General features: G+C 46.4%; 2 protein-coding genes across 6 annotated transcripts; both read right to left on the reverse strand.

The window, feature by feature from the left end:
- Positions 1-16,717: 16,717 nt before the first annotated feature.
- ZNF648 (zinc finger protein 648) lies at positions 16,718-22,305 on the reverse strand. The gene is made up of 3 exons (XM_075615480.1): positions 22,300-22,305; positions 20,699-20,972; positions 16,718-19,075 (listed from the first exon to the last, which is right to left on the reverse strand). Exons 1-3 carry the CDS (start codon positions 22,303-22,305, stop codon positions 17,562-17,564), a joined length of 1,794 nt encoding a protein of 597 aa, XP_075471595.1. The 3' UTR covers positions 16,718-17,561.
- Positions 22,306-27,494: 5,189 nt separating this feature from the next.
- On the reverse strand, positions 27,495-39,630 carry LOC142503814 (uncharacterized). Of its 5 annotated transcripts, none has more exons than XM_075616544.1 (3): positions 39,240-39,630; positions 36,749-36,951; positions 27,495-32,612 (listed from the first exon to the last, which is right to left on the reverse strand). In XM_075616544.1, the coding sequence occupies exon 3, from the start codon at positions 32,595-32,597 to the stop codon at positions 30,237-30,239; it is 2,361 nt and encodes a 786-aa protein (XP_075472659.1). In that variant the 5' UTR covers positions 32,598-32,612; positions 36,749-36,951; positions 39,240-39,630; the 3' UTR covers positions 27,495-30,236. The 5 variants fall into 5 exon arrangements, with proteins under 5 accessions (XP_075472659.1, XP_075472656.1, XP_075472658.1 ...); XM_075616541.1 differs by having other exon boundaries at positions 36,749-36,981; XM_075616543.1 differs by having other exon boundaries at positions 36,700-36,981.
- Between the last annotated feature and the right edge of the window lie 32,459 nt (positions 39,631-72,089).

Below are 72,089 nucleotides of genomic sequence, written 5' to 3' on the forward strand. Positions count from 1 at the left end.
TGCACTACTCCAGCACACAGAGATAGCTACTCTATCACAGTATGTATGTATGTATGTATGTATGTATGTATGTATGTATGTATGTATGTATGTATATGTGAGGAAGGCAGGGGGGTTATTGAGTGTGGGGGAGGGTGAGTTGAGTGTTTTAGAGGATTGAGTGAGAGGGGGGAGAGTGAGGGAGGAGGGAGGAGTAGTAAATAAATACACAGGACCAAGCATATTTTGATTTATTTTGCGTTTTTTTCCCATGGGTAGAAATAACAAACTGTTTTGCACAGAAAAACAATGAAAATAAAATTAAGGGACTTATTATTGTGAGATGCATGTTATGCCAAGAAAAAGCGAATCAGGGCACTGCGAAATTTTCTTCAAAAGAACAAATTTATTTTCTTTGTCATTTATGGAAAAATAAATGTGTTCTTTTGAAGAAAATCCATTTTGCCCTGGTTCTCTTTTTTACTTGGATAACACTTCGGATTACTGACAGGTTTTTCCTGTGTTCAGGCGCAACAGTACTTATTTATTTTGGTGTGCAACATATACTCATATTAGAAGAAATCCTGCGGGAGGTAAGCGGAGCACAGCAGAGCAAATGCAGGGGCTAAACACCAAGATAAATAAAAGTCCTTTATTGCATGATCGACATCATGGTAAGTGGTGAGTAAAAATCTCTTACGCGTTTCAGGCGTCTGCCCTTTATCAAAGAGAACTCAGTTCAGTTTTTTACAAGATAATGTAAAAAAAATGGGTGGAGATAGAAACGTCAGCCCTGAAAGCATTTAACCTAGATATTTTATTATGAATACCTACTCAACATAGACCCGACTTGACACTTTTCTTCTCTACCATTCATCAATCCTTAAAAATATAGGATTCAACCAAATTAAAATATAAACTTTTAACGAAATGCTCTAATGGTACCTCTCTTTGTAAAGCCAGAATTTGCCCCTGGTTTGTCTCCCCTGGATTTCAGAGCTTGGCGATCAGGAGGTGTCAATAGAATATCCCCCTCCTCCTCCACCTTCTCCGAGCAAGAGTGATAACAATCATTAACATGTCAAAATCGCTTGGAAAAGGCTTTTTGCCAAAGCTTTTTAAATAACTACACATTCAAAATCACTTGGTAAGTGCACTTAAAAGTGTGAAGTCACTTATCGAAGCTACCTGAATAGATTCCTATAACTGGCAGAGGAGTAAAACCATTTGAGTTATTAGCCAAAGAATTGGGGCATCCCAATAGTGAATTCCAACTCAGGGGATTTCTCAATCCAAAGCTGCCTGTTCAGATTTTGCAACTTTTGAGAAGTTATGTTTAAGTAGAAGAGAACGAAAGAGCGTAATCTCTTTCATATATAAATTATCAACTGCTACAGACTCTCCAGCCAAACCCAATTTTATGATGAAGTGGGAGACAGATCTGGGTGATGAGTTAGAACAGGAAGACTGGGAGAAAAAATTGGAAGTTATTGCTAAAAGCTCCATATTTGTTTTAATTAAGGAAAATGCATTTCAAATGTTGTATCAGTGGTATCTCAGCTCTCTCTAAATGTACATTTTGTTACTGCGGTTCCGTACGAGAGGTTGGGGCCAGCAGGGATCATTTCAACACATGTGGTGACAATGCCCAGAGGTCTCAAGATTATGGGCAGCTATACATGACATGGTGCAACTCCTACTTAATATCACATTCCCTTTGGATTCCTGGTCACCTTTACTGTGTAAGCCAGTGGGAAAAATGGAAAATAAATGTATAGTCCATATATATTCTGCGAAATAGCGACAGCACGGGAAGAAATCTAAGGTGCCTTCCATTGAACAAGTTAAGTGCAAGATTTGACGGGTATTTGTAAAAAAGAAACTCACACGCATGCAAAATGACTCCTTCTTTAAAATTTCAAAGAATATGGGAACCGTGGTGATTCAAGATTTCCTAGAGGTGTGTTACAAATATGACCTGGTTTCTATACAGTAGCTAGTGATCCTAGTCGGTTTTTATATCAAAAGTTTAAGATTAATGGTAAGTAGTCAGTATATGTTTGAAACATTGTATAACAAAAACTCTTGCGCCAATAATGTCAATTGTAACCTGATCATTTCAGTTTTTCAATGTAATACTATTATTGTTTCTAACCCCCTTCCTTTTCTGTTCTGTTCCCCTTCACATTAATACTTGTAAAAGTGACAATAAATTATCAGATTTATAAAAAAGTAACCCTATGATGTTATAATGTAGACTGAATTGATTATGCAGAGCTTCTAACAATGACTACAGGCAGTCCTCGTTTTACAACGCTTTGTTTTACAACGAATGGCTTATCCAACGCTATGCAATGAATACATATGTTCATTTTTACAACGCCAAAACGGCTTATCCAACGCTCTTACGACGCTTTGCAAAGTTGTTTATGCGTATATAATATATATATATTATTTAATATTATATTACAGGCATACCCCGCTTTAAGGACACTCACTTTAAGTACACTCGCGAGTAAGTACATATCGCCCAATAGTCAAACGTCAGCTCGCGCATGCGCCTGTCAGCACGTCCTGAACAGCAATATCGGCTCCCTACCTGTACTGAAGCTGTGCGCAAGCGGGGAGACTATAGAGCCTGTTACAAATGCGTTATTTACATTAGTTATGCACGTATATGACGATTGCAGTACAGTACATGCATCAATAAGTGGGGATAAGGTAGTGCTTCACTTTAAGTACTTTTTCGCTTTACATACATGCTCTGGACCTATTGTGTACGTTAATGCGGGGTATGCCTGTATACTATATAATATATAATATTATTATATTATGTTATATTATGTATATAATACAGTATATACACTATATAATTTCTGTGTGTGCTGCATATCTTTTTGCCTGCGTAAAATATTTGGTGTATTTTAGTGTTATAAATGCCTTCAGGAACGGAACCTTTCATTTAAACGGTGTTCCTATGGGAAAACGTGTTTCGCTATCCAACGCCATTTTGAGTAGCGCATTGTGTCGGATAACCGAGGACTGCCTGTATTGGGAGTTTTGTAATGTCGTACAGTAATGTGGTAGTTGTTCTGCAGAGGATGTTATGAGCCTCATGTGGAGGAAGATACAGTAGCAATGACCTGCTGCAGTGAGTGTTATTCAATGGTTGCTATGCAGAAGACGTCATGATAATGCAGAGGTTGTTACAATTGGAATGCTGATGTTGTCAACATGGTTGTTATGTAGAGGGGGTTCCGATGATTATGCGGATGGCGTTACAAAAGTAATGCAGCAGTTGTCATGGTGATAATTATAAAGTAGCTGTTGCTGTGAAACATGCAGGTTGTTATGGGGGCTATGCGGGTTTGCTTTTTAGATAGTGATGTGGGTATTCAGGGGTTGTTGTCACAGATAGGAGCATATTGTGGAAGTGGATTTTCAGGCTGTTACAGTGGTTTGTGCAGTGGCTGCCAGTCTAACCCTTTCGCTGCCAGCAATGCATTTTTGCTGCAATGCGTTGCAGGCAGTTTTGGTAGTGAAAGGGTTATGTGGGGATTCAAACCTTGTTAAAATAGCTATTTAGAGATTGTTATAGTTGTAATAGGAGCTATGCTGCAGCAGGACATGCTATGTGTGCTGCAGCAGGACATGCTATGTGTGCTGCAGCAGGACATGCTATGTGTGCTGTAGCAGGACATGCTATGTGTGCTGCAGCAGGACATGCTATGTGTGCTGCAGTGGTCGGTGCGTGTTGTGCAGTACTTCATACAGGGCTCTTCTTGTATTCAATGCACAACTTGTTGCACTAGTTAGGGTAAACTTGTGTTTTGTAGTAGTTGATGCAGGACTTGTTGCTGTAATTAATGTACAAAGTGTTGCAGTAGTTTTTACAGGGATTGTTGCAGTTGTTAATACAGGGATCGTTGCAGTTAGTTAATACAGGGATCGTTGCAGTTAGTTAATACAGGGATCGTTGCAGTTAGTTAATACAGGGATTGTTGCAGTTTGTTAATACAGAGTTTGGCGTAACTAAAGTAAATAAAAATACCACTTATAGTATGTATGTCTTTATTTATATAGCGCCATCCAGGTACATAGCGCTTCACTGCAGTAATACACGTGATATAACAATATAACATATAGTGGGAATAAGCGCTTCATACATGAGAGTAAAGCGTCATCCATGCTGCCGAAGACCGCGTGGCGCGATCAGATTGCCTTAAGGCATTGATCGCGCACATAGACAGCGTGGGCGACAGCAGCAGGGGGTGCGGGTTGCGCGAGGAATCAGTTGAAACTGATTTCTCGGCGCGATGAGCATGTCACGTGAGCGGTACACCCAATCAGGGCGAACCAGCTCTGTGACATCACTGACATGATCTTAGAAACGTCCCTCCCCCCTCCCCCCCCGGATGGCACGTCTACCATGTCCTGAAAACGCACCTGATTCACGCGGGTGACGTCACGCACGCGCGCTCCTACGCGCGGACAAAGGCTGTATGGACACAGCCTAATAATAGAAAAGGGAGTCCCTGCCCCAAAGAGCTTATAATCTAAGTGGCAAGTAGGGAGAACTTACAAAGACAGTAGGAGGGGGTTATGGTAAGTGCGTCTGCAAGGGTCAGTGCATCTGAGAAGTATGGTATCAGCCAGCAGAGCTACCCATATGCTTCATAAAGAGGTGTATTTTAAGAAAGGTCCTAAAGGTGGATAGAGAGAGTGCTAGTCAGATATTGAGGGTAAGGACATTCCAGGGGTGTGGGGCAGTCAGTGAGAAAGGTTTAAGGCAGGAGAGGGCTTTAGATACAAAAGGGGTAGACAGAAGACATCCTTGAGCAGAATAATACAAGAGTCGCCAGGTGTATAGCGAGGGGCTATTAATAAGGATAGCTGTGTATCATTCTAATATTGTAGGAAGAAGTTAATATTCTAGTGGTTATTAACACTGAGTGGGGAGTATAATATAACATAGGGTAGAGGTGGAGTTGATGAGTGCAGGGAGGCTTTAGTGTTATAGGGCAGGATCCAAAGTAAGGGGCAGGCTCTGTCACCCCGTGTGCTGTCAGCTGCATAGGCTCCGGGCAGAAAATTGCTGCATATTGTACTGTGGAGAGAAGCCATTCACACTTTCACAGTCAGGCACCCTGCGCCGACACAAACGTATACACACAGATGAAAAGTGTAGGCTGAAGTTGCAGAAAGCTTGCAGTGCCACTGTCCATTTTGTGGGGGTGAGAATCACCCCTTAATACCTGCTGCACCTCTCCCTGTATGATCCTATTACCGCCCAAGGAAAGCCCAGCTGCTTCCCTCTTAGCTGCAGTGTGATGTAGCACTGAATATTGTTTCCTGATCCTTGCCCACAGGACTAGTGCAATTCCATGTAGGCAGACAAAAAAAAACCTGCAGTAAAGAATTTAAGACTTTCTAGTTTGGCTGATTGTGTTTCTTTGAAGTGCATTTCTAAGGCTGCGTCCAAAAGCCTCAGCCCGCGCTCCTCAGTGCTGACGCTGAGGCTCTCCTGCCCGGTCAGGAGCAATCCCATGGACTGGCAGGCGAGCCAGCGTGCGCGATCGGGAGATGGGGGCAGGTGTGGCAGTGATGTCGCTGGGCCAATAGCCCACGACGCACCGACGTCAACATCACGGCGCCGTGACATTGACGCTGCTTTGCTGTGATTGGATGTTTTCAGCCGAGAGCGCACTGAAAAACAGTTTCGGCTGTTTGCTGAAAATCCCAACGCCTCAGCACGCCTGCGGACGCTCACGTGAGCCCCCTCTAAAGGCATCCTCATTGAGGATGCCGGGGCTCATCGTGGAGCGTCCACGCGGCTCAGCACGGCTTCCCCTGCTATGGACGTAAAAGGGAGTACCCAGAGGAAATTAAATCCTTCCCAAGTCTCAGCTCCCTACGTTTACAAAATAACTTTAAGATTTGTTTCTTAAATACTTAGTTACTGTAAATAAGGCATCAATGACCCAGCTGTAAAACCTATTGCATGCCATTGCCAAGAGTGCACTTTGGTCCTAGGAGAGACTTTTCTTTAATACGGACTTCCTACACTGTAGATTCCTCCCTGGTTATTTTCTGCTCTAGGACATTTGGTCGCGACTGTTTCGCTGCGACCAAGTCGCCACTGGCGTTTAGCCGCCACTCACCTCGCCGCAGGGACATCTCACCGCCGGCCGTTTCGCTGCCGGGGTAAGCCCGTAACCTTTCCCCTTACCCTAAAATCCCTATCCTTCACCCCCTCCCCTAACCATTACAACCTCTTAAGTTAACTTACCTTATTGTTGAAATGGCCGACGGCTGAGTGTCCAGAGCGGCTGCGACGTAGGGTCCCACATCAGCCAAACGCCAATTCCGGTTATTTGCTACTCAGTTCATCTACTGTACTTGTTCTTCACTCTCTCAGTGTTCATCCATTATGCATTGGTATTTTCTTTTGAAAAATAATCGTTTCTGGCTTTAAAGAAAAAATGATAAACTGCACCTTGATAACTTGGTGATGCTGCACACAGGTGTCGCGAGCTGAGCAAGATGGCTAAGCAATGAGGTTCTGTATAGGATATTCAAAGAATGTACTACACAATACAGCTCTTTCTGCCTGTACTGCTTTCTTTAAATCACTATTTCTAAGGTAGCATGGGAAAACACTTGAAGGAGCAGCGCAGAAGGAACACATCAGAAGAAATAAACTGATCAATTGTAGAAAATAAATGTGTATATATAGAGTAAAATATTTTTCAGACTTTCATACACTTACGTATATCTCATATTTCCAATCATCTTGTAGTTTTATATTATTTTATTGTATCATACGGTATATATATTGCGGTTGAACATATATCAGTAGAATTGGGTTATTCATACCTAAACATGATATATTGCTAAGACATTATTGATATTAGAACGTCTTATCTTTTTATTCATTTTACCTACAGTGCTTCAAAAACCATGCCTTTTGATCTTTATAGGATATGACGGCAACATATTCCATAGAGCAGCTCATTATGGGAGAGACAAAAGAAGAGAACCATTACTGTGGTATTTAATGCGGATTATATATGCAAGGTTTATATGTATGCAAGGAGTAAGCAGGTACCATATAGGGACTGGAGACTAATATAATTATTCATAGCCTTTGCCAGAAAAGAATTTCTGCCCTGTAGGTTGTAAGACTGGATTGTTCTGGGATGCATACCAAGAAATAAGTAAGCACGCTAGAGTAGTGATTAGCATTTGCAAGGTTTTGGGATATTTGTACAGTTCTCTTCTCCAATCTTTCTATCCTCTGCGTCTAACTCACATTAATATATTAACACAGTTCTGAATGATGCAGCTTTGTTCATTCTCATCCCTCCACATCCAGGCCATATTCCCCTCCCACTGTCTCTGTAGGTTCTCCATACTTGCCACTTCGATTGTAAGCTCTTTAGGGCAGGGACTTGTTACTTTCATGTCTGACATTCCCATTATGTGTTTTATTATGCCACATGTATTACTGCTGTGAAGCGCTATGTACCTGGATGGCGCTATTTAAATGAAGATATACATACATAATGTACATACATATCTCCTACCTGTCTACTCTCTTCCTTTACATATTCTCTCCTACAACACCATCTTCCACACAAAGGAAAGCATTTAATTTGTTCTGCATATGGTATTAACGGTGGATACCCTTTCCTACTCCCAAACAACTTACTTTTTGTTTGTTTAGGTAAGAGACTTTCTTATCTGCTGTATCTGCTGGTGTTAGGAGAGCAGGGAGGAGGGGCTCAATGAGGAGAGAAACTGAGTTTGAATCAGGGGAACCTGGTTCAATTCCTGGTTTCAGCTTCTGGTGACCTTGGGCAAGTCAGGCACCAAAAACATAAATTGTAAGCTCATTTTAGATGTAAGGAACATTTAAGAACATACAGATCACTTAAGCGAGAGATCTAATCTTTGAGCAACGAAGGACATACTGTAGCAGAGCTTTTGACACAAGTGACAGGGAATGATGTCTGTAAAACCTTATGGTCTGATTCTATAAAATCTGAAGTGCGCTGTGATCGGCTGAAAACTCCCATTGACTGCAGAGGAAGTTTTTGGCTGACCACAGTGCCTCTGACTTCATGGAATCACAAGTCAGTGTTTCCCAACTCCAGTCCTCAGAGAACCCCGTCAGGTCTTAAGGATATCTCTGCCCCAGCACAGGTGGGTTAATCAGCGGCTCAGTCATTTTGACTGAGCCACCTGTGCTGGAGCAGGGATATCCTTAAGACCTGAACTGTTGGGGTTCCCTGAGGACTGGAGTTGGGAAACACTGACTTAAAGCATCTATGTCAAAACACTAATTAGCAATCACACTCCTGAGATTTCTCTGATGAATGGTATCTGTGCTTTTCAAGTCCATGAATTTGACAGAATATAGATGTCAGATGAAACCATTTGTGATTTTAGAGTAATATTTATTGGGCCGTGTAATGACACTTTACATTTATTACTGTGAATGCATTATATATTTGTGCAGCATTTTATGTGGAAGAAAATGGTGCCACAGGTGTATTTTCACTTTTGTGTACTTCTTCCATAACTTCTCCTTTTGACACTCCGTAAAGTGCTTAATACATTGACACACAGAAGCCGAACATGAAAATTACGCTATTGGTGTCAACTTTGCTACAAAATTGTCTTGATACAAAGTCCCTTATGAGTTGATTTGCCATTTTTGTGTTTTGTTCAATTGACACCTAATGTGATATTAGCTTTTATTTACATCTCTTATTCTAATTCTATGCAACAAGTTGTACAACAAGCAAATAAAGGAGCACAAAGTGCCCCAAATGGTATGAATGTTTAGTAGCCAAATAGTAGCTAACATCCATACTATTTGGGGCTCTTTGCGCTCCTGTTTGCTTGTTGTACTTTGGGACACGGACTAGGAACCTGATCATTGAGCAGCAATCCCCTATTGGACTTAACTGCTGATTCATTCTTGTTATTTTATCATTTTAGTTGTTATTTCCGCTTTTTGTGTGCAACAGGTTGTGATGGAATAATCAATTGTCATTTGCTTTTTGTTTTGCATTGGGCACATATACAGTACTTTACAACAACACAATATTAGCTGTATATGGGCTGAGATCCATGAATGATTGTTATAGTGTTTGTGAATGCACATTGAGATTATTATATATCCTAGCTTCTAGCGTTTACATGTGTGACCTCAGGATAATTGCAGCCTTTGTAAAAGTATTGAAATATAAGGGGGATGATATTCTGAAGTTTCATGGATGCTGCTGTTTACGATCACTTGTATGTGTGTGTGTGTATATGTATATATATATATATATATATATATATATATATCTTATACTATATTAGTGAAAGCACTGTATGTTTGCCTGCCTGCCTGCCTGCCTGCATGCATGCATGCCAGCCTGCCTGCCTGGATGTCCGGTGTCCCTAGGGGAAATCTCATTGGTCCCTTGGTCCGCCCCCGCACACCTCTCATTGGCCTGAGGCGGAGTGACGGGCCAAAGGACACACAGGGACACACACACACAGGGACACACACACACACAGGGACACACACACACAGGGACACACACACACAGGGACACACACACACAGGGACACACACTCTCCCCCGTCAGTTGGACCGCAGCTCACCTTCCACACCCCCCCCCCCTCCTCTCCCGGTGCCCCTCCTCTCCCGGTGCCCCTCACTCTCCCGGTGCCCCTCACTCTCTCCCCCCTCCCCACCTCACCCAAATCCCCACGCTCCGCAACATCCCCAGCCGCACCATCACCGTGCGCCGCGGAGGAAGCGCGGCCCTGCTGCTCAGCAGCAAACTCCAGGCTCCTCCCCCCTCACGGCGCGGCCCTCCTGCTCTCCCCCTCACGTGCGCCGCTACCGGAGAGGGGAAGCGGCGCGGGACTCCCCATCACGTGCGCCGCTACCGGAGAGGGGAAGCGTCGCGGGACTCCCCATCACGTGCGCCGCTACCGGAGAGGGGAAGCGGCGCGGGACTCCCCATCACGTGCGCCGCTACCGGAGAGGGGAAGCGCGGCGCGGGACTCCCCCTCACGTGCGCCGCTACCGGAGAGGGGAAGCGCGGCGCGGGACTCCCCCTCACGTGCGCCGCTACCGGAGAGGGGAAGCGCGGCGCGGGACTCCCCCTCACGTGCGCCGCTACCGGAGAGGGGAAGCGCGGCGCGGGACTCCCCCTCACGTGCGCCGCTACCGGAGAGGGGAAGCGCGGCGCGGGACTCCCCCTCACGTGCGCCGCTACCGGAGAGGGGAAGCGCGGCGCGGGACTCCCCCTCACGTGCGCCGCTACCGGAGAGGGGAAGCGCGGCGCGGGACTCCCCCTCACGTGCGCCGCTACCGGAGAGGGGAAGCGCGGCGCGGGACTCCCCATCACGTGTGACGCTACCGGAGAGGGGAAGCGTGGCGCGGGGTCAAGGTAAGTCACACACCGTCTCCCACCCACGCACTGTCACCCAGTCACCCACACACCCACCCAGTCACTTTCACCCACCCAGTCACCCACCCACCCACTCACTCAGTCACCCACTCAGTCACTCACTCAGTCACCCACCCACTCAGTCACCCACCCACTCAGTCACCCACCCACTCAGTAACCCACCCACCCACTCACTTAGTCACCCAAAAACTCACTTAGTCACCCACCCACTCACTCAGTCACCCACCCACTCAGTCACCCACCCACTCACTCAGTCACCCACCCACTCACTCAGTCACCCACTCAGTCACCCACCCACACACCCACCCAGTCACCCACTCAGTCACCCACCCACACACCCACCCACACACCCACCCAGTCACCCACCCAGTCACTTTCACCCAGTCACCCACTTTCACCCAGTCACCCACCCACTCAGTCACCCACCCACTCAGTCACCCACTCACTCAGTCACCCACTCACTCAGTCACCCACTCAGTCACCCACCCACACACCCACCCAGTCACTTTCACCCAGTCACCCACTTTCACCCAGTCACCCACCCACCCACCCACTCAGTCACCCACCCACTCAGTTACCCACCCATTCAGTCACCCAGTCACCCATTCAGTCAGTCACCCATTCAGTCAGTCACCCAGTCACCCACCCATTCAGTCAGTCAGTCACCCACTCACCCACCCACCCACTCACTCAGTCACCCACCCACTCAGTCAGTCACCCACCCACTCAGTCACCCACCCACTCAGTCACCCACCCATTCAGTCAGTCACCCACCCAGTCACCCACTCACCCACCCAGTCAGTCACCCACTCACCCACCCAGTCAGTCACCCACTCACCCACCCAGTCAGTCACCCACTCACCCACCCAGTCAGTCACCCACTCACCCACCCAGTCAGTCACCCACTCACCCACCCAGTCAGTCACCCACTCACCCACCCAGTCAGTCACTCACCCACCCAGTCAGTCACCCACCCACCCAGTCAGTCACCCACCCACCCAGTCACCCATTCACCCACCCAGTCAGTCTCCCACTCACCCACCCAGTCAGTCTCCCACTCACCCACCCAGTCAGTCTCCCACTCACCCACCCACCGACCCAACTCACCCACCCAACCACCGACCCAAAGTCACCCACCGACCCAAAGTCACCCACCCACTGACCCAAAGTCAAACCGACCCAAAGTCACCCACCCACCGACCCAAAGTCACACACCCACCGACCCAAAGTCACCCACCCACCGACCCAAAGTCAAACCGACCCAGTCACCCACCCACTCAGTCACCCACCCACCCACTCAGTCAAGTGTCACACACCCACCCAGTCACCCACACACTCAGTCAACTCAGTCACCCACCTAGCTGTCAAGGGGGGGGGGGAAGCCTAACCCTGTCGTACGCCCCCCCAAAATTATATCCCGGGCAACGCCGGGTCTCTCAGCTAGTATATATATATATATATAAATATATATATGTGTGTGTGTGTGTGTGTGTGTGTGTGTGTGTGTGTGTATATATATATATATATATATATATATATATATATATATATATGTATCCCCCTGAGGAAGGACCCATTCTGTAGGACCGAAACATTGGGTTTCTGGATGTATTTTTGCTTTCACTAATACACTTTGATTTTCAACATTGAGTGCTGTCTCTTGTTTAACAATCCTTGGAACGGTAACGTATAACTACATCCTTTAGCTTCTTTAGCAAAAAGTGGCACTGTGTGCTCATTTGCATGTCATTTCCCAGAAGCGCTTGCTACATTGGAAGTGCTGTGTGCTGGGTGATAATGGGGAAAGGCGGGGTTGCAGACCTGCCTAAGACATGCAGATGAGCATACAGTAATATTTCCATTTGCATATTTGCTTTGCTGTGGAGGGTTTTTGTCACTTTTTTTTACTGCTATCCTGTAAGTGTTTAAGTGCTATACTTAACTCAGTATTATGGTTGGCCCATCCTTTAGTTTCTTTGCATACCCAGTTAATCAACCCCACACTGATGAGACCCATTAAGGTCGAAACAGCTGTCTGTGGGTGGTTTTCTGGGTATGCACCTTAACCCTGGCTGTGCTCAAAGCTGTGACCATGCAGCAAGCTTAAGCCTATAGGGAACCATGTTAAAAATGGTTTTTGAAGCAAAAAGTGGCACTGTGTGCTCATTTGCATGTCATTTCCCAGAATCCCTTGCTGCAGTGGAAGTGCTGTGTGCTGGGTGATAATGGGGAAAGGCGGGGTTGCAGACCTGCCTAAGACATGCAGATGAGCATACAGTTGTATTTGTATACACACACACACACACACACACACACACACACTCATGTGAAAAAGAAAGTACATCCTCTTTGAATTCCATGGTTTTACATATCAGGACATAATAACAATCATCTGTTTCTTAGCAGGTCTTAAAATTAGGTAAATACAACCTCAGATGAACAACAACACGACATATTACACCGTGTCATGATTTATTTAACAAAAATAAAATGCATTGAGTCACTACTCCGCGACGCGATCGTGGCCGGGTCGCGCCGCATGTTATTTTTCGTGCTGTTATCAGTGAGTGCCTCATCTACATGGGGACATCTCTTATTCTAAGACGGAGGGTCTGGAGTGGTAGCTGGACACAGCTCAGGGTTACTCTCCCTGCATCGTTGGAGGTGATATGATTCACTATTACTTGTTTTTAACTTATATTCTGTAAGTGCACTTGATCCCCTTGTTCTCATTTCCCTTTCCCAATAAATGTCATATTGCGCTATGGGGTTGCACTCACTTCTTTTTTCGTTTTAGGTACTTTCTAGGATTGGGTTAATCCTTTTGAGAGCTGCAGTTTATCCCCATTGCAACAATTGGACTCTGATTTTTCTACCTTGGAAGGAACCTTTGGGACTGGTCATTTATGTTATGTGTTGTTTGTGTCTTGTATGTCCTGCTCTAGAATGTAATATTGTGCGTGCGTCTATTATTAACCCCTTTTGCACTGCTTATCTAACATTATGCGTTTGTTGTTAATATTTAGTTTATGTGCATTTTCCTTTAGTTTACCGCTACTATATTTGTTTTTTGTTTTATGTATGTATGTATGTATGTATGTATGTATGTATGTATGTATGTATGTATGTAAGTACATACATACATGTTAAGGACTAGTCGTCCCCCACCCATTGTATCTGAGAGTGTGTGTGTGTGTCTATATATATATATACTAGCTGAGAGACCCGGCGTTGCCCGGGATGTAATGTTCCCGCTCCTCTCTGTCTCCTCTCTCCTCCCCCTTCTCTCTGTTTGTCCCCCATTCACATCAATCCAGTCCCCCCCCCCTCCCTCCTTTACAGCTCTGTTTGTACCCATTTACAGCTTCATGCAGTGTGTGTGCGTCAGTCATTGTGTGTGCGCCAGTCAGTCAGTGTGTGTGTGTGCGCGCGCGTCAGTGAGTCTGATGCAGAAACACAAACACACACACAGACTGACTGACGCACACACACACAGTCAGTGTGTGCGTGTGTGTGTGCCTCAGTCAGTGTGTACGTGCGTGTGTGCCTCAGTCAGTGTGTGCGTGCGTGTGCGTGTCAGTCAGTGTGCGTGCGCGTCAGTCAGTGTGTGCGTGCGTGCGGCAGTCAGTCACTGTGTGTGTGCGTGTGCACGTCAGTCAGTGTGTGTGTGTGTCAGTGTGTGTGTCCGTGTGTGTGTCCGTCAGTCAATGTGTGTGTGTGCGCCGGTCAGTGTGTGTGTGTGTGCGCGCCAGTCAGTGTGTGTGTGTGTGTGTGCGCGTCAGTTAGTCTGTGTGTGTGTGTGCGCGTCAGTCAGTCTGTGTGTGTGCGCGTCAGTCAGTGTGTGTCAGTCAGTGTGTGTGTGTGCGCGTCAGTCAGTGTGTGTGTGTGTGTGTGCGTCAGTCAGGGTGTGTGTGCGTGCGTCAGTCAGGGTGTGTGTGCGTGCGTCAGTCAGGGTGTGTGTGCGTCAGTCAGGGTGTGTGTGCGTGCGTCAGTCAGGGTGTGTGTGCGTGCGTCAGTCAGGGTGTGTGTGCCTTCGTCAGTCAGGGTGTGTGCGTGCGTCAGTCAGGGTGTGTGTGCGTGCGTCAGTCAGGGTGTGTGTGCGTGCGTCAGTCAGGGTGTGTGCGTGCGTCAGGCAGGGTGTGAGTGCGTGCGTCAGCCAGGGTGTGTGCGTGCGTCAGTCAGGGGTGTGTGGTTGCGTCAGCCAGGGGGTGTGTGCATGCGTCAGTCAGGGGGTGTGTGCATGCGTCAGTCATGGGGTGTGTGCGTGCGTCAGTCATGGGGTGTGTGCGTGCGCATCGCAGCCAGCCGGTGTGTGTGTGCACGTCAGTCACTCTGTGTGTGTGTGCGTCAGTAAGGGGTTGTGTGTGTGCGCGTGGCAGTCAGCCAGTGCCTGTGTGTGCGTCAGTCAGTGTGTGTGTGTGCGTCAGTCAGTATGTGTGTCTCAGGTGTGTGCGTTAGTCAGGGTGTGTGTACGCGCGTCAGTCAGTGTGTGTGAGCGCGCCATTCAGTGTGTGTCAGCCAGTCAGTGTGTGTGTGTGTACCTCCTTGCACCAGCCGGTGCTCCCAGCCGCGGGGGGGGGGGGGGGGGGTTGTGTGTGGGGGGGGGGAGGTTGTGTGTGGGGGGGGGTTGTGTGGGGGGGTGGTTGTGTTTTACCTCCTTGCGCCACCCGGTGCTCCCAGCCGCGGGGGGGGGGTCGTGTTGGGGGGGGGGGGGGAGGTTACCTCCTTGCGCCACCCGGTGCTCCCAGCCGCGGGGGGGGGTGTGTGTGGGGGGGGAGGTTACCTCCTTGCGCCACCCGGTTTGCGGTGAGGGGGGGCGGGGGGTTTGCGGTGAGGGGGGCGGGGGGTTTGCGGTGAGGGGGGGCGGGGGGTTTGCGGTGAGGGCGGCTTGTGGTGAGGGGGGGCGGGGGGTTTGCGGTGAGGGGGGGCTGGGGTTTGCGGTGAGGCGGGGCGGGGGGTTTGCGGTGAGGGGGGGCACACACACGACGGGAGTGAGAGGTGGTGGAGAGTGGGACTGGCGCAGATCCGAGGAGGCTGCTTGGCCCCCCAGCGGCCGGGGAGGTAAGGGAGCGCCGGGTGTGTGTGTTGGTGTGTGTGTGTGTGTGTGTCACCTTTGGCCCGTCACTCCGCCTCAGGCCAATGAGAGGTGTGCGGGGGCGGGCGGGCGGGCCAAGGGACCAATCTCATTGGCCTGGGGCGGAGTGACGGGCTCAAGGGCCAATGCGATTGCCGCTAGGGACAGGGAGACACATACAGACAAAGACACATACGATGGTTTCAGAAATATATAGATAGATATATATATATGACACACACAATGCTTGAAAAAAAACATTTGTCACCAAAAGTTGTGTTAAGAAATAAATTAAAGTATATGAGACTGAAAAAGGCAAACTGAGTGAATGACAATGAACAGTATGTATGTATATAGAATGGTATTGTTGAACAAGTATGGCTGCTCATTTCAGTTGCTAGGAATTAGGTATTATTATTGATTTATGAATATATACTGTGCAAATATTAACACTAACTCTCCTAGAAAGGGTGTGGTATATTAAATTATCACATTAACCAGTGGCTGGGCTACAACTGTAACACCAGCAATGGGCATCTGATCTGTTCAGGAGAGATGAGTGGGAGTTCATATAACCTTAGGCCCCGCTCACACAGCACACTACACGACGTGCGCGCGCTTACGTGCATGCGTGCGGTCGTCACAGATGCCTGGCGGCCAATGGTAGTGTTCAGTATTGAAACTACCATTGGCTGCAAAGTACGGCGTCGACGCTGCTGCAGTCGCGGGAGTCTTTTCAATCTGTGATCTCCGGCTGCAGCAGCGTGACGTCAATTTGACGTCGGATCATTCCGTCTGCTGGGGATGATCACACATCTCCCAGCAGACGGAGGCGCGCATACGCGGACTCGCGGACGCAGCATCGCGAAGCCCCGTGTGAACGCGGCCTAAGAAAGAAGGACTCTTTGACAATATAGCGCACATTACGGTTATTAGTTCTCATTCTCACACAATCTGCACACTCTGCTCTGTTTTTACTTTTGCCATGTTCAGTCCCAAACTGAATGGGACTGCCAGGTACCCCCGCTGTGTTAATCCGATGGGCCATTAGTCTGTCTGCAGAAATGTCACAGAAATATTGCAGCATTACCGGGAGATTGCCCCAGATTTTCCAAGGCAAGTGTTCGGATACTCGTAGCTCCATCTGTACAAATACATACACGTATACACACACACACAATAGTCAAATGGAATGAGGTTTTTTATTTCTGGGGAAAGGTTTAGAGGTCATAAGTCTGTTTCCAGATCACACCAACACAAGGGGCCCCAAACAGTAAGTCTGACTCATAAGTGCTCACAGAAGGACTTTTCTCATAGAAACATTGAAAAAGTTGGCAGATAAGTGCCACTGGGTCCATTTAATCTACCCATTTATCTAGACTGTTGCTGTAAAGCGTAAGACCCCATTTGATCTCTGTCTCTTTCTGAAGGGAGAGGGAGCCGCATTTGATCCCTGTAAGGAGACATGAGATGGAGGTATCTCCAGGTAGGGGTAGGGCCTGCTTTGGCACAAGAAGTGGAATTGAATGTCTTTCCACACCACTACTGCTTAAGAGCCTGGTACAGGCAGCACTGCACAAAACACAGCACTGTCTGACTAGTCTCTCTAGTACTGATGCAGCTGTCAAATCCTTAGACACGAACCCAGCAGCAACAGCCAAGACCTTTGTGCTCCGATTATGGCTATGTTTGGCAATTCCTTTTATTTGCCATGAAACATAATTGCTGTTATCTGTAATTAGGTTATATTAATACTGATTAGGCTCAATGGTAAAAATTGTTCCTGCGTATAGTTTGAATGTGAAGATGCATGCTGACACAGGTGCAAGAATAACAGATAAGACTGGATTTCTACAATCCATTTAAACACACACTGTTAACCCTGCAAAATAACAGACAACATTCTTGTTGATGTGTTGTTTTATCAGACTGCACTGTATATGTTTATATGGGTCCATGTCCATATATGAATATGGGCTATTATGAACTGTACATGTCTCTGTACATAATCACAATCAACCCCCATATTAGTCTTTTAGGGCTGAACCCCCTCTTTCCTTCCCCCCACTATGCTTGGCTTCATGGCGTGTAAGGTGAGTTGCCCGTGAGAATGTTTTGCCGCAATCCCGGCAGTGGAATGGCCTCTCCCCTGTGTGGACACGAGAGTGCTGTGCCAGCTGTGAGGCATGCCGGAAGGCTGTGCCACAGTCTGGGCAAAGGTAAGGTTTGTCCCCGGTATGCACCTGCTGGTGCCTCTTCAGGGTTGAGGAGCGTGCAAAGGCTTGGCCACACTGCGTGCAGGCATAGGGACGGTCACCACTATGGATCTTCTGGTGCCGGGCGAGCCGGGAAGATTGGGCAAATGACATGCCACAGTCACCGCAGCGGAAGGGTCTCTGCCCAGAGTGTAGTGTCTGGTGTTCAAACAGGTTAGAGGATTTGGTGAAGCTTTTGCCGCAGATGGAGCAGGAGAATGGGCGTTCTCCCGTGTGCACGCGCTGATGCTCTACCATACGGCTGGCCACAGCAAACTCCTTGCCACAGTCTGGGCAGCGGAAAGGCTTCTCCCCTAAGTGCGTGCGCTGGTGCCGGAGCAGGGACAGTGGCTTGTTGAAGGTTTTACCACAATCCCCACATGGGAAGGGCTTGTCGTTACTGTGCATGTTGCGCTGGTGCTTGCGCAGGTCAGAGGAGCGCACAAAGGCCTTGTCACATTCGCTGCACTGGTAAGGCTTCTCCCCAGTGTGTGTGCGGATATGCTTGCGGTAGTCAGAGGACCAGGTGTAAGACTTGACACAGAATGGACACTTGTAAGGCCTCTCACCGGTATGCAGACGGCGATGCTGCTGCAATGTACCCTGGTGGGAGTAGGCTTTGCCACAGAGCTCACAGGCATAGGGCTTTGCCCCAGTGTGCGTATCAATATGGCTCAACAGGTTACTAGACTTCTTGAATGAACGGCCACACTGGGTGCACTTATATGGACGTTCCTGGGTCTCCTCGCTCTCTGCACATGCCTGGTCAGCAATTGATGGATTGCTGCTGGCTACCCGTGTGGACCCCCTGGTAAGTCTCGGGGGAAGCCTTCTGGTCATACTCAACCTTGGAGGGTTCCTCTCTCCAGGGGGCTGGTCAGGATCAGGGTCTACAGTAACTAAAGTACACTCGTCCGCAGCTGAATCAGAGCAAGATGTATTGATCAGGCGCCGAGTCCTTGTAGGGAGATTCTTGGGCTCATCGGCAACATCTTCTTCCTCTTCCTCCTCGTCTTCATCATCATCATCATCATCATCAGTGCTGTCCTCCATACTTACCAGCATGTTAAGCTTCTTAGCAACTCCATTGGAATTTATGAGTGTGAATGTCTGATACAGTCCCTGCTCAACCTTTCGTGGAATTCCCCCATCACTGGCTCCCCATTCAGTTTGTGATCCATTCTTGGAGTGCCTTTCATCCTTGCAGCCATCCTCTTCCTCATCATCGTCCTCACACTGCATGTTCATACTGGGTGGCTCCTTCCTCAAAACCGGGTTGCTGCTCTCTGCGAACACAGGATCAGGAATACGTGCCATAAACACCCGTCTGTCTCTGGGACACACCTGAACAAAATATATATATATATATATATATATATATATATATATATATATATATATATATATATAACCACTGTAAGAAATGCACTTCAATTCTGCCATGCAGTAACCCAACAATATCTCCACCCTGATCATCCACACAGCTGTCCACTACACCAAAGATCTGCCTTTATAGTACTTTAACAATGTAGAACTGATCCACATGTTAGGAAAAGTATGCTTCCCCGTAGCACAGATCATCATTCCTTATAGCACAAGTCTCTAAATGTTCCTTAAAAAAACATCACTGTGTCTCTCTCACTTTACAGCCCCCCAGAATTACAATAATGCCACTGACACACTACAACAACACTAGCCTTCTCTACTGTCCTGCACCTGCAAATCTGCTATTTATTCATCTCCTTACAAAGCGGTCACTGCTGACCCCACACTCTGACCCTAATATTCAACTATTATTTCCTTACAAACACAATATTCACTGTACCCCAATACTATTCTGTGTCACTCTTTTATTCCAATAATGATATTCATGCATTATCGTTTTACTACACTTTAATCCAGTACTGCACCCCATATAATTCCCGACATTGGCCACACACACACACACACACACACACACACACACACACACACACACACACACACACACACACACACACACTGTCAGGTGTACCTCAGTCCTGCATACATAATACAGTATAACCTAGCAATGGCCACACACTTATCCAGATTGGTAACTGCATAACTGGCATCACTTATACATCAAGGACATCCTGGCATTGCCCCTACACACACTGTACACACATTTGCCAGTGTCCTTGGTCCTGATCCCCCCCATCCCAAACCCTACACACATCCAGATTTCCACTACACCTCCATCCTGACCTGTACATGACATATAACACAATGCACGGACCTGTTCAGTCCTGATTTGCACACGATTCCTAACACAGCCCCCCTCCCCCCAGATCTGGCACTGAACCTCAATCCTGACTTGCACACATATAATATATCCGAAAAATGCCATTCTACACACAGCTGAGAGTGCACCTCAATCCTGACCTACACAGCTAATATATCGTAATAACCCCCCAACACACACACACACACACACACACACACACACACACACACACACACACACACACACACACACACACACACACACACACACACACGTTACAGCACTTCAATCCTCTGCATATATCTTAATAGCACCCATCCCACCCACAGATCTGTCAATACACCTCAACACATAGAAAATGGTATATCCAATACCCCCCCCCCCCCCCTGCATACATAACTCTGATCTGCCACTATCCTGCACCTCTTATTCTTGTGCCATCCTTATAGACCTGTCACTATACCCTGCACCCTGGTACCTTGCATGTGAAGAGTTACCTCTCTCAGCGCTCAGTGCTGCACAAGGGCAGTGCCATGTGGCGCAAGACTGGCAGCAAGAAGCGTGCGTGTGTTGTGCGGGGGAGTTGCCGAGCTGCCTCCTCTGTCTCTGTGCCCATCTCGTGGGTGCTCTCTCCCACCCACCCCCCCCCCCCCCCCCCGCTTACCCAGCCAGAGTCTGCCCCCCTTGCAGACGCTCCAGTGATCCGGGTGTGGGTGCAGCGCTGTCACTCTGCTCTCCTGTAACAATGTGCCCTGCCTGCGGCTGCAGTGCTCGCAGAGGAGTGGCCTGCACTGCACACAGTCACATCCTTCTGCCCCCCTCCTGGCTGCATCACAGCACAGAGCAGCCTGGGAAATCAGCAGTCTTCCATCCAAAGGATCCAGCGCCACTCCAGCCCGGCTGCTCCGCTCCGTGGTTTCCCCTCTGATGCGGCTGTACTGCGAACAGAGGGGAAAACCCGGACTGGAGTTCCTACAATAACCGGAATGGGGGGGGGGGGGGGTGAGCTGTGTTGCGTTCATTAGCTTCACAGACATGTGGGAGCAACATATAAGAAAGCTTTATCAGATACATAGTTATATAAAAATAGATCAGGGAGCTGCCATGTAGCCACGTTGGTAATATTATTTATTGTACAGCAAGGTATAACAGGCATTAATGTCATGCCAAAGAAATGGAAACAAAAAAACAGCGCAAAACGCAAATGGTGAAGTAAATCAAAATATTAATGTATAAAAAGTAGGGATAAATATTCTGCGTACATCAAACAGCTAGGTCATAAGCATTGAGTGTGCACAACACACAAGTTACCACTCGACAAGTAGGGGGTCAGGAGTCAGGAACTGGTCTCCCTGGCAGGCATCTAAGATGGTGTCTGTGGGATTCCTCCTCAGTACAAACAACCGGAGATGATGGCACCGCCTCTGTAGCAACCCTCCCTTCGGTCAGGTGGTGTTGAAAATGTCCAGAGTATTTCCAATGGTTTAGGCACGGCAGCGGTCCCCAGATTGAACAGTAAGGGGGACCCTAACCATACAGAGTGAGGGGGGTACCATTTTTTCCAATATAAAGTAGAAATACATAGCTATATACAGTAATAACTTTATTTCATTTAGTACTTTTCTCCCATTAGGACACAAAGCACTTCACAATTACAATACACAGGATTTGTACAGACACAATCCCTGCCCAGATAAATTTACAATCTATGTTTTCAGTGCCTGAGGCAGAAAGTGATAGAGCGATTTGCCCAAGCTCACGCCAGGAATTGAACCAGGGTCCCAGCTGCAAACTCTGTATCATTGATTTTTAGAGTCAGTGCCTGTACTCGCTGAGCCCCTCTTTCAGCTCCTTGAAATCATGATGGGCTTACTACTGTACATATCAAAGAAAGAAGTTATCAAGTCTGGGCGGAAACCAGTGCACCAGATGTATCGAAGGAAAAACCACTGTCAATTACACTACACCTGCTGCAATCGTTTTTCCCCAGAACGGCACAACTTTTGCCTTGATATGTTGCTAACTTTGCCGTGCATTGCCAGCCCCTCTGGCAGCAAAGTGGATTTCCTTTACTGTACAGTATGTGTTACTCCTTGCAGAAATAATGGACTTACTTTTAGGCCCTGCACTAAACTACTGGCGTTGGGCTGATTCAGGCATTGAATGTAATAAATTGCAATGTCAAGAATTCTGGCATTGGTCAGGTACAATGGGAAATCCTGAAGATTAGGTTGGGGGGGCGTTTTGAAGCTTGCGTACAGTTACAGCCATGTCGGATTCTCCTGCTGATACATTAAAGTTCAAGATACTTTATACTAACGATACATAAACAAATCAAGTGCTAAATACTGTACCTCTACAACAATAAGTGCTTATATGTGATCAAAATACAAGTGAAATCTAGGAGACCCTGTTCTTAGAGAAGGATGCTGGATAATGCACAGTTCCTTAGTCCAGATAAAGCCATATATTAAAAAGAAAGGGACCATTGCAACCTCCAAACGGGGAAACAGGGGGAAAGGGGAAAAAAAAGAAAAAATATGGTGAAGAACGTTCAGGCAAAAATACATGGAGTGCCTGAATTTAGAGCACTCTATAGAGAAGGTAGTATGTCTCTCCTGTGGACTGTTATTTCCTCCCCATCAGATGTTTCATATAAAAAAGAAAGAGAGGAAACTCATCGCGTAACACGAATATACATTTATAAAAGTGTGGGGGGGGGGGGGGGGAAAGATCCCTAATCACTCACAATGTTGTGGTTCTTTAAAGCATTTAAAACATAGGAGTCAAATGGCATAGTGAAATTCTCCCGTCTCACGTGTAACTGCGTCTAAATTGACAGTTTCAGCGGGAGTGCCGTTATCTGATGTCACTTCTCCGGTTTCTCTGGTCCGTCTGGCTTCTGTCCTCCGTCACCCTATGTGTTTCATAGGCGGTTCCTGCTTCCTTTGGGATCTATATATTAATAAATTGTTTAATTAGAGTTTACCAATATATTAAAAACATTTTTTTAAGAGGTGGTCAACATAAACTATATTTTGAGTGCCAGTATCACAGATTTTAGTATCAAATGTGCAGTTCCACCTAAAGTGAAATAAGGACATTGATACATTGTATTGAATTATGAAACAATTTTTATAATATTTTTTTCTGGAGGAGGGGAGTAGAGTGTTTGTCAAACTTGGTTACATCACTCCATTAATGGCCTAATCATATTTATGCATACTCCTATTTTAAAGAACCGATTAGGGTTTGTTCTACCCTATCTCCTATGTTGTTCGCAATGTACATGCTGTCACTAGGTGACATAATCAGTCCGCATGGCCTGGGTTATCACTGCTATGCAGATGACATTCAACTCTACTTGTCCTTTGCACTAGGCACTAAGGACCCATTATCAGTCTTCAATATATGTTTATCTGAGCTCCTAGAGTGGATGAGTTCCAGTTGGTTGAGGTTGAATCCTTATTCAACAGAAATGCTCGTGGTGGATGCTCACACTGGCCTTAAACTTGGGGGCTTCCATCTGATAATCTCTGTCGGTGTGTGGAATCTTGGTGTTGTCCTTGACTTGATCCTTATGTATCAGGTGTCAGTTGTGATCAAATCTTCATTCTTCCACCTTAACAACATAGCCAGGACTAAGCACTTGATCCCCCCAGATGATCTTACGTTTGTCCAGGTCGTTGTATCCTCACACCTGGACTACTGCAATACACTCCACCTGAGTCTTCTGGAAAAAGAGCTGCACCGCCTGCAGCTGGTGCTGAATGCTGTGGCCAGGTTGTTAACTAATCAGACCAGCTCTTGCCACGACACCTGTTCTCCGTTCTCTGCACTGGCTGCCTGTAAAACGGCAAATTTATTTCAAGATTGGCTTGTTGACACTCAAAGCTCAACATGACCAGGGTCCCAGCGATCTGAAAGAGCTTCTAGTTCCCTACACTCCCATTCTCTCACTTTGATCTACAGATGAAGGACTCCTAACAGTTCCCTAGAATTTCATTAACTTTCATTGGGCTCCGAGCTTTTAGCCACGCTGTTCCCACTCTGGAACAATCTGCCTTGTAGAGTTCGAGAGGTCCCCTGTTTGCAAATCAGGTTCAAGACCTACCCATCTACCCAGGCATTTAATTAATTAACCACTACCTGTCCGGGATTTAATAGCTACAATACCATCCTGTATTGTATCTTTCCTTGTGTTTGGTCTTGTTTATAACCTTAAATGTTTTCTTCTTTTTCCCTTTTTGTAACTGTAAAGTGCTTTGAGTCCCATTGAGAGAAAAGTACTATATAAAGTTGTTATTATTATTATTATTAATAGAATAAAAGGGAAGAAGTGAAGAGATAAAGGCAGTGAAAACCTAACCTGAATGGCAAGTTTCATTTCCACGATAAGCTTTTAAACATTATTTTAAAATACTTGTGTGTGTCTGATATTGCTAAAGGCACGAACCATGTAAGTTTAACACATTAGCAGTGGCTACAGGTTTTATTATTTACAAACCAGCAGTATGAATACCCGTGTAAAGAAAAATGGATGGATGTTATTATATTATAATTTTATGGCTTAGACTGTGGGTAAATCATCCTACAATGGAGGTCCAATGAGTTTTGCCCCAATGGTTAAGAGGTTTAGTCTTTCCTGGAATTAGGCACAGTGCCACTGCTTTTTAAGGCATTCACCAACCTTCGATATAGGTTGTCACTCCACGACCCCATGGGTTTGCGGTGCAATAACCTGTACTGCAAGTTAGTGAATCTACAACTGTTGCCTATTACACATGTCATGCAAATGTCCTTAGATCATTCAGGTCCTACATGGGATTACACGATGTGAGGAATAAAGTCTCATAATCCAGATGGAAATGAACTCCATGTGATCATGGCCAAATAAGATTATATTCATATGCTTCAGACGCCAAACATTCGAGGCTCTTTAGGGCCACATTTGGCAGGGTAAGGATTGATCGTCCCTGATTTTGGATTATGCAGTACATCTCTGTTCTATATAAAAATACAATTGAGAAAAGGAACAGTGAGGTAGGCATCAGAGTGAAATATAAACATGGAATTGGAAGCCTTTCCCCTGGCACCGCTGTGCAGCATACAGGGTTTTATTTTAGGTTCTGTGTCGGTTCGATTCTAATTCCTGGTTTATTGAAGCCTCTGGGTAATCTGAGGCTGCACAGCCAGTACTTTTCCTCTTGGAAATAGGAGATAAGATGTGAAATCAGCACTGTGTGTGTGTTGCATGGAAAGCCTGCCTGTACTGTATGGTACCTGTTCTATGTACAAATGGAGGGTGTAGCAGTGTGCACAAGATAGGTAGCTAGACACTACTGCTGCCCAGAAGCTTAACTCTAGGAAGGGGTAAGGATCGATGGTCCATCCGCTCCATGAAAAATGTGAGTTCCTATCATTTTTTCATGGAGCGGACGGACCATCGATCCTTACCCCTTCCTGTCGTCACATGAGAGAAAATTGTTTCTGCACTCCTGTCACTGTCACTGACAGTGTCTCTCTCATGTACTTAAAGGCTGGGAACAGTAATACATTGCATTGCAATCCTTTCAGGAACTGTAAGGGATTGACATTACTTAACTGCTGGCTAACATAGCAAGCTAGATATTCACTGTATTTAATGCCATTATACTGTATATTTCCATTGCTTATTTAATCTCTTTACATTCTGGGATCTTTTATGACTCTCAATAGTTAACCCTATCATGTGACATTAACCCCATCATTGCCAGATGAGCCTGCAAAGCATTATTCACAAAGGGTTAATGCCCCGTAATAGGTTAACCATTTGATTTTCATAACAACCAAATACCATAATGCTCATTTTGGCTTTGTTTAGAAAGCACTTTATTTCTTTCGACATGTGTAGTTTTCAGTATGCCCTGATTATACCCCTCCCATTTGATATGTGTGCGTATATACTATATACACACAACAGACAAGAAGAGAAAGCGCACGACCTACAGCATAAAAACGTACAACCCTTTAATAAATGCAAGGGGAGGGAAACAAGTGCACTCACAAGGGTGGGGATTTAAAAAGCAGTTCTGTGATATAAATCGCCAGCCAACAATCCCGCAGACGCAGACACATGGTCCCATCAGTCGTCTCATACATGATGGATTGTAAATGAAAGACAATTTCACAGCGTGTCCACCGAGAACTCTATCCAGCAGAGTCCCAAGTGGATGGAAAATCCTTAGCATCAGGAGTTCAAATCTTGCGGCTTAAACCCACACAGAGCAGAACATAGCCTCGTCGAGCTCGTGTGATGACGTAATGCTGTAGCCCAACGCGTTTCATCACACAAGATGGCGACTACTTCGGGGAACAGTAAGGGTAATCTACAGAAGCTTTAAATAGCCAGCTGAATGCCTAGCAATAGTACACCAAAAGGAATCCCAGTTATTAGCCCTTGATGTACTGGACTAGACGCTAAAAATATAATATGCTAAAGGCATCAACATATAGCCCAATAAGCATTATAAAACTTACAATAATGACAATAAAAAAAGTTTAAAAAAGAAACACAAAAAGAAAAATGACCGCACATAAAATGATGTTAATAAACATAATTAACTCGATGAATGAACCGAGAGGAAACAATATAAAATAACTTAAAAATTGTATATATTAAATAAGTTAACAAGCAATATTCTAAGGAGGAAGAGAAGTAAATAATATTCTCTATATATACACTGTACATATAAGATGTGTAATACACAATACCCAAATATTATAAACGTTGTAAATTTTGACAATGTAAAACAGACAAGGTGGCAGAGCGAAAAGGAGAGACCAGATTCACTCTACTAAGGTACTAGTGTCTAAACACTCATTGTACCCACCAGGGGCCAAGGTGCCCATCTGGTATATCCAATATCATTCTGTTTAGAAAGCGCTTTATTTTGTTGGACATGTGCAGCTTTCAGTATGTTACGGGTTTACCCCCCCCCTTCGATGTATGTGGCAAACTGGGGGGGTGGCGGCAGGAGAAGAGAGCGGAGGACCGCCAGATCTGAGCAGGGTGGCAGAGGAAGACGGCCACGGAAGAGGGCGCCCCAGCAGTCCGTCCCGGACGTGTTCACTGACGTCTCGGTCGGCCTCTCCTCCTTCATGGTCCCGCAAAATAGCTTTGCGACGTCAAATGGCGTAGCGTTGCCATGACGTCATGCCACCATGTGACGTCCCCTTGTCATGGCAACGCAACACCATTTCACGTTGAGGAGCCATTTTTATAGGACCACGCAGGGGGAGATGCCGCTGACGGAGATGGTAAGACAGTTAAATATATAAAATACAAACCTACTGCTGGTTTTTATTCAGCAGTAGGTGGCAACACTGAGGAAAATATATATATACACATATATATATATATACACACATATATACACACACACACACACACACACACACACACACACACACACACACACACACGTTACCGTTCCAAGGATTGGTAAACAAGAGACAGCACTCAATGTTGAAAATCAAAGTGTATTAGTGATAGCAAAAATACATCCAGAAACCCAACGTTTCGGTCCTACAGAATGGGACCTTCCTCAGGAATTTTGATTTTCAACATTGAGTGCTGTCTCTTGTTTACCAATCCTTGGAACGGTAACGTATAACTACATTCTCTATATGGGACGTGCACCTGTGGCTTACCAGCACCTATTGGAGTGCCAACTGCCTTATCTGACACACACACACACACACACACACATATATACATACACACACATATGTACACATATATATATATATATCCAGAAAGTAGGTCTTGGTTTGTAACCTGGTAGGATAGGGGTGGCCAATTCAAGTCCTCAAGGACAGGTGGCTCAGTCAAGTTTTAAGGAAAGACTCAGTAAGACTGAGCCCCCAGTGCTGAAACAGGGATATCCTGAAAACCTGACCTGTTGGGGGGGGGGGTCTTGAGCACCAGTTTTATATTGATACATTAGATCATCTTCTGCTTTCTTGCAGGCCCAATTGCGAAGAGCGTGGTAGCAACGGTTCTGATCCATTTGGTGTTTAGATTCTTCGAGGCTGGCTATCAGGTCTCTTTTCTATCCAAGTCTTCTCTATGTTTCTCCCCCCTCCCCTTTGCATAGTCACATGTTATACAGTCTGTTTCTATTTGTTTTGCAAAAGTACAGAAAAAATAGTTTCTGTAAAGTATGAGATTTTAATAAAAAGTTAAATCATCAACAATATACGTGGGGGAAAAAAATAATAACGGAGCTAATGAGTAAAATCATTTAACAAGTGACCCGTGCTGTGATCTATAGATGTATTGCTGTACGAAGCCAGAAGTGTCTCCCGTCCATTAGTTTTGTAACTAGTATAAAATACCTCACATCCGTGGCAAGGTTTCATTAAAATGGAAATCGTGTATCCAATTGCGTTCCCCTCGTTTTCTGTGCTTTGTTGACGTATTAAACCGTTTTTTCTGCCACAAGTGGCTGCAATGTACGAAAACAGGGCCGGTGAAGTTTGCTCTTCAAGAAACATCAACAGGCTAGGTTTTCAAGCCACAAAGCAGTAGTCCTGGCTGCTCACACATTTGTTTTACTCAGCTGAACCAGAGAGTACCCCATGTGCTCACATATGATCCTTTGACCTCCCAGGACCCACTCCAGTTCTCGAGCAACAAGCAGGCTTGTCCACCAGGCAAAAATATTCTCCGGTGCACACAATGGCCACGGGCTAAGGCGGCAAATATACTAGATGCCACGTGCTATTTGTGACCCGACGGCTATATTTGTTGCTTTTTTGTGTGTGCTAACAGCACAAAAAAAAAAAAAAAGCTACTGGTTGACTGAGGCTTTCCGGAATTCGGAAGATAACGGGGATCAGCGACTCACAGCCATAAATGAAACCAATGGTTTTCTTAACTATATGAGTGTACTCTTAACTAGAATAATCCAGTAAAACACCAATGCAGCGCTTTATAAGCCCTCATCGGACAAGTACAGAGAACGATGTGTCAAGAGTGCTGGGAGCTTTGTGTTTGGAGCAAGAACTGCCCCTCACAGACTATAACCCCCCAAAACATTCTATTAAGCAAAGTCAAACCGTACATGCAAAACTTTATTTCACATATATAGCATAAGGTACACTGCAACCAAAGTTCATAAACTCCAGGTTTTTTTTAAGAGGTGCATTCACTCCTACAAAACAAAAAAAATACTTAATCTTAATCACTTTTTTGAAAAGCATGGTCTGAAGTGTTTATCTGGGGATCTCTGTGTGTACTTTAAGGCCTGGCCTACTATGTACCCAGTAAAACCCTTGGTGGAACCCTGCATGAGGAGAGCCCTCAAATTCCAGGCTGGTCAAGTCTGCTAGAATGATTGGAAGACTCACAAAATCCTGGCTAGACAGACTTGATGAAACCATGGTAGCCCGTTTGTACATTTGTTTGCAGGGAGAGTCAGTTTGCTCTGTATCGAGCAGTATATGTCTGTATGTAGGTATGCATGCATAAGTATGTATGAGCACATGCATGTCGGAATAGATGTGTATGCATGATTGAATGCACATCTGAGCATTTATATGCATACAGAAGTCTGTCATAGTGCCCTTTGTCAGTTATAGCTCTTAAAAGAGGCACTCGTAGCGACGCTTTTTAAAAATAAAAATAGGCTTGAAGCAAGGGATCCCTGGAGCTGAAACGTGGTTATTTCAGCTCCAGAACCCCCTGCTTCCTGAGATAATTAACTCTGTAAACACTTAGTTTTATTGCTGCTTTGACATACCCATCTTCTCTCCTCACACCTGCACAAAAGCAAATTGGACCAGTTTCTGCCTTAATTAAAACAAGATGGAAGCTCTCTTAAATATGGACAATGTTTTTGGCGTAGTTTTTAAAAATAATGTTTACCCAATTAAAAGACTCATTCAGCGATTGATTCAATATCTAGATTGTTGGAATTCATTTAAATTGCCCTAAAATAGGGTAAATAAGAGTACAATTTAAAAATAATAATAATTGATCGCTCAGGGAATTAAAGACGGACCATGAGCCGAGAGGTCCGTCAAACTATGTAGTACGGTTCTCCACATGCTCCTCACAGCAAGCCAGCAACATAACTAAGAACCAATGCTCCCTCTCTAAAATTAAGTTACAGATACTTCATTAAACGTACTCTTGCTCAGAGCACATAGTCAGTGTGTTAAATGCAGTCATCCCCTGACTGTGTTACATTAAAAGTTAGAGCCTCATCATGAATCTTAAAGTGCATATGTAGTTGGCTCGTGTTTGAGAAGGTCTGGTCACAGGAAACACATTTAAATGGTTTCTCGTCTATGTGCTTGCTCCTGTGGATCAGCAGAGAGGAGGAGCGAGAGAAGCACTTGTCGCAGTCTGAGCACTGGTAGGGCTTCTCCCCTGTGTGTGTCCTCTCGTGCCGTCGTGCCATTGAGGCTTGGCAGAAGCCCTTCCCACAATATGAGCACTTATAGGGCCTCTCACCCGTATGTATGCGCAAGTGCACAGTCAAGTCTGATTTCCGAGCAAAGTTCTTTCCGCACTCCACACAGAGAAGAGATTCCTTCTCATGAGACTGTTGGTGTTTGTGCAGAGCGGAGGGGCTGCTGAACGTTTTGCCACATTCAGGACATATTGAGGGACAGTCTTCAGTGACCACAGGAGGGATGGCGCTCTCTAAACGCACAGTGATTTCCTTCTCTTTAAACAGGGATAGTTTTACCCCTTGGTGCCTCTGGCGATGTTGGCGCAGCGTGGATGGATCAGAGAATGTCTTTTTGCAGTAGAAGCACTCGTAGGGCCGGTTCCCTGTGTGTGTATTCTGGTGTATGCGCAAGAGGTTCAGGCGTGGAAAGCATTTCCCGCACTGGGAGCAGATGAAGGGCCGGTCAGGCGGATGACTGCGTTGGTGAACCCTGAAGTCAAATCGACTATTGAAGACCTCACCGCAGACTTTGCACGGATAAGGCTGCTGCACGTGGGTGAGTACGTGTCTTTGCAGCCCTGAGTCACTGCTGAATGTTCTCCCACAGTCAGAGCAAAGGAAGGGGTCCTCAATGACTTGTATGGAGCGGTGTATGTTGCAGATATATGTCGCACTGCAGGATTTGTCACACACATCACAGGGGAATGTCGAGGGGAATCTGTGGGTCTTGGTGTGCTGACGTAGCTGGGTTGTGTTGGAGAAGGTCATATCACAGGACTTGCATTTAAATGGCTTATCTTTAATGTGAGAGTTCCTATGAATGAGCAGAGAGGTGGAGCGAGAGAAGGACTTGTCACAATCTGAGCACCGATAGGGCTTCTCCCCAGTGTGTGTCCTCTCATGCCGCCGCACCATTGAAGCTTGGCAGAAGCCCTTCCCGCAGTGTGAACACTTATAAGGTCTCTCACCTGTGTGTATGCGCAAATGTACAGTCAAATCTGACTTCCGAGAAAAGGTCTTCCCGCACTCTGCACAGATGAGAGATTCCTGTTCGTGAGACTCCTGGTGTTTATGTAGTGCTGAAGGGCTATTGAAAGTCTTGCCACACTCAGGGCAGATAGATGGGCAATCTTCAGTGAGCACTTGAGAGGCAGAGCAGTCTAGAGACACACCACTGCCCTCTTGGTACGTGGATTTCTTCTGCTCTTGGTGCCTCTGTTGATGTTGCCGCAGAGTGTACAGGTCAGCGAAGGTTTTATTGCGTATGGAACACTCATTAGGCCGATCTTCTATGTGCTTTTTTTGGTGGGTTTTCAGCAGGTGCAGGCGTGCAAAGCATTTTCCACACTGGGAGCAGCTAAAGGGCTTCTCAGAGTGTTGGCTGCGCTTGTGCACCCTGAGATCAAGCTGGTTCTTGAAGACCTCACCACAGACTTTGCAAGGATAAGGCTGATACATATGGGTCTGGCAATGCTTTTGCAGTAGTGCACTGCTACTAAAACTTCTTCCACATTCACATTTGAATGGTTTTTCCCCAGTGTGCTTACTCCTGTGGATCAAAAGAGAGGTGGAGCGAGAGAAGACCTTGTCACAGTCTGAGCACTGGTAGGGCTTTTCCCCAGTGTGTGTTCTCTCGTGCCTTCGCACCATAGACGCCTGGCAGAAGCCTTTCCCACAGTATGAACACTTGTAAGGCCTCTCACCAGTGTGTATCCGCCGGTGTACTGTCAAATCTGACTTTCGGGCAAAGTTTTTCCCACACTCCTTGCATATCTGAACGGTGCCACAGGATGAGTTTAGATTGTTTGCCAACGGTCCCATAGCAAATTCCACATTTGTAGCAGCAAATTCTGAAAATATGTCACACAAATTTTCTGGGTCACTGTCCGTTTGCTTAAAGATGCCCTGTGATTTCCCCTTACTCTCAGTCTCCTCCAATCTGTTTGCAAAGTCAGGACGATCATTCTTCTCTGTCCAGCCTGGGTCGGAATTACAGGCAGAATTTGTTTCATTTGAACTGCTTTCATATTTTATGGGGGTCAACAGGACCCTTTCTTTTCCTTCTTCACAATTCCCTACACCAGCCATAGCTGGACTTTTTGGATGTGCCACTCTATCCATCGCCTTCAGGGATAACTGGAACAAAAAGGGGAAATGAAGATGTAAGGACCGCAACACCAGGCAAAGGAAGCAGATACTGCATAGTGTATCACTCTAGAACAGGGGTCTGCAACTTTATAAAAAAAAATCTTTGTTCAAAATATTCAGAGCCACAACACATGCATGAATATTAAACCCCCACATACACATACTGTACATACACTACTAGGTACTGTATAAGCATTAACATACAACACATGCATGAATATTACACCCCCACATACACATACTGTACATACACTACTAGGTACTGTATAAGCATTAACATACAACACATGCATGAATATTACACCCCCACATACACATACTGTACATACACTACTAGGTACTGTATAAGCATTAACATACAACACATGCATGAATATTAAACCCCCACATACACATACTGTACATACACTACTAGGTACTGTATAAGCATTAACATACAACACATGCATGAATATTACACCCCCACATACACATACTGTACATACACTACTAGGTACTGTATAAGCATTAACATACAACACATGCATGAATATTACACCCCCACATACACATACTGTACATACACTACTAGGTACTGTATAAGCATTAACATACAACACATGCATGAATATTACACCCCCACATACACATACTGTACATACACTACTAGGTACTGTATAAGCATTAACATACAACACATGCATGAATATTACACCCCCACATACACATTCTGTACATACACTACTAGGTACTGTATAAGCATTAACATACAACACATGCATGAATATTACACCCCCACATACACATTCTGTACACACACTAATAGGTATATACTGTATAAACAGTAGCATACAACAAACTTACTTTAGTCTTGTGGAAAGGAAAATATGTGAGGGAATAAAATGCATCTCACTATAATAAGTCCCTTTATTTATTTTTTGTCATTGATTTTCTGTGCAAAACAGTTTGTAATTTAGAAATACACAACACATACATACACTACCCCCCCCCCCAAATACACGCACACACTACCCCCCCCCTCCCAAATACACACACTCTACCCCCTCCCAAATATATATATCACTACACCAGGGGCTATCTTCTGCAAAGCATATTAATAACCGGCTCTCCAGGCGCATTATCAGTAATATTTTCACTTATTGTCCAAATAAACATCACAATGTTTTCTTGAAGGAGCAGGTTCGGCCCACTTCCGGAAATACAACTACGAGAAACCCAAAACAAAATATTCTGTACACACACACACACACACACACACACACACACACACACACACACACAAAGGCAAAGAGATCGATGATAAAATAATTTTAAAAAAAAGAAGGATAGATTCACTAAAGAAAGCTCAAGAACGTCAGTTATAAAGTAAGAGATGACACATGGTTGCACCTTTAATATGTGTAACACACACTTACTTTGGGCCTGCCTCTTTCCCTCACTATGCTGCCGGTGCTGCTCGGGCCTTTTGTTGCTGCCCGGCATCTCCCCAGCTGCTGGCCCGCCTCCTACACTGTCCCACGCCGAGCCGCTCTGTGACATCAGTGCGCCCTGGAAGTTTGTGCCGGCATCTGAGAGGCCCGGCGTGGGACAGCGCAGAACGCAGGCCAGCAGCTGGGTAGATGCCTGGCAGCAACAAGAGGCCCGACCAGCACCGGCCGGGCCCCCCGCAGCACTGTGAGGTAAAGGCAGCAGCTGGGGAGCAGCAACCGAGGACAGAGGAGAGCCGCATGTAGGTGCAGAAAGAGCCGCAGGTTGACGACTGCTGCTCTACAGTATGCAAGAAGTGATCACATAGCTTGAAGGTTGTAGCACAGCAGAGAGGGTTGTCATAGCCCTATTGGATCAAAAAACACATTTGATTTTAGTAGTTCGAGTCACTTTATTGGATCTGTGGTTAGCATTGGGTATTTCTGGCATTACCCGATGAAGGACCGCGAGAGGTTTGAAAGCTTGTTGGTCCAATAAAAAAGGTATCGCACCCCCTACTCCCTCCTTTGTTACTACTTAAAGCAGCAGACCAAGCAATATTCTACATGTGTTTATTTGTTATTTCTTTTTAAAATAAATCAGTTCTGTACTATGAGAAAATACTTGTAGCATTTAAAAAATATATAAAACTGTCATCAAGAGTTGATTTTTTTAATGCATTATAATGTAACAAGAATGTTTTGTTTCTATTTCTATAGCAACTATTTACAAATTCACATCCCCTTCCTCTTCTGAAACAGGCTCTGGCACACCCCTTTTTTGACTCCTGTCCTCCCTAGCAGTGCATCAATTGTATCTAGTGACTGCCTGGTCACATGATCTTCACCACAGAACGTTGCATCTTTGGTCCTCTTCTGCTACACTGACAGCCATTTAGTGCAGGGTTGCGCTATCTTTTCCCCCTGCGCCCTCTGCCTGCTCCACCCCTCCTTACCTTGGCTCTGGTGTTCTGACGTCACAATGCCATGGCAGCGCGGCATCACGTGACCGCGGCATCACGTGACCCCGCCATGGCAACGCATCTCCAGAGGTAAGTGAATTTTACAGAGGCCATAGCCACTCCCCCGGCATTTAATTGCCTCTGGGAAGGGCGCGGGGCTCTGTAAACCCCGCTCCCCCCAGGTTTAGTGAACCCCTGAGCAGAATCGTCAAATCGACCCCAGGAGAACGGATTGATCGGCAATTTAGCCAATTACTTATCATTGTTTGGATTGTATTGATGCACATATTAAAAGGAGGGGGGGAATAAAATGGCAGCTGGACTGCTGCTTTAATGAAGAGAACTTTATAGTTGGTAATCAGAGTCTTCATAACTTCAAGGCTCATTTTAAAAAAGTGAGCTTATATTAGTGGTAGAGGCTGTCCCACTAGTCCGGGGTCCGACTGTCACGTACGGCACCCTGCGAGCACGCTACCTGCATACGGGACAAGGGTTAATACGGGCACTCGCAAGCGCTCCCACTTTTCACCTGCGCAGAGGTCCGTCAAATGGACAATCTCTCCTCTACAGGACAAGGGTTAATACTCACACTCGCAAGCTGCCCCACTCTTCAGCAAGGTCCCTCAGATGAGTTAACATCTCCCCTAAATCCGTCCCAATATACCACCACCGCCGCTATGAGCACATGACCTGCATACGGGACAAGGGTTAATACTCGCCCGCAAGCGCTCCAACTTTTCACCCCCGCAGAGGTCCTTCAAATGGACAATATCTCCCCTAAAGGACAAGGATTAATACACAGCCAGCAAATTGCCCAACTCTTCACCTCCACAAAGGTCCCTCAAATGAGTTTATATCTCTCCTAAATCCGTCCCCATATACCACCACCACGAACAGCACACAAGTGAGGACGTGACTTAGCTATGTCACCATAGTTAATACACAGGGCTATTCTAGCCAACTTACTTTGCGCCTGCACAAGGTACCTCCAGTGAGTTAATATTAACCCCAACTAAATTGCAAATCATATTTATATACTGCCACCACCTGGGGTATGCAAATAAGAGATGTCAAATTAATAAGTTGTAGCAAAATGTTTCTGAAAACGTAAATACTCTCCCCAGAATGTCCATTCAGAGCCCAAAGCATTATATATATATATATATACACACACACACATACATTCAGGCACTCAAGGCAGACACAATGGGACTAAATATGGACATCTTTATCCTAAATTTAAGGGGCACAGGGATATCTGTCTCTTAATCCCTGCTAGACCTGACGTGTTATTTTCATTTTTAATAAAGTCCCTTTTGGCTTGATACCTTCTGTAGCCACGCCCCTGGCCATCCATACACCCCCTGAAGAGAAATGCTTTGAAGCTCACTCTAAGGAGACCATGTTTACAGAAAGTTGTCACAAGGGGCCATGTTTTATTCCCAAGTCTCCAGACACTACCCTGATCTCGACTATCAGCAAAATACAACCCATCTGGCCCTTTTAGGTGAGCCCATACAGGATAGAATCCCCCCAATTAAGCTCTCTTTGAAACCAAGCACAAAGCTGAAAAAAGTCCTGACATGTTACAACCCCAACAGATGTTATTTTAAGATAAAACTCCAATCACATAAACCCCTGACGTACCAGATGGATTAAAATACATAATATCTCATGATATTATCATGACACCAACCTCCACTGGTTAGTTGTTGCAAGGGGTAAAGGGCATCAGATCTCTGCGGTAGGCAGAAGCTGATAGCTGGAGAAATTCTTCAAAAAGACTTTGGTTGCTTGGCTTTGCTTCTTTTGCTTGGTTTATTGGCTCAGGACGCACCAGAGCGTATGGAACCGAAGCCCTCAGACAGGGGTTTAGTTCCGATAGTCCACTCAGTCCTACTGCAAGCAGGACCCAGGAACTTAAGCCTCCTGCAAGACACTCACCCCGCACAGGTATAAAGATACAGTGCGCCCAAGAACCGGGTGCAGGCTGAGCTGATCTAAGACACACGGGAACAATTTAGGGTTTTCAGTTCTACCTCAAACTTCAGAGAGATGCCAGAATGTCTGCGCGCAGCAAAGGTTTTTTTTCTGGCCTCTTTAGATCTGGCTGAGTTAGGAGCCAATTGCTGACACTCTATTCCCTTAGTGTGTGAAACAAGTTCTAGCGAGACCGGGGACGCCATGACAACCGTTAGATTACACCCAAGAGCTTTCCGAGGTAGGGATATGACACCGATTCTTTTCTGCAAAAATACTCATTTTTTTGATTACCATGAAGGGATCCCCGAGTCTGGGTTTTGGGCAGAAACAGCTTTAATGTCCAAAACGCACGTGTAACACTATATGTATGTATATCTTTATTTATATAGCACCAGGGTTGCCACCACTCCGGGTTTGATCCCGGAAACTCCGGGTTTTGGGCACTTACCTCCAGGCTACGGGTTTAGCCCGTCAATCTCAGGGTGATGGCGAGGTGCGGCGTCTCCGGCATTCTCCTGCAATTCCCCTCCAACTGCAGTGAACATGGCAGCGCAGCGCCAAATGACGCCGCGTTGCCATGACAACAGGACGCTATGTGACGTCATGACACTACGTGGCGTCACGTTGCCATGGCAAACGCAGCGCAGCCGTGCTCACTGCAGTTGGAGGGGGAGTTGCAGCAGGATGCCGGGAGACACCGCACCAAGTAAGGGAATTTAAAAAAAAAAAAATATTTCCTCCGGGTTGGCCTTCAGTAGAAGGTGGCAACCTTGGATAGCACCCACAGCTGTACTCAGCGCTTTACAAGAGACAATACAGTACTGGGAATTATAATACAATAAGTGCAACAAACAAAATGAAACCGTAGGAAAGGAAATGCCCCAGAGAGCTTACAATCTATATCCAGTAAGGACATTAAAACATGCTTTCCCCATGCCATTGCTGAATTTTTACTGAGGCTCACACTTCAAAACAAGATGCAACTCTTAATGTAATATTTCCTGGGAAAACATTTATATAAATAAATATGCACTAAAGGGAACCAATCTTTAGGGAGTGCTAATGAAACAGGCAAAGTAGCCATAAATAACATTACTAAATCTTTGCAAGGGTATTAAATGATAAATCCCAACTGTCAAAAAATACTAGCAATAAATTGTAGAACCCTAGACCAGGGCGCGCTAATTGGTAAGAAGTTCTAGATCTTAACTCTTTAACTGCTAGAGGAACATCAGTGCATTGCTGGTTAATTTGGTTGCACGTGGGTTAATAAACTCATTCACAACCCGCCAGCTCTCTCAACTCTCCCTCACAGGATTACCGCTTTATACATGTGGATTACCCACCTACAAAACATCGGTTACCCCCCACACGCTTTAAAGGTGGTCACCCTCCTACAAACAGCAGTTGCCTTTTTTTAGGCTACGTCCCGCTGGCGCTGACCGCGCTCATGCTGGAGAGCGGTGCCGTCACCAACTCTCTAAACATGAGCGACGGGTGTCCTGTTGTTTCGCGAACGGGGGTGGGTGGGCATTGGGGGTGTGTTAAGCGCGCTTGAAAGTCACTTTTTTTTGTCTCCTCCAGCGCCAAGCTTGGGAGAGCGCGCGCACCGCGTGAGCGGGGACGTCTACATAACAAGTACAAGAAGAAAAAGTGGCATGCGCCAAGCGCACAGCACGCTCAGTGCCAGTGGGGACGTAGCCTCCCGCTAACGCTGAGCGCGCGGAACTTGCCGCGGTTACTTATATAAATCCCCGCTCACTGACGCTCGGCGCTTATGTAAACAAAAAAGTCTAACTTTTCAGCGCGCTCAATGCCCCTAAACACCCCCCCCCCTCCCCCCGCGTAAATTACAAGACACCCGGCGCTCATGCTTGGAGCGCTCTCCAAGCATGAGCGCGCTCAGCGCCAGCGGGGACTCAGCCTAGACATATGTTGGGATCATTCCTCAAACAAAAACACTTCATTTCACTAGGGATCTAACCGCTTATCTGCATTGCAGGCCCATCTAGCAGTGTAAGATCCTTCTGACTCCACAAGAACCCCTCCCCATGAATAACCTGGGCCGTGGCACCCACAGAGCTGATGCCCTTTCCAGCTGCTCTTTAGCAAAAGGGATTGGCATATATTACAGCCTCTCGGTCAGATCTGTGACCCCACAAGCACAGAAATAGGGCAGGACAACCCCAGGGAGAAGCACTCACCTCTTCTGTCTGGCTGGAGGTGTTCCGATTCATATATAGCACATTGAATGTATCCCCATGTCTAATTCCCTGTTATTTCTTCATATATACCTTGCAGCCTCTTCTTCTCCCCCATCCTACCCCCCTCTCTGTTTGTACCTCGGAGAGGCCTTGCTGCAGCTCTCTTGGACACAATAAGAGGCCTTGTGAAAGGGCCTCTTCCTGCCGAGGCCCTGAGCATGCACAGTACACACATCCCTCCCACTGCACCTCCCCTCACCGCCTGATCCCACCCAGAGACCAGCCTCCCCTCTCAGGGACCGGGCGCAGGATGCCTGCCCCCTGCTCCCTGTGCTTGGCTGTGCTGCAGGGCTAATCCACATGGCTGTGAAACACACAGAATGAATGCAGTGCTGCTGCCTCAGTATCAGGCTGTGAACCGCCCTGTGTTGTGTCCATATATAAATTAATCCACTAGAAAGAAAACCAGGTTGAGCCACAGGTACTTAGAGCTCTCTACAGTATGTATCTCTATGTATTTAGATGCTCGTGTGCACGGACGCAGTTGCATAAAAAAAAAATCTGCATTTTTTTTTCATGTCTAAAATGCATCATTTATTACGTGTATTTCTCCAGTTGTAGATTTTGGGGCGTGCTGCGCTAGTATTGTGTGCTAAGAAAAGGCTCACGTCACATTCAAGGTGACAGAAAACCAACGCAGGAAACCATCAGGAAAAGTAACGCAAGACGCAGATTTTTTTGATACATAGACCTGCGCCAATATGCAGATGTAACGCCGCCCTAACTCCTCCCACTTGCGCTATAACGCCTTCACCTCGTCACAAACATACCCGAAAATGGCGCAAGTACAATTAATACGTAGACACTGCCTGGGGCGGGTATATATCAGCTTGCGCTGCGTCAAAATAACGACTGCCAACATTTTGTTTTTGATACATGGAGCCCTTACAGTCTAAATACATATTTGCTTGTCACTGATTTTTAGTGTCTGGTCACATAACCTTCAGAAGCTTGTCATTTTCTATTAAAATGACAATGTTTTGTTTTGTACAAGACCCTCAAATGTCAGGGTTGGGTCCTTGGTAGCTGACAGCTCAATGTCATCCCAATAGAAGTGCAGAGAAAATGTGATCAATCTGTTTAGCGTTTGCTCACTGTCTGCTCAGGAGAAATGAAAAAGAGGAAAGTAGCAGCACTTAAAATTAATAGTGAAAATGAGTAAAGCTGCCAAATTTCTGGGAGGCTCAACCCAGACAGGTTAATGTGAGCCATCAATATACTGGGGACAGCAGAGGGACACTGAAAGTCTAATCCAGGACAGTGCCGGATTCAGTGGCGGGCTGGACCGGCACTTGTCCAGGGCGCCACCTGCTCAGAAATCGGCGCCATCTTTAAATGTCTGAGTCCTGTGCAGCCTTCTCAATGTCAAGGGGCATTTAATAGAGTGGCTCAGTGAGTAAAGACACTAACTGGCACTGAGTTTGACGCGGGGGAACCTGGTTCAATTACTGGTGTCGGCTCCCTGTGACCTTGGGCAAGGCTCTTTATCTCCCTGTGCCTCAGGCACCAAAAACATAGATTGTAAGCTCCACGGGGCAGGGGCCTGTGCCTGCAAAATGTCTCTGTAAAACTAGCAGCGCTGTACAAGAACATACTATTATTATTAAGATGGCGCGTCGGAGAGGCGGGCGTGGGACTCGGAGCGGCGGCAGCAGCAGCAAGGGACATTGACACTGACGAGGTCGCTTGGCCATGCGGGACATTTATGGAGTGGTGGTGCAGGGCAGGGCATGCAAGACCTCTCCTTCGCTGCTGCTCTGTCAATGTCCCACGTGGCAAAGTGCCCTCGTCAGTGTCAATGTCTCTTGCTGCCGTCACTCTGAGTCCTGCGCCCACCTCTCATCTTTAAATGTCCCTCGACATTGACAAGGCTGCACAGGACTCAGACATTTAAAGACAGCGCAGGGGTCGGAGCACGTGCGCACTTACCTATTGCTGCCTATCAGCGTCCCGACGTCATGTGGCATCATGGCAAAGCGTCCTCACGTGATGTCACGCCTGCAGGAGATGGGGCAACCTGCCCAGCGTGCGCTACTCCCTCTGTCCGGCACTGAACCATGGATGCACAAACTTTTTACGTCACGCCCCGTTTTCATCCGTGCAATTAATAGCCCCCTCCCCACCGCTTGATCCATAATCACATGGGGAAAAAAACTTTATTAAATCGGTATACAATATAAATGTGAATACACATACTTAAAAATACTTATATACAATATTTCAACATTTTTAATGAGACGGATGAGCCAGAGACCCAGCAGCAAGGACATCCATCCTGGGTGTGTTATTCCAGAGACTGCAACTGAGCTCTAGTTCCACATCCAGACGGGAACAAATTTTGCTTTTAAAGTAGTTAATTTGGAGACTGTAAGTTCATACAGGTAAATTGAAACAAAAGGCAAGAGCAATTCAATAACCTTAGCAGAAATATCTGGGTATTCTTTCTTCGTGGAAACCCCAAAACATGTGTAACCCTGCTTCCTATCGCTAGCAAGCGGCTACCATGTGCTGTGTTACCTGTAGGCTCACAGGGCCTAAGTCTCTGCCACGGAGAGCCTGGGGTTACTCGTGCAATACTATATTGGGTGCAGCGCCTCCATCTGCGATGGCTCCCACCAGAGGGGGAGTGGTTCCTCGCAGGAAATATATATATATCACTCCACACGTAGGTAAAACAATCAATGACTTTACTGGCATGCAATAGGGTACACATAGGCACATATATTAACCGGTGTCCCTCCCTAGAGGCGACACTAAACACGGCGTCGTGCAGGACGCTACCTCCACCTCCCGTAACCCCACACCATAAGAATGATATGTGTGACTGCGCAGCCACTATGTCCCTTGTGAATGTGATAGGCCTTGTTGGTGCACTTGTAGATTTAGAGTACCTGCCGAGCACTCCCGTGCTCGGATCTGCAACTTGCTTCACAAAGGATCCGGCGACCGAAGAACACCGGAACCACCATCCAGGATGATCCCACCAGGATAGCCTCTGCAGTCACAACGAAGAACTGCGCCCAACCTTCTGCACGGATGCGCAGCGTCAAGGGAGTCCCTAACTGACTCCGTGAACCAACGTGAACTCTCTGTACTATAGGCCGTCCCTACAGCACAGCAACCTTGAATGGCTTTAGGGGAAAACTCCTGGGGGCCTACTGGGTCGCCTATCCTATGCAGGTGGGTCCCTGACCTCCTGCAACCACACTACCTCTCCCGTACCCACCCGGTCCCCTCTGACTCACTCCTACCTAACCTCGCCTCATCCCTGCAGCAACGCACTGCAGCCTGACACGATGCCCCCTTGTCCGCCCTCACAGCACTGACCGCTGTGACCGGACAATAAGGCACCTCATAAACCTAAGTACAGCGTCCCTAACCTAGGGCCATCCCTTATCAATTCCCCACTAGCCTGGGGGTGAGTTGGGGTCTACCTGAAATATGGGGGACCTACCTGGTGCAGAAGCTTCACTTGCTCCCTACACCATTCCTGTTCCCTCCTAGCTCCCAGCTCCAACTAACTAGCGTGGCCTCAGCGCACAAACTGTATCTCTTCTCCAGGGAGATCCTAGGCCCTATTGGCTCCCTGGCGTCACGTGGGGCGTGCAGAGGCTCATGGGACCCGTAGTCCCTGCCTAGAGCCTTCCCTAGCAGGCTAGGGTTTCGCGGGCTCTCCTCGCGCTGTCCTGCGCATGCGCGATCTCTGCAGGGCCGCCGGGGACTTACTGCGCATGCGCGACCTGTATCAAGATGGCGGCGCCCTGCTCGTGAACCGCCGGGGACCGCCGGAACGGCAAAGCGCTCCCTGCACTGGCCCCCACCCTCCAGAAGTGCCGGCGGGTCCATCGAGTGACCCGCGGCAGCGGAAGAACCGAGGTAGGGGTTGCGGTGCAGCAGGGAGGAAAAAGGGACCTGGCTACACATGTAAGGCTTTTTGCTTTGAATTCCATTTTTAATGATGTCTATCAACTTTTCTTGCTGAATAATTGGTAGGTAGGTGCTTCCTACAGCCGCGTCAAAAGGATTCTGAATTAAGTCAAGCTCTGTTGTTTGTAAGTCCCTGAACCTCTCAAAGAGATTCTGGTGGAGATCTTCCAGGTGGATTTTTATAGCAGAATCAATTTGACTTCGATTAATACTTCGAAGAATTGAAACATTTCGCAAGATCCTGTTTCGTATGTATGCTTCCAGAGTGAGCTTTCTAAAAAAAAAAAGCAGAAATATTATCACCCATTGTTAAAATATTTTTTTTTAAATCCTTGTAGCGATGAATAGCTTGTTTATTTAAAAATATATATTGCCGAGGAAACAGAAAATTAGAAGCCATCTTTCATTGCAGAATTTTTCAGCCAAAGTTTGGTTATGATCCGAAAGGTAAAGTAGGAGCTCATCCTTAAGCTCAAATACGCAGCGCAGAATCTTTCACCGTGAGAACCATCTAACTTTTGTATGCAAAAGGCGGTTATCATATTGTGAGCGCATTTCATTACAGAACATGGAAAATAATCTGCCCTGTAAAGGTTGAGCTTTAATAAAATTCCCTATTTTTATTGCATCATTAAAGCTGCAGTTCAGTCAATATCCTGCATGTGTGTTTTTTTTTAATAAATCAGTTCTGTAGTAAGAAAAAATACTTTTAGCATTTTCTGTTCTTAAAAAAACAACTTTGAAAGACCAATTTTCTTGTATTCTATTTTAACAGCCATTTGCTAAGGCACTGCCCCTTCATGTCCTGTCACAAGCTCTGGCACACCCCTTTGTCAGCCCTGCCCTCCCTCTAGCACATGTCAGTGCAGGAGTGCTCATGAATATTCATGAGCTTCCACTGACTGACAGAAGCAGAATATAAACAGATCCCTTCACTAATTATGTCACCAAATTTCGCCTATCAATACACGGAGAACAAATTGACCTGCAGCTATACAGTTCTTTAGATAATTAGAGATTGCCCACATGAAACTATTGAAGTAAAAAAAAAAAAAAAGACAACTGCAGCTTTAAGAACTTTGTTTGCTTCAGGCTTAAGGCTACGGCCCTAGAGAGCGGGAGCTTGCGAACAACAGAGTGCTTGTGGCCTTCACCCGAGCAATCTGAGGACTTCAGATCACTCGCGACGGGGGGCGGGGGCTGTTGTGGGTGGGCGACCATGACGTCACGCGGCTTGTTCGCTCTCATTGACTGAGACGCCGCCATGACTTGGCCATCGCACGGCTGTTGTGCCAAAAGTAAAATTTCTTAACTTTCCAAAATGTGGTTGCACCATTGAGCTTTGTGCATGCGCGCACACGGACTGACTGGGGCCGGCCCTATAGAGGGCCGTTCTCTTGTTCGCACCGCGCACGCTATCGCACGCGCGGTCGCAATCACTGGCACAGAGGCCTAAGGTTGTTTGCAGCAAGAACTTCATGGTGTATCATGCAATGTGTGAATAACACACGAGGCGCGATGTTAAGCATCTTTACTCTGAAACCCTTCCTATCTTCCATCATTGCAGCGGCACCATCGGTACACACACCAGCACAATTATACCAGAGCAGATCATAGGCCTTAAACAATTCATCCACAACAATGAAGATATCTTCTCCCGTAGTGTGTCCTGCAAGTGATTTGCAGAACAACATTTCTTATAGGATTTCACCTTCATAACAGTATCTAACAAATACGATTAGCTGTGCCATGTTAACAATATCAGTGCTTTCATCCAGTTGGATTGAAAACTTAACATTTTGTGGAATTTGCATCAACAATTGTGTTTCAATGTCCTTAGATAGATCTATATGTATAATTTCGAACATCTTAATTGCAGTCGGAAGTACTAACGTTTCACTGATATTATATGGCTTCATTGTCCTTGCAATCAGGTGAGACACTTTGTAAGATGCCTTCGCAGCCTTGGATGATACTGTCACATATTCATGACATTTGCACCGACCTTCTGCAATTCTTCATGTCACTTTAAAAAGGCGGTGGGACCTATTCTAGTAGCCTCGATAGCCCACTTATCGAGGCTTTTGAGAAGTAATTTGTCAAAAATAGCTACAGCTATTCAAAAAGCCTCGATAAGTGCGCGACGAAAGCATTTAATCGCCATTTTTGGCTCTCACCCAAACACATCGTGTGCAGCGATATGTCTCCTATCGCAGGTTTTGGGAAATTGTGCCATTCTAGTAGCCTCGATTGTGTTATCGAGGCTCTAGAATGCCGATTTTATCCCATATTCGTCTCGCCAGAAAAAGTTGGCAAGAAGGCTGCGAGATATGGATATAGAAAGAAAAATGCATTTTTCCTGCATCGGATTGATGCCGGGGGATCTCCGGAGCTGATACACATTAATACCAGCACAATCCGATTGGACGCTGTACAGTATCATGTGACGGCTTTTTTTTTTTTTTAAGGAGGTACGTCACATCCTTAAAACCACGTGACTGATATCACAGGGTATTACAGCCAATGGGATTGAAGACAATCCCATTGGTTCCTTTACCATGTAATATTTTCCATCTGTTAAAAAGGATGTGACATCACTTTAAGGGATGACGTCGCGGGTCGAGAGCTTCCTGATATACCGGGATTCAGAGGGTGAAGACTTCTAAAGGTAAGATAAATATTGAATGTATGTAATTGTCTTTTTTAAGATTTTTTTTATTGTATTTTGTTCTTTTTATGTTTTTGCTTGCCCATTAACTGCTAATGTATTAATCTGTGCCCCTTTAGGGTACAGATAAATGCAGTGACCGACAATGCATTTTTTGGCAAATTCTTTTAAATGGTTATGTATTTGGATGGCTTGTTTTATTTACATTTTTGGATTGGTTAGCGGTTTTATTTCTTTAATTGTTTTGTTGGTTAGGTGTTTATTTTATTGTATTCTAGTATTTTGGGATAACATAATTTTGATTGTTTTGGTGTTAGCTTAATTTTATTAATTTGTAGCTGAGGCATTTTAGTTCTTTTATTCTTGTGGTGTTTCGGTGCTTGTCTATTTCTTTAATTGTTGTGTATTTTATTAGCTCATCTGCTTTACATAGCATTTCCTTGGAGGTGTATGTTTCCTCCCTTCAGGAAAGAGCTCCTACAAATTTTCCAATTAGTACATTTATATTACACTTCAGTGTCAGTCTGCACATCACCCTCCAAGAGTATGTGAATGTATAAGGCTGACAGAAAGAAATATATCTAAGTTGTATTATATTCACACAAAGGGAATTTGTGCACCCATAGTTTACCTCTATAGTAAGGTAACTATATTACTGGCTTTAGCCAGCTTTTAATTTCACTCCTCACCAAAGCATATGCTGTATTTAACCCCTTCAGGGCTCTCACATTTTTCACCAGTCCATGGGACAATAATCTATATACTGTAAAACTGAAATGTATGTCTGTCAGGATGTTTGCCTGTGGCTTTGTGGATTTTCTGATTGGTTGGCGGCCGGCGACACCTCTCGCTGGCACGCTCTCCCATTGGCTGAGGGGCGGGGTTTGCGGGGCGGAGTGACATCACAAACAGGGGCTCACAGGTAATCTTCGATCCTCCTCACTCAGCGCTTCTCCTCACCACTCGAACTAACAGGTAATCTCCCCCGGTGCTACTCCTCCTCCTCCCCCCGCGGGCCCCATACTAGCCACACTCAGCGGGGAGTGCCGGGGGGGGAACCCGCACTCGCACCCGCACCCGGGGACAGGGGGAGCGAGCGCTGGGGACAGGGGGAACGAGTGCCGGGGACAGCGGGGGGGGGGGAGGAGAGGGGGAGCAAGCGCCGGGGACAGGGGGGTGGGGGGGAACGAGCGCCGGGGACAGGGGGGGGAACGAGCGCCGGGACAGGGGGGATGCAGGGGGGAGAGTGATGTGAGGTGCAGGGGAGTGATGAGGGGTGCAAGGGGGAGAGTGATGAGTGGTGCAGGGAGAGGAGAGTGGTGAGGGTTGCAGGGGGGGAGAGTGATGTGGGGTGCAGGGAGTGAGAGTGATGTGAGGTGCAGGGGGGAAAGTGATGAGGGGTGCAGGGGGGGAGAGTGATGTGGGGTGCAGGGGGGGAGAGTGATGTGAGGCGCAGGTGGGAAAGTGATGAGAGGTGCAGGGGGGGAGAGTGATGAGGGGTGCAAGGGGGAGAGTGATGTGGATGCAGGGGGGGGGAGTGATGTGGGGTGCAGGGGGGGAGAATGCAGTCAGGTGCAGGGGGGGGCAGTGATGTCCGGTGCAGGGGGGGGCAGTGATGTCCGGTGCAGGGGGGGGCAGTGATGTCCGGTGCAGGGGGGGGAGAGTGATGTGAGGTGCAGGGGGGGGAGAGTGATGTGAGGTGCATGGGGGGGGGCGGAAAGTGATGTGAGGTGCAGGGGGGAAAGTGATGAGGGGTGCAGGGGGGGAGAGTGATGAGGGGTGCAGGGGGAGAGTGATGTGGATGCAGGGGGGGAGAGTGCTGTCAGGTGCAGGGGGGGGGCAGTGATGTCCGGTGGAGGGGGGGGAGAGTGATGTGAGGTGCAGGGGGGGGGGAAGTGATGTGAGGTGCAGGGGGGGAGAGTGATGTGAGGTTCAGGGGGAGAGTGATTTGGGTACAGGGGGAGAGTGATGTGGAGTGCAGGGGGGGGACAGTGATGTCCAGTGCAGGGGGGGCAGTGATGTCCGGTGCAGGGGGGGAGAGTGATGTGAGGTGCAGGGGGGGGAGAGTGATGTGAAGTGCAGGGGGGGAGAATGATGTGAGGTGCGGGGGGAGAGTTATGTGATGTGAGGTCCATGGGGGGGGAGAGTGATGTGAGGTGCAGGGGGGGAAAGTGATGTGAGGTGCAGGGGGGGAGAGTGATGTGAGGTGGAAGAGGGGAGAGTGATCTGTGGAGGGGGGGAACGGAGCTTAATGGGGGGGAATGGAGTTGTGACCGGCGGGGGACCGCAGCTGTGAACAGGGGGGGGTGAATGGAGCTGTGCACTACAAATCCCACAATTCATCAGAAACGTAGAAACGTAGAAACGCAGCTGTGAACGAGGAGGAGGGGGGGGGGGGAATGGAGCTGTGAGCGGCGGGGGACCGCAGCTGTGAACGAGGAGGAGGGGGGGGGAATGGAGCTGTGCAGGGGGGGAAAGGTGCTGTGCGGGGAGGAACGGAGCTGTGTGGAGGGGGAGAAACTGAGCTGTGAAGGGGGGGACTGAGCTCTGAAGGGGGGGAACACAGCTGTGAAGGGGGGAATCGGAGATGTGAACGGGGGGCCGCAGCTGTGAATGGGGGGGGGGGGTCGGAGCTGGAACGGGGGGGGGGAGGAGAAATTGAGCTGTGAACGGGGGAGGGGAGTGGAGACAGAGGGGGAGCGGGAAAATTAAATCCCGGGCAACGCCGGGTATATCAGCTTGTTACATATATTCAGTGTAGGTACCTGCAAATTCGGTTATGCCTTGACGTTGGCTGCAGGCTTATAACGCTTTGGCCAAAGAGTTTAATGAAAGAATCCTTATTTATGAGATTACTATTTTATTCATTTATTTTATAAAGGAGATAGCAACTGCACGATACACTGTGTTAGAAATGTAGCAAGAATCTCTAAATGAAGAGCCCTGCAGCTAAATGGTGTCTCGTGAGTTCTATCATAGCCATGGCAGGGAACTGCAGAGGTAGGTAAAGAAGTAAACTGTATACTACTCCCTGACTGGAACACCACCATTATATCTACAAACTATGCCTAAATAATCCCAGGGTAGGATCATTGTGCTAATGCAGCAGCACAGTAACATCGGACTGATTTAAAAGTACATTGATGTCAGAGTAGGAAGTACAATGCTGATTGCATAAGTATGTAGTGGGTAAGTATTTTCCTGTTATTATATCTTTAGCATCGCAGATCCAGACTCCACATGGGAGTACTTGCGTCACCCTGTTCCTGCACAGATAATGCTCCTGCTGACCCGATGGTCTCACGGAGCACCTCTCTACGGGAGAAACAGACATTATCTCAGGCACAACTGGCCTTGAAAGATATAATAACAGGAACATACTTACCCACTACATACTTATGCAATCAGCATTGTACTTCCTATTCTGGCATCAATGTACTTTTAAATCAGCCCGATGTTACTGTGCTGCTGCATTAGCACAATAATCCTACCCTGGGATTATTTAGGCATAGTTTGTAGATATAATGGTGGTGTTCCAGTCAGGGAGTAGTATATACTTCTTTACCTACCTCTGCAGTGCCTTCCCTGCCATGGCTATGATAGAACTCACGAGACACCATTTAGCTACAGGGCTCTTCATTTAGAGATTCTTGCTACATTTCTAACATACTGTATAGTATCTGTCTCCTTTTGTTTATACACAAGAGATCAAGCTTTTCCTTCACTCTTCACGCAGCTGCTTTATCATTAGGAGTTGGAGTGTTTGCGCAGAGATCTTTGCTTACACGTCTATGCGCAGATTGGCCTTTGCCTTATATTGCTAGCAGCAATCAGACACTATTGATTGCTGACAATACACTTGGGATAAATTATATGCAATCCACAGTGTGTTGCTTGTATGTGCCCACCTATTGTTAGGTTTTAGTGTACTTACCAGGTAGTGTTTGCACAGATCTATTTATTAGAGATCTCTGCTTACACGTCTATTTACCAACCTTAACATCAACTATATGGGCAAGTTTTGCTACTTATATTTGTGCTAACTGGCGTCCAATTATTGGCTCGCATTACCACATAATACTAGCAGTAATCAGATACCATTGATTGCTGACAATATAATAGGGATAATAATACAATTCATAGTGTATTGAATATATGTGGTTACCCATTTTTAGGTCTAAGGCCCGGGCCATGCTGCCTTCGCCCACGCAGAGGCGTGCGGAGGCTCTGAAGTCACCTGCGTGAAGCGGGTGCTTTCCCTGTACATGGGGGATGGGCCGTGGGGGGCATTCCTAGGGGCGTCACAGACCTGGTTCACCCTCATTGGGCGAACCGCTCTAGTGACCTGCGTGTCGTGCCAAGAAATCAGTTTCAACTGATTTCGTGTGCAACGTGCGCCCCCTCCTGCCTCCGTGTGCGCCCTTGCGATCTACGGATGCGAACAAAAGAGAAAAAGGGGGAGCACAGGTTGAGGTATACTAAATGGTAACTAATTATTTAGCTCGGGAATGTAAGTTCTCGGGCTAATGAACGTGGGGACGGTAGAGTGTTTTCAAGTTTAAGATATTCTTCTTTATATTTTATTATTTTATTACTTGAAGATTCTATGTGCACATTTGTACATTACATTGTTTCGGAATTTTCAACACTTTCATATAACTTTTGTACCTGTTTTTTTGACGGACCATCATTTGATGAAAAGATAGCCGTTATAGCATTTACAACAACCTTTAAAATCCATTTAACCATTTTCAGGGGGAAAATGACATTGTCTAATAACTGTTAACGATGCGCTTTAAACAAACTGCTCAGAAATTACTGAACTTATCGGAGAAAGGCTGTATTCAAGCGACGACCATGATAGTTATCCCCACAAGTCCGAGCGAGTGTGAAACGAAGGCCGATCACGAGTCAATAATATTTCCGATACTATGTACTGTACGTACCCGCTAAACAAAAACAAATAACTTGGTAATTAATTTTGAACGTGCTTATCTATCAATCTACTGTATGTTGAATCACAGTAGTGTACTCTTCTAGGAATGTATTACAATGTTTTGTTTTAAAATCAGCGCCCCCCTCAGAATATTGCGACCCCCAGTTTACACACCCCATGTCTAATCTATGATAGTTATTTGAACGAAAGCATATTTTGGTAATTGTAACGAATTGTATGTTGCCTACAGCTATTCCAGACCAAGAGGGCCTACTGTATGTACTAAGATCACGTGTACATCACAATGTGTGCTATATTTCACCATTTCTACCTATATGGCTCCAACACAGCAATGACTGGACAAGGGAGATCGAAGAAGAGAAGCTTCCAAGATGGCAGACGGCCATGAGGTATCAGACAGAGAGAATGAAGATAATGGGGCAGAAATTAATCCTCGCACAACACGGACAGACTATGACATCATTGCCAAGAAAGTAGCTAGAGAACTTCTGACACAATTAGAACAAAGCACGGATAAAATCCAGAAATCAGTTGACGAATTAAAAAAATGAATTTACCGCTCACACTAGAGTAGAACGACCTTGTAGATATCCAGCAATCCATGGATGACCTACTTGATGACCTAGAAAACCAATCTAGGTGTAATAATATAAGAATTAAAGAGGTCCCAGAAATGGTAACACAGAACCAGCTTACGTATTTCTGTGATAAATTGCTTCCAGAACATCTGGGCCCGTCTATTAACGACTACCCGATGAAAATTGAGAGAGGGCGTTGGATGGTTCCAGTGAGACAGGATCAAAATAATAAACCACGACCCATAAAAGCAAAAATGCTAAACTTTAATGACAAACTGAAACTCCTGGGGGCATTCAGAGAGTAGTTTATGTGTTGGGAATTTTAATAAGGAACATATGACTGAAGGATTTTTTCATGTAGAGGAGAGGGACGGGGAGAATTTGTACAAGAAATTGATTGTCTGTAAAACTCTTTTAAAATGCGTATTTATATAATAACTTGGAATGTGAAAGGCTAAACAACCCCATTAAACGAAAGAAAGTGGTGAACTATTTAAAACAATGACATTGTACAGTATACTGTATACCAAGAAACTCAACTTGATTCAAAGGAAAGTTTAAAACCTCAGAGAGACTGGCTGGGACATAGTTTGTACTCACCAGCTATTGGGGGGAAAAGCAGGAGTAGCTATCTTCCTAAACAAACACGTACCTGTCGAGGTGTTGAAATCCAAAGGAGATAAGGAAGGAATGTTTGCAGCTGCAGAAATAAAATTAATGGGTACATATGTATTGGGAAATGTGTATGGACCGAATGATCTGAAACTAGAGTACTTTCAAAACATTACACTTCAAAGACTTCTGGGTTGGTCTGCTGGGGCGCGCTCCTCCCTGGCTGTTCCCCTGTGCTGCTCACATGGTGTCAATGCTCTTCTCCTGCTGCTGCCGTTTCCGCCGCCCGCCATGTAACGCCTCTGCTGCCCTGCTCCGCTGACATGGTGGTCCTCAGTTCTCCTCTTCTGCTGCCGGTAAGCAAGAAGAAAGGGGGAACTGCAGATGTCGGATAATACTTTCCGTATTATCCGTAATTTTCGGTTATCCAACACGATTCCTGTCCCGTTTAGGTCGGATAATCGATACTCTACTGTATTGTCACTGTCCTGATAGCTCATGGAAATCGCCAGCAGCAAGGCAATAGCCATAGGTCTGACAGTGTGCCTTATTCCATAGAGTGTGATAGCGTCAGTCTATTGGGCTTTCCGTGAAGTAGCGCCCCAATCTGCGCTATCACTAGAGATAGGCCAACCTGTCAGAATCTGATCTGCAGATTGTTCCGGGCTTTTCAGGCCAAATCCGAGGCACACACTCATGGGGCTGAGATTCTCGAATTCATATTGAATTCAAAATCTGCAAACGGAGGCAAAAATAGTGACACTTCCTGCATGCAAGGCCATCTTAACAACATTAGGGGCCCCAGGGCAAAGCAGTGCACGGGGCTCTGCCTACACTGTCGCTCCCAGCCTCCCACGCGTTCAATAGCAGCAGCAGGCACCGGAAGTGCTGCACTGCTAGGTTGTGACGCAAGCCGGGGTGCCGGGCGGGCGGAGAGTGAGCGGAGCCGTTGTGCCGGGCAGGGGGAGAGTGAGCGTAGCCGTGGTGCCAGGCGGGGGAGAGCGAGCGGAGCCGGGATGCCGGGCGGGGGAGAGCGAGCGGAGCCGGGGTGCCGGGCGGGGGGAGAGCGAGCGGAGCCGGGGTGCCGGGTGGGGGGAGAGCGAGCGGAGCCGGGCGGGGGGAGAGCGAGTAGGGTTGCCAGTTGGCTTGTCCAAAAATACTGGACACAATGGTAAAAGGTGCAACGCACTCGAGAATCGTTGGTGGGGAAGAATGTTATTTATAAATGACCTGACATGTCATTTGTTCTAAATTTCACTCCAAGTATTCACCAATTTGCACCAATTTATATTCTATTTCGTAAAACATCTGGGGAGGAGCCTTGGGAGAGAGCGCCCATCCGAGGATTGTTTTAGGAAATAAAATATGAAATAGTGCAAATTGGTGCAAATTGGTGCATGCTTGGAGTGAAATTTAGAACAAATGACGTAATGGTCAGATCATTTATAAATAACTGATCTGCAGTCATACTGTACATGGCGAGAAATACTGATCTTACTGCTCCTCACACAAATTCCAAGATTGTTGCACCCCCTCCTCATCCTCTCTCTCTCCCCCCTTGTCCTTTCACCCTCCCACCCCCCTTTGTCCCCTCACCCCCCCTTGTCCTCTCACCCCCTCCCTTTCTCCTCTCTCATCCCCCCCTCCCCCCTCCCTTCATCCTCTCATCCCTTCATCCTCTCTCACCCCTCCCTTCATCCTCTGTTACCCCCCATCCCTTCATCTTCTCACCCCCCCTCCCTGTCATTATCAGTACAGTAGCTTTCAAATTTAGACTTCAAAATCCAGCTTTAAATTGCATATTAAATCATGCCATTGAATAAGTAACCTGCTCTGCCTTCTTGGGGATGATCTGTAAGTAAGAGTGCTGCAGAGATTGCAATGATGCGGTGACAAGAGCTGAGTTATGAAGCCTTTCTGAGAATTTACAATGGTGGTTATTTTTAATAGATCTTGAAAATGGGACAACTGTTAGTATAGTCAATGAAAAGTAAGGGTGAGTGAGCAATTAAACAAAGTTGCCAGTACTGTATGTACTGTCTGTCACCACACACACACACACACACACACACACACACACACACACACACACACACACACACACACACACACACACACACACACACACACACACACACACACACACACACACTGAGATACACACACACACTGAGACATTCACTCACTCACACACTCACTTAAACACACACACACTGAGGCACACACATATACAGGCAGGACATAGGACACCGACAGAAGGACAGACACACTGAGACATACACACAGATAGACAGACACACACATATATACAGACAGGACACAGATAGACAGATACACACTGAGACACAGAGACACACAGACACAGCCGCACCTCTCTTGTGCATGCTTTTCCTCCGCTCTTTGGCCCCAACCCCCAGGCTCCTGCCACCTCCCGATTGGCTGAATTACACAGCAGCAACCAATCAGAAGCTGCCCAGCCCCCTAGCAGCAGCAGCCCTGCCCCATGTCCGGTATTATCTCTCATATTTTACCGGACAGGGGAACCAAATACCGGACAACCCTAAGAGCGAGCCGGGGTACCGGGCGGGGGGAGAGCATTGGTGGGCATGCATGGGCCGGGCGCGTGGGGCCCCCCTATGCTGTGGAGCCCCGGGCAACTGCCCAGCGTGCCCATATGTTAAGACGGCCCTGCCTGCATTGCCTGCGTATACTCCTCCTTCCCCTTATAATAATTCCGTTTCACGGATTCATATTCCTTTTGCAAGTTCAGATTCCAAATCCGTTGGACGGATTTTCAGTAATAGGGGAAAAAATAAACGAATCTGCCTTTATAAAACTAATCTGCAGAAAATTCGCCCAGATATAGCTATCACACTTGATAAAATAAGGCACGTCGTCTGGAATGTATGAATCACCGTAAAAAAGGGTAACCCCTTCAAAGACAAAGAATTAAGGATACAGATGTACTGTAAGCCAATGTTGTTGCACCTATTTGGAGCGCGTATTGTGTGACTTTGCAACTCTGGGCTGCATTGTATTGAATTGAAATGCGCACATAACGGACACTAGATTATCGAGCGATAACGGGTGCAATAATGTTCAATACGTCTGTACAAAAAAAGGGGGTGAAAGTGCGCAGGTAATACATGATGTGACATACAATGTGAATACAATGTGAAATAAACAATATTGTGGACCTTGTAAGTGTAAAAACACTAATGATGCGTCTGCAGCCTTTCTTGAGGGGTGGCTCGACACCCCTAGAACTAGAGAAACGAAAAAAGAACAAGGCGCACAACGCACAATTTAAAAAAGTGAATTTTACTAAAGGATAATAAGTTCTGCGTACATCAGAATAAATAAAATCACGCAATGGATTAGTGGGGTTACCACACAGAGGGACAGCTGGAAACGTCGCTCTTCACCCGATGCAGGGGAGGAAACAGGAGACCAGCGGTCATCTATCCAGGCAGGAGGACCTCTGAATCCGTGGAATACACTCTCTCCGTCTCAGGATGGTAAGTTCACGGTATTAAGTCCCGCACACAGGTCCCGTAGTAAGGCACAGTAGCCTCCGTTAGTACCACCACTGCCAAACGCCGACAGCACGCCACTCCGCCTCGTGGGGCGCCTGCCGATGACCGATGACCACGAGGCGGAGTGGCGTGCTGTCGGCGTTTGGCAGTGGTGGTACTAACGGAGGCTAATGTGCCTTGCTACGGGACCTGTGTGCGGGACTTAATACCGTGAACTTACCATCCTTTCACCCTGAGACGGAGAGAGTGTATTCCACGAATTCAGAGGGTCCTCCTGCCTGGATAGATGACCGCTGGTCTCCTGTTTCCTCCCCTGCATCGGGTGAAGAGCGACGTTTCCAGCTGTCCCTCTGTGTGGTAACCCCACTAATCCATTGCGTGATTTTATTTATTCTGATGTACGCAGAACTTATTATCCTTTAGTAAAATTCACTTTTTTAAATTGTGCTTCACTACAGTATGTGCGTTGTGCGCCTTGTTCTTTTTTCGTTTCAATACGTCTGTTGTGGCATGTTTCAGGCTGAGAGACAATGGACAAGTATACAGAAAGTGTTTTTAAGTTATGATTTAAACTTTCCATGGTGAATAAATGCTTCAGAGTTTTTTTCTCACAATCTTTACATAATGTCTTTTGGTGAAAAGTCTGGTAATCAGTCCCCAAATCTACAAATGTGTGCAAATTGTTTTTTTTTTTGTAATGCACTTATAAATAATGCCATCGTTAGTAAAATAGATAAATACACTAATAACCTGATATGCATGAATTCAGTAGACACGAAGAGAAAGAAAACATACTTTTTTTTACAGGATACAAATAGACTTAAAGATGTTATTCAAAGGGCAATTTAATTTTTCTAAGGCAGCTACTTCAACTGATAAGTTGCTTAAAACAAATGTTTGTTGACCGGCTACGTGAAGGTGAAGTGAGATGCTGTGATGAAGGATTTGCTACAGAATGAGTCTTGTGTACATTGTGGGGTAATGGAGCAGAGTTGTGAGTCTGAAGAAGGGTTTTAGACAGCAAAAGGACCAATGACTTGTGTGCTTGTTTTGATAGCGAGGGAGAATGACATGTCACATGTAGAGCACTGATGCAGCTTTGCTCCTGTGCGTGTCCTTTCATGCCATCACACCATGGATCCCTGCAAGAAGCCCTATCTGCAGTATGAGAACATGCTCATAGACAGTTGAACTTTAATGCAAGGGCAACCTAGTTGGATTTAAGGGCTAATGCAATAAAGCAGAGAATATAGGAAATTCAGCGCTCGTGCTGCAGATATACAGTTTGCTGGAAGCATTAATCCCCTTGCAGCATGTGTGTAGAGCGTCTCCCCAATAGGCTCCTGGTGGTAACATCTCTGCGGTGGCGTGGCCCGGACCCTCATACGTTCACCTGCGGAACCCGCTTGGGGCTTCAGTGTAAGTCTCCGTCTCCCCCTTTCAGCCTCAGGCAGTTGTTCAGCTACTATTTTAGCTTAATTCTGGGTATATGCATCCTGTTTTTTTGAACATTCATGTCTTTTTATTTAATCGTTGTGTTGTTTGTAGATTTAGTCTAATTAGATACATTTTACCCTTTTATGTGGGTTTTTGTCCCATGTTACATCAACCCGGATCTATAGCACTTGTGTACTGAGGTGGGGTTGGATCCCCTCAGTTATTTTTTGTATTATTAATAAATATCATTACTTTATTTTAATCCCTGGTGCGCATTGTGTGCATTTTTCTTCTAATTCAATAAAGATTGAAGCAAACGTTCTGGCCATTTGTGGCCGAATTGCATTGCTACATTGTTTTTATATATGTCCTTAGCACATTACATTATATTCATATTGTACTCTACTGTTTCAGCAACAGTGTATCCCATATTGTAAATCATTTGGTGTTATTTTAGCTCAGTATAAAGATTTTAGGTGTGTAGTGCCGGGTACCCGCTATCACCACGTATGTGGGTGCCATAACTACATTTTGGGCAGTATGTGTGCAATGCATTTATGTAAAAGCTTTATTCTATATTGTCCAATTTGGCCATTCGTGCTGATTTCGGCTGCAAATCCCCATTAAAGTAAATGGGGATTTGCAGCCCAAAACAGCTAGAACGGCCAATAGAACTGTCTATTCAGTTGGTTTGATATTTTGCTGTTTTGAGAGATATCTTGAGACTGGGTCTTTACTACCTATAAGGGTTTTGCCACAGTATCTGGAATAGCCTATTGGTTCTCTATTATATGAATGCATTAGCATAAGTTGATTTACTCTGAGTTTGTCTTATCAAGTATTTAGAGAATTTCTGCTGCATTATGTGAGGCAGCCTGTTTCTATAGAGGTAGTGTCAGTTACAAGTGTTGTAGGTGATACCCCACTGTGGGATACCTATTCACAGGCATTCCTCATATTTGTATCCATTGATGTTTAGTTCGTAGTATTTGGGAGCACTTGTTTGTGACAGGGGTGAGGGAAGTACCTAGATCAGATTCATTTAAGGGAAGGGGACAGAAGAATGGTCTATGAGCCCCGAAACGTTGCCCCCCTTGTTCCCCTGTTTTATCCCACTCCCCTCTCTTTCCCCTTGTGTCTCCCTTCCCTAGTGGATTTTTTCTCCCTTGTAAGTTTATGTATTATGTGATATAGTATTATATATATATATAATTTATTATTCAGCCTACATCAGTATCATGGATATGTGTGGATGATTGTGCCATGTAATGTTCAATATATAAGTAAAAACTATATTTTTTGACATATCTTATTGCAGTCATATTTTCTTTGAGTGCTGGGAATATACCCCATTTAATGCAGTGTATCTGTGAGGATTCGGGGATCGCGTCCCTTGCGGCGCGGTTCCTCCTCTCAACATACAAGTATTGCAGCGGCTGCTGCCTCCGATCCGCCCCCCGCTGGTGCGCGCACCCCCGCTCTGTTTACAGAGCGCGCGTGCACCCGCTCCTCTTCTATCAGGTCACGGACCTTAGCTCCGCCCCCTCAGTCACGCCACGCCTCCGCTGCGCGCGGCGTGCATGCGTGACATTGCGCAACGAGCCCCAGCTGCGAGTCAAGATTGCTGTGAGCCCTTGTCTTCCTGCAGCCAATCCCTGTCTCCGCTGGGGCCACGCATCTGCTCCGCCTCCTGCCTCATTGGTCACTTCCTGTATAAGAACCTGCTCAGTGCTCAGTCTCATTGCTGAGCATAACTTTGTGTAGCCTTTGTGTGTGCCTGTCTTGTCCAGCCCAGACTTGTCTTGTTCTCTGCAGTTAACCTCTCGTGTACCGACCTGGCTTTGCATTTGGATTCTCTCTGGCTCTTGACCCCTGGTTTACGGATAACGACTACGAGTACCTCTCCAACCCCAGACCACAGGCTTACAGACTTCAACTACGTGTACCTCACCAATCCACGGACCCCGGCAAGTATTGGCTTAACCCTTTCTTCATACCCAGACCCAGCAATGCTACAAACCACCTTCTGGGCTCGCCCCCGCTGCTGTGGGTGTGTGGCACAGTCCTTCCCACCTCAGTGCCGGGGTCAGGTCTTGTTTGTGGGCTCGCGCAAGCATTACAGTATCTCACTTTTGTCTCCTTTGCACCATTTTCCTATTTTCCTTGCCATAAAACCACACGGTTTTCATAATATGCACAAGGTGTAACAAACGTGACTGGCAAATGTCTTTAATTTGATGGAACGATAAGAAAAGAAATGGGGCATCATGCCACAACACACCTTTCTTCATGTTTATACACAACCCTCCATGAACAGAGTATAGGCATGCTAAGAAGTACATGCATGTACAGGTTGTACGTGAATGCAATACACTAATATTTAAAAGCATGTTATTGCAATACTCCCTGGTACAATATATACTTTAATACACTACGAGTGCGCCTGTTTTTCTTTTGTTTTTTATATATATATATATATATATATATAGATATATATATATATATCTATATATATATATATATGTATGTGTGTGTATATGTATGTGTGTGTATGTGTGTGTGTACATCCTACAGCCTTGAATATTGCAAAGCCAGTACAACCAACCTCACACTGATGGGACCCATTAAGGTCGAAACATGTCTGAGTGGTTTCTCTGGCTTTCCATCGGATTCTCATGCTGTGCTTAAAAGCTGTGTGAACAGCAAGCATTAGCTTATAAGGGTTCCAAGTAAAAATGGATTTCAGGCAAAAGGTGACACGGTGTGCTCATTTGCATGTAATTTCCCAGAATCCTTTGCTGCAGTGGAAGCACTATGTGCTAGGTGATCATGGTGAAAGGTAGGGTTGCAGATGCAGACCTGTCTAAGACATGTGAATGTGCTCACAAGTGATATTTTTCTTTGATATCTATATATATATACACAAAATTATATACAGTACTCTATATTCTAAATATACTGTATATAGAAATGAATAGAACTGACATCCGGGAATGGAGATGTCCTTGATTGCACTTCTCACACAGTACAGCAGGGGTCTCCCTATACCCACATTAGTTGCTACATAGAATAAAAACAAGAAGCTGTCTCTGTCCCTTCTCAGGTCTCGATTCAATACCGGCTGATGATAATAAATAAATAAATTGGTGTTCTTAGTGTTGAACCACCAATTGTATTAATCAATATATTCATTAATGCCATATTGCCAGCGGTAAAGCAGAGATCGAGCGCTTTTTGCCACGGCAAAATATGTCTGCGTTATTTTCAATACGGCGTTTGCAAATCACTACCAGACGCCAAATTACTTATTAACAACAAGCTATTCACTAAACTCTGATACCTGCTGATATCGGACTACTATTATTGCCAATTTGTATCATCTGGCTGGCGTTAGGCCTACCTTACCTATGTGTATAGATACATTAGGTAAGATAAGATTAGCCAACCGACACTAGTAATAATACAATAAGACCCAAGGGGGTCCAAAAGAATCCTACAATAAGCACTCACTCTGGATATCAAAGTGGTAACCATATAAGTCCTAAAGGTATAAATAACATTGATCACTATTAGTGATTATGGGTTAATGACTTCACTAATACACAACCTCCTACATAGATCATGTACTATAGGATACAGACGGAAAATAATAACGTTTTATTTATACCAATGTTTAAAAATGCATGGAATATTTACAAAAGTAATAAAAAACCTCCATGAACAAAGGGAATAGTTGTTTAACCAAAGCTAAATGTAGTATGAGCCTGATAGGTATACACCAGCATAAACCAGGCAAAATAAACACCTGTATTAGGTGTGTGGGACATGCTGCAGTTATAGCCATGATACTGATATACAGTATGTAGTCAATTCCACACAATAATCCACAAACACACGAATGTGTCAATAGGAGTTATGCAAAAATATGCGTGTGGTTGGTTAATTTTAAACGTATATACCCATCAGCCAGTACATATAAAAAGCGATAAAGTACTATGTATACCCCCAAATAACACCATACATGCAATATATGCAGATAGTTATGACACAGTTGTCAGTAAACCATAGTTAGGAAACTCATGGGGTACAAATGTATCCTCTTGCAGTGTGTAAGTGTTAAATAAATGGGAGTGAACATGGACCGTATAACATTTTGGTCTGCGGCTGGAATTGCCTGTCTCAATCGCTTATACTGGCCGTGTATCAAAGAGCTTGAGCCGCCATTTCCCTGGACGTCAGCGTCGTGACATCAAAATTCCACAACGCAATTTCGCGTGACGCACACACTTCATCAGGAGGAAGAGGAGGAGTGAGGTTGAAGTCTCAATGCCACCGTAAATAGCATATACAGTATATGAAGGTGTGGTCCCGCTGTAGCCAATGGAGAATCTGCAGATATATTATGGCTCAACTGGTGTGTGAGTCCATGAACAGTTCACTTAATTGCAGTTAACGATCTGAAGCACTATTGTTGCATGTATTTAGCTTTGTGGATACCCGTTAAATGCAGGAAAACTAATGCACGTTAGTAGTCCAGATTTAATGACGCTCTGTGGATCTATCCCTATGTTTGAACTTCTCCTCCAGTTAAAATACAGATTGGGGAACATAAACACAAACTAAGGGAGGTACTAAGAGAGGCTGATCAATTACCCAGGGGCATGAATGAAACTTTGGACCTGAAATGTTATATGTAAATATTAGATTAGAATGTGAGATTAGAATGACGTCATCATGTAGTTGTGGCGCCATTTTTGATACCTTTTGTAATTGTGTAATTGATTGTTGCATATTTATGTCACTGCTTTCACAAGTTAATACTCATCTTATGGTAAACAAAAGTGCGATAATTCTCACCAACTCCTCCCCACCCCCCCGACAGTGCATCACTAGCGCAGATTAACGCAAATTTAAATGAGTTGTATCGCAACCCATGTAAGGGTAAATAATTCGCAGTGAGCACGGCAATAATTCCCTAAAATATTGACGGAATTCTGTTTTTAAATAGCGATAACATTTTAACATCGCTATATCAACTTTTAGTGAACCTAGGCCTCAGAGGAAGTCCTCACCTGATTCATTTCGCTATATGTGCCCGCTTCCATAAACTCCTACGCGTCCAGCACACCCTTCTGTACACAGATCTCTTCACATGCAGAGTATTTCTTGTCACCAGGGCTGGTCTTCCCAGACACTATGCTTTCCCAAGCTAAGGAAAGAAACTCGTACAGTGCAAGACTTTTGGATAATGAAGGTAGTGGCCTTTGATCAATATAATTAGATTGTGGGTGTCAAAAGTCAGAATTTAATACATGGAGAATTTCACTGGTTTTTAAAGTTGGAGTGTCTGTCTTCAAAAATAAAACCAAGCTGTTTGTAACCTTTGGCGAGTCAATATGTACCTAGGACTCCAACAACTACAGTAGTTGTCAGCTTTTTAAGGCAGTAATGTGTATGTACATAACTTTGAAGAATATATACAATAATTAGCTATCATTCTGTATGTTTTAGTCCACCTTTCAGGTTATCGCAGGTAATGTGATGAGACTTAGAGGTACAGACATTTAGGCCCAAATATACTAAATGGTGCTAAGTCTTAGTGCACCTTACATTGTTTTCACTTAAATTGGGACCTTAGGTGTAATTAGGCTTAGCACCGCTTAGTAACTTTGGGCCGTATGGGTGGAAAGAGATCTTATGTAACCCAATGACAATGACAAGTACAGTATGGATTTTAGAACGGGCTTTCAGGAAAACATCATTTAAACGGGTCCTTGGACAGTACAAGGTGCAGTGAGAACAGTCCTTTGTGGTTTTCATGCTGCAAAATACAAGTGAACATTTCCATAGTTTCAGTCCTTTGCAGGAAGTATAATTCATGGAGTTATTACACTGCAGAAGGTGCAAGGAGAATAGACACTCGTTTTCTCATTGCAGACGGTGCAGGGAGAACAGCTCCTGTACATTCACTGCAGAAGGCGAGGGGAGAACAGTTCCTGTAGTTATTACATGGATAAGTGATTGCTTTGCTACGCATGTTTTCATTTGGAAGGATTTTGGTCCCTCTACGGTTGGCCCCAGCTGGCTGAGCACATGGGGTAGAGATCTGGAGGTAAACAGCTCGTCCCTACATTCTAAGGCTGCGTCCATAGATGGACCAGCCGTGCTGAGGCGTGCGGACGCTCCGCGCTGAGCCCCTGCATCCTCAGGCGTCCTGAGGTGTTGGAGGTTTCAGCCGAGCGCCAAGCTGTTTTTCAGCGCGCTGTCGGCTGAAAACCTCCAATCACTGCACAGCAGCGTCAACGTCACGGCGCCGTGACGTCGGCGCCGTGACATTGACGTCAGTGCGCCGCGGGCGATTGGCCCAGCGACGTCACTGCCCCGCCTCCAACCACCTCCTCCCGGCTCCCTTCGCGCACGCTGGCTCGCCTGCAAGTCCGTGCAATCGCGCTGACTGAAGCAGGCGAGCCTCAGCGTTAGCGCGCCTCCGCTCTCCCCACACCTCTATGGCCCGGGCCTAAGGTTAGGGCAATGAGTGAAAAAAAGATTCCTGTCACAATCCCTATGATGTGAACAGCTAGCAGAAGTCAGTTTCCGGTGTATATTTAAATGTGTGTTCGCGTTGTATTCCATTGTGTATTTACATACCAAAGTAAAAAACTATTTATTTGTTCTCAAACTTTTGCCGGACCGTGGAAAATTAGGGAAAATCTCAGGTGGACGCAGCAGTCCTTTTAAACAGATTTATTTGTTATGTTTATGTGAAACGTGGGGTCCCTGGAGGCAGGAATGCGCTGCACACCCCAGCTGCTGATGAATAAGGATACTGCATTACACATCATAGTGACATTCCCTTTATTCATTGATATGCCAGCAGAGGGCATTTTTATATTGTGCTGGAAAATCAGAGCTGAATAGTTCCTGGACTTGGGGATTTCTGGTGATAAAACAGTAGCATTGTTGCTCCAAGGGAACTGTGGTTTAAGTAAGAAGACAACTTTAAAAAAAAGATCTGTTATGTAAATGTAGCTGTTTTTATTTAAAGTATAGCATTGGATGGCAGATAGGAACAACTTGGCCTACCTAGTCTGCCCATTTTCCTTGACCTTGGAGCCTGTGAGGAAGCTCCCCTTCCCTCCCCCAACCCACATATAAATAAACACACAACAAAGGTCTGGAGGTACAAAAGGCCACGGCTTTAATTACACAAATAAACCCTGGTAAGTGCCAACCCTGCCAGCGTGCTCTCCCCCCGGGTAAAGGCGGATGGCACCCCAACCATGGCCCGCAAGACCCACCAAGCCGGGCGCCCAATGGCCCGGCCGTTAAGCGATATTGGGCCTAGGGAATCACGCAAAAATGAGCCCTGCCCACTCGCTACCCCCAGCCACCACAAGGCTTTAGGGGTTATCTGCACCATAGTGCCCCAGCTGGCAAGGTTAATGCACACCTACCCCCCCCCCCCCCCAATAGCCGCCATGACGTAGGCAACACATGCCCTGGAATACACACCTCAAACATGGCAGACATCGTCAGGGCCGCCAACAGAAATCATGGGGCCCGGGACAAATGAAAGGAGCAGCTCCCCCCCCCCCCCCGAACACATAGCGCACCTACCATGAAAAAATATCTTTTAGAGCGCAACTTTTACTTAACTGTTATCTTATTGTGATACAGAAAAAAACATTACAATGCAACCTGTTTATTTTTATATTTTCAACAAAAGACATGTGACTGCCTGCCTGGGTGGCTGAGTGGGTGGGTGGATGACTGGGTGGGTGAATGACAGTAGAATGAAAGATGGGTGAATGACGGTGGGTGGGTGGGTGAATGATGGTAGGTGGGTGGGTGAATGATGGTAGGTGGGTGGGTGAATGACGGTGGGTGGGTGAATGACGGTGGGTGGGTGGGTGATTGACGGTGGGTGGGTGAATGACGGTGGGTGGGTGAATGACGGTGGTTGGGTGGGTGGGTGAATGACAGTGGGTGGGTGGGTGAATGACGGTGGGTGAATGACAGTGGGTGGGTGGGTGAATGACAGTGGGTGGGTGGGTGAATGACAGTGGGTGGGTGGGTGAATGACAGTGGGTGGGTGAATGACAGTCGGTGAGTGGGTGAATGACAGTCGGTGGGTCAATGTTGACAGTTGAATGACGTGGGTGGGTGAATGACGGTGGGTGGGTGAATGACAGTGACTGGATGGGTGGGTGACAGTAACTGGGTGACAGTGACTAGGCGGGTGACAGTGACTGGGTGGGTGGGAGACTGACTGGGTGACAGTGACTGGGTGACGGTGAGACAGTGACTGGGTGGGTGACAGTGACTGGGTGACAGTGACAATGTGTAAGGAATCCGCTCCTCGGTTTACTGTTTGCCTTACCTTGCAGGCTGTGCAGTCCTGGAACACTTCCCCTGATATTTACTGCAGCCTGGATTCACTCACCAAAGCAATACTGCCACACGCCCCTTCTGCCATTGGTTCACTGACCTTTAAGTACTGCTTTCCCACAATGCTCCCTGCCGAGCATAGTCCTTTCTGGATGTCACTAACTGTTCTGCCACAAGCCCCTGGCTTGTTATCCTGGTTTCCTGAGACCGGCTACTATTGTCATGCAGCGGTCTGCTCCAGTCTCCTGTGCTGTAGCTGAGTACTCTCCTTGTTGACTTCAGCTCCTTGTTTCCTGTGACCGGCTGCTATATTCACGCAGCGGTCTGTTCCTGTCGCCTGTGCTGAAGCGGAGGTTCCCCTGTGTTTCTTCAGCTTCCTGGTTCCTGGTGTCTGCTGCTCTTTCCCTATTGCAGAGGCCGTGTCCTGGTTCCTGTGCTGAAACGGAGGATTCCCCAGCCCGCTCAGGACTCTTGCGCTGAAGCACTGGTTTACCCGTGCAGCTAGGCGGTGTGCTACTCTGGTCTGCCTACCACCTCCTGAGACCAGTACCATGGGCCATGTTCGCCGCACGCGCAGAGGCCACCCCCGCGCTCCTAAGCTGAAGCGGGGCTCTCCTGACTACCTGTTGCCGAACTCCTGCTTGAACAACGTTTACCCTGATGTCTCCTGTCCTGACCCTGGCTTGTTCAGCGACGATGCTGTCTTCTCCTATCCTGATCCTGCTACGTACGACTACGAACTGCGCAATCTGGATCAGCCTGCGCGGTCTAAGGTCGGTGCTTTTACAACCCCACCTCAGCCACGCGGTCCGACCCAGGTTTGTGGCGAGCACAACCGTGACACAATGGGTGACAGTGACTTACCTTGACAGGGTGGGTGCAGCCGGACTCTTTCCCCTCCTGCTCCCGATATCCCCGCGGCAGCTGCCCAGGAGGGGAGGTGGGCTCGGTGGGGGGCGTGGGAATCTGGCCGTGGGGTGAAGCAGGCCCAGGGGAGGAGCTGGTACTTCCCCCTCCATCCCACGTTGGGAGTGGGGGGGGGGGGGGGAGTGGGCCCTGCACATGCGCGCCGGGACCGTGGGGGAATCGCCGTCTTTTTTTTATTACTTTTTTTTATCTAATTAACTGGCGCCTGGCCGTGCAGGGGTTCCGGCCGCCAGGCCCCCCTAACCCACGGGGCCCGGGACGCCAGTACCCTTTCTCCCCCACTGTTGGCGGCCCTGGACATCGTTACATAGTAGATTAGGTTGAAAAGACGTACGTCCATCAAATTCAACCTATGCTCAATTTAGACAGATACTTTATCCTCTCCTACTGTATTTTGATCCAGAGGAAGGCAAACAAAAACCCCAGTGATATAACCTCCCATTATATCTCATAAGGGGGAAATTATCATAAGGGGAAATTATCATAAGGGGGAAATTAATTCCTTCCTGACTCCAAGAATTGGCAATTGGATTACTCCCTGGATCAACATCCTTCCCATGTATACTTATTTAAAAAAAAGAAGAAAATACAACGTAATGTACAATATATTATACCATTCTCATGGTATTACACAAACACAGGGACGGGTGGGCGGGAACTTCTTTTCAGGGAGCAGACTGCCTTCCTTCCCCTGCGCTACTTTGAATTCCCTTAGCTCTGCCCCCCCTTGACACTGGGGAGGGGGAGGGGAAACAGCATGTGGACCGGCACCAAACGTGAGAAGGAGATGGGGGGGGGAGAGAGGGGAGCGAGAGGGGAGCCTAGCCCCTGTAGTCAGGTGCCCGTCGCCAAAGGGCTCCAGGCTGTTTGACCTTGGAGCCTGTGACGAAGCTCCCCTTCCCTCCCTGAACTCACATATAAATAAACACACAACAAAGGTCTGGAGGTACAAAGGCCACGGCTTTATTTACACAAATAAACCCTGGAAAGTGGCAACCCTGCCAGTGTGCTCTCCCCCCAGGTAAAGGCCGATGGCACCCCAACCATGGCCCGCAAGACCCACCAAGCCGGGCACCCGATGGTCTGGCTGTTAAGCGATACTGCGCTCAGGGAATCACGCACAAATGAGCCCTGCCCACTCGCTAACCCCAGCCACCACAAGGCTTTAGGGGTTATCTGCACCATAGAGCCCATGCTGTCAAGTTTAATGCTCACCTACCCCCCCAACATCCGCCACCCATGGGGCTATTTAATCCCCTTTAACTAGCCCAGTACCGCCAGACCCGCAAGGCCCTTTCATGCCCCTCCTGAAGTGTCATATTACACAAGTCAATCCCTATTTCGGATGGGCGAAATAATCCACTGTTTGCTGAATTGAACTCTGGGTGACATATCACCCAGCCTCCTACCTGTAACATACATTTCACTGCACCCCCTTGCCAAGCCTTCCCTACTCTGATTGGCTCTAGTATACCATGTGACAGAGGCTTGGGGGAGAAAGGATGTGATGTCATTGAAAGCCTGTCACATGGTACGGGAGCCAATCAGAGTAGGGATAGACTTCCCATGCTCTGATTGGCTACCGTACCATGTGAGGCCGGCCATGTTTCTTTTAATTGTTAGGGATGGAATGTAAATTGTTTAGGGATGTCATTAATGAATGGTAATTGATTTATGTTTATTGGATTGGATAAAATAGTTTACTTGTTTGGAGGTATTTCTATTTTGATTGCAATTTTATTGTTAACATTCATTTGCAGAATGTATATGATGCGTAGATTGGATGCATCATATATGCAATGTAAATGCAATGTATTGATTGCCATTAGAGGTATTTGATTGGCATTTGATGATTGTGATTGTAAGATCAGTTAGGATTATGAAAGGAAATTAATTTTATTGTAGTGTGTCTTTATGGAGAATTGTTATTTGTAGTACAGTATGGTTTTGATAACCCTTCTACATTTATTTGTATATTGGTTCATCATGTGTGTGTGTGTGTGTATATATATATATATATTTGCATGATGAAGCCACTGTACAAATTCATGGGTGAAGGGTGGGTATCGGGCCAGTGTGGCTTAACCCCTTAATTACCTTTGCGGTTATTATCCGATAAGGTGTTTAAGGGGTTAATTGATATCTGAATGCAATTGCAATGTATTGGCTTTGTTTTGGCTATGTATTTTGTGGGCAAGACAAGGATGTTGCTGGCGACGGAGACTTCTTATTGATGAGGTCAGTAGTACTTTATTTATTTGAATATGCTAGTTAATGTTTTTAATAATGGGCAAATAATCTATTATCCCTATCTGGATAATAGTTATTTTGCACATTATTGTACTGTAGGTGTTGGGGGGGGGGGGAGGGAATGTATTGAATGTATAGGCCAGGTTTATTTTTTTTACATTCAGGGTTTGTTCCGTGGTTCCGCGTGTGACCTCTGGAGACCACCTGTGGTTTCCTCGGGTATCTCACGGGTACCAGGCTGGTGGTTCCATGGGTGACACATGCGGGGATGAAGCGGTGGCCTCACATCTGTGGGGGCACCGCGGACCCGTAGTCTGCGGGGATGAAGCTGTGTGGTCCCATTTCTGTGGGGGCACCGCCGACCCGTAGGTGCGGGGATGAAGATGTGTGGTCCCACTTCTGTGGGGGCACCGCGGACCCGTAGTGAGCACTTGTGAGTTCCCCAGACCCCTGTGGGTACCACCCGAGGCCCCGCAGACACCTGTGGGTCTGACCCGGGGCTCCCAGACATCCTTGGGCCTACCGTGGGGACCCAATTGTGGCCCACGGTGACCCAAGGAGACTACCTGGGGGCCATGGTGCTGGCGGGACCCACCAGCAGGCCTCCAGAACCTGTTTGAAAAGGGCTGTTTTACCCTGTAGGTCTGTCCAGGTGCCCTGCCAGCCCACCGGGGACTCGCGTGAGGCTGCGTTATGAACCCTGTTTGTAAAAGGATAAATCTTTTACGGTATGTGGGTAGGCCTCCCTTGTGGGTAGTGGGTGAGGGGGGTCTCACGGGGTGGGGGTTAGTGTGGGAGGGTATGTAGGCGTCCCCGAGTGGTGGGTGAGGGTGGGTTAACCCCTTAATGACTGTAGCGGTTAATAACCGCTATGGTGATTAAGGGGTTAGGGGACATTACTTTGGATGTTTTCATTCTTGTGTCTGTTTTGCAGCAGTGGAGGGGACATGGGCAGGATGAAGAGGAGGATGGCCTTCATCGTGGCAGCCGGACATGGGTGGTGAGTACTATATGTATTTAATGTATTTATTGTTGTTTATGTATTTTAAATACACAGGGGGTGTATGTTGTTTATTGCAATGTTTATTGGGGGAATTTGTCCCCAATAAACATGCTATTCTGCCTTAACCCCTTCATTATCGGGAGCCAGGGTGTATCGGCACAGGCTCATCGGCAGCTTTGCTTTCGCAGTGATTCGGCAGGGATCGGAAGGATTCGGCCCTTACTGAATACTGCGAGGGTAAATCGCCAAAAAAAGGCCTATCGGCCACCTATCCGCCACACTTGGCGAAAATATTTTATCGGGGCTTACTGCATGAGGCCCTAAGTCTACTGACGTTACCGCCCCCACTCCCCCTGCACCAAGGTCTTCACTTGCCTTAGCTCTATGGCTGATAATTTACACCTCATACATAGACCTTGGCCCCTTGCAGAACGCCCAACCTCCAGAATGCCCTCCTACTGTCTCTGCAAGTTCCTCCCATCAACCAATTAGGCTATAAGCTCTTCGGAGCAGGGACTCCCCTTCCCAAATGCTACCTCTATGTCGCTGACTCGAATTCAAGACGCCTCATCACCCAGCCTCCTACCTGCAACATCAATTTCCCAACTGCCTTATTAATTTTCCCTCGTGCGCTCCACTGCCTCAGCTCGCGGCGCACCCTTCCATACCCTCCTGTGGACTATATCTGACCGCATCACCTAGACCGTTCCCCAACACACCTGAATCTGTGCTAGATCATTCCTTATTGACCTTTTCTAATGATGTTACCCCCCCCCCCCAGGTGAATAATCAACATTTTTTGGGAGGCCTCCTGTCCCTTGCCAGTACAAGCAATTCTGGCAACAGCTGATGCCATCTCACCTCGCCTGCCCCACCAGAACACATTTCCCTGTTTCCCGCTCATGCCCAAATTCCTCCCGAATGGCCAGGAAACCGCATGCTTCTTCACCCAATGAATAAAAGAATCCCCAATTATCCAAACGTATGGAGGCAAAAACCAGGTGCCACTGAAGCCCACACCAAGTCCGTCACTGGACCGTCACCAACTCCTACAACTTCACCGGGTATCGCCGGCCGATTGGATCCATATCTGGTGCCAATCTCCTGAACTCTGCTAACTGCATTCGGCATAAAGAGTCAGCAACCCCATTAGCCACCCCAGGTACATGCCTAGCCCTAAAGGCTATGTTTAACTTCCGGAAAGTTAGAACAAAGTTACGCAATAAAGCCACCACTGGCACTGGGGGGGTGGAGGGGGTTAGCAGGACATAAATTATTAACTGCCTTAACCACCCCCATATTGTCATTCCAGAATACTACTACATTCAGATTAATAGCGTTTGTCCTCCATAGAGAAAATGCAGAGCACCGCACAGCAAACTTGGGTAGTGAAAAAAGGAGTAGCAGCACTTCCAGCAAAACAGATTTAAAACCGATTTATTTAGGGGTAGACATGTGAGACATCCAAAAGGTGGGTATACAAAAAGAACTCTAGAGGCGGGGGGGGGGGGGGAAGAGAGGGGAGCATGGCTCCTGCGGACAGGTGCCCTGTAGTCGAGGGGCTCCAGGCTGCTCTCCATTGTAAAAGCTCAGACTCTGTTTTATCCTTGGCATGATTATAATTCATATTCATATTGTATGGAACAGAGAATGCTATGTACATGTGAAAGGGTTTGTCCCTGTTAAAAAAAAAAAAGAAGTTGTTTAGCAAACAGACCTCAAGTTTCTCTGCACATTCCATAATCTAAATGCTAATTGATTTGTGATGTGAATTCAGGTGGTGCTAAAAATAGTAAAAGTAAATTCCCTCCTGCTCCCAACCTCTCCCTACTTCGTTAAGTAGAACATGCTTTGCCTCAGGGTTAATACCAATTTTATTTGAATCCGTAAATATAATGCTGCTCATTTTTACTTATCAGAGTATAAACCAATCACAGTAGCTGAAAAATTCTGAGCTTCCGCGGCTGTAATCAGACCTTACAGTACATACATGTTTTTTATTATTCGTTTCCGCATTCTTCTTCTTAGTACTCTGCTAAATATCAGAGAGTAATCTTCTAAACACAGTTTCCTTGTCTGTCTCTTATCGCCACTGCATGATTCCGAAAGCCTCCACAAATCAGAATTTACTCTTTAATCACAACAAAGTGTATTAGCACTTCACATGCCATTAACCTTCAGCATTTTCAGGGATACATTGCAGCTCTAGAAGAAGTTAACTGCGGACCTATTCCAGCTGACGTACAGGCTATCTTGCCATGTGGATGATTCGTCCCATGCCTCAATAGAGTTCTAAGTCTGACTCAGTCCTGGGGAATGATGCTATGAACACAGACTCCCAGATGGTAAACATGGCACAGCTTAAAGGAGGGTTTATTTTAAGGACATTAATTTGTGCTCTGGGAAATATTTCCACCACAGATGTTGCACTTGGTCTTTGACAGGTCTTACAAGGATGGATTTGACAAGCAGGATATAAAATGCATACACTATCACATACAGTAAGG

The sequence above is a fragment of the Ascaphus truei genome, chromosome 10 (genome assembly GCF_040206685.1).
Source record: "Ascaphus truei isolate aAscTru1 chromosome 10, aAscTru1.hap1, whole genome shotgun sequence".
NCBI classification, from domain to species: domain Eukaryota; kingdom Metazoa; phylum Chordata; class Amphibia; order Anura; family Ascaphidae; genus Ascaphus; species Ascaphus truei.

Excerpts from the sequence above, each read along its gene's own strand:
- LOC142503814 (XM_075616539.1), bottom strand. The coding sequence starts at position 39,272 with ATGAATCGGAACACCTCCAGCCAGACAGAAGAG. Across the intron at positions 32,613-39,239 it reads CCTCCAGCCAGACAGAAGAG|TTATCCCTGAAGGCGATGGA; the intron begins GTGAGTGCTTCT and ends TTTTTGTTCCAG.
- ZNF648 (XM_075615480.1), bottom strand. Across the intron at positions 19,076-20,698 it reads GGGGGGCAGACTCTGGCTGG|AGAGCAGCAACCCGGTTTTG; the intron begins GTAAGCGGGGGG and ends CTGTGTTCGCAG.